Source organism: Vigna radiata, chromosome 10, assembly GCF_000741045.1.
Source record: "Vigna radiata var. radiata cultivar VC1973A chromosome 10, Vradiata_ver6, whole genome shotgun sequence".
NCBI classification, from domain to species: domain Eukaryota; kingdom Viridiplantae; phylum Streptophyta; class Magnoliopsida; order Fabales; family Fabaceae; genus Vigna; species Vigna radiata.
This window is the reverse complement of record NC_028360.1, coordinates 4,972,867-5,028,296: the sequence shown is the minus strand read 5'-3', so window position 1 is coordinate 5,028,296 and position 55,430 is coordinate 4,972,867. Positions and strand designations below refer to the sequence as shown.

Sequence of the window (55,430 nt, the reverse complement as noted above, 5' to 3'; positions counted from 1 at the left end):
TAGCCCTATCTATTTTCTTGAATACTACTAGGCAATACTGAAGTTGCCTTGAAAAGTAGTATTAATTTGATAGCTTCAACGACAGCTTATCAATGGTCTTTGGCGAGCTCTCTTCCATGTATCATGGCGTGAAGGACGAATTATGGTACTCATATCGGAGGCCCCACTAGGATTAGAGGCAGATGCCTCTTTCATCATCTTCTGCTCCAATTTCTCATAACCCCCACGAGACAATCTGTGGGGGCAAAGATTTTTCTTTGCAATCTCTTGTGCAGCTTTCCTTTTAGCCTACAATATCAATGTATAAATAATTAATTATGTTAGCAATATGTTAACATAAATAGTTAAACTATGATATAAAATGAATTTACCTGAAAGGCAGGATCTAACCGTTTCTTCTTAAAAGCTTGCCATGTTTCCTCATCAAGAAATTAATACTTTTCACAAGGATTTTTATCATTTTTGGAACCATAAATATAATGGCTTGTAAGCACAATCTTGAAATTCTTCCATCTTTCTCCAGCATATGAAATCCATTTCTTCCTCAATAGATTAGTGTTTGGGACATCATATGTGACCTGTGCAATAAGAATGAATGACATATGTTAAATATGAGTTATATATGTTGATGCACATTATATAAAAGTTAAGATTTCATACCAGGATGCTCTGCCATATTTGGTTCTTCCCCTTCTCTGGAACATGGTCCCAATCATCACAAAGAATAGATGTCTTGCTTCTACCGAGCAAGGCCATATAACTGATGAATTTCGTGCTATTTTCTCCCAAGGGTTTACAAGTCTTCATATCAAAACGAATGGATAGCCTATGATCAGCGCTGCGGGTAACTGTCAACTCTCTCAACCAAGTCCCAGACCTACCTCTTTTTCGGATAGGCATATGAATGTCATCCCCACCTTGTGAAGGTGGGAGGTCACCAGATGATGCGTCATCAGACATTTCCCTACATAAATCATTAAGTGTTAATAATAATTAATAGATAAAATAATAAAGCAAAATATATATGTCTAAAATTTCAGTTTATAACATGGACGTCATCTACTTCATTATTGACATTCAAGGTTGGCATATTTGATGAGAAAGATAGAGTTTCACTAATATCAAGAATGACTTCCTCATTATCATCAGTACAATGCGTTGTTCTACCTTGGAGCACCACTCGCCATCTACTGTCTTGGGGATCAGTGACATAAAACACTTATTTTGCCTGAGATGCCACAATAAATGGCTCTTTAGTATAACCTTCCTTTTCTAGGTCAACTAATGTAAAACTTAGATCATTGGTCCTAATGCCAATGTTGCCATCAACCCACTTACATTTAAAAACACGTACTCTAAAACTTGTGTAATCTATCACCCACATATCTTCAATTACACCAAAGTAGCACATGGATGCCATCACAAGATTTTTTCCTTTGAACTCGAGAAATGCATTGGCTCGGCCACAACCCCATTACGCCACTATTTTGAGTGATGCTTTTTTCATCTTCTTTTTGTGTATGAAATGTGTAGTTATTTATGTCATACCCACTCCAACATATGACATCAAAATTTGACTCACTTGATAACTAGTTTAATGTATAAGAAGTTGCACGATCAGCTTCAACATGTTGTTTGAACCACTTTAAAAAGGTTTTGTGGTTATATCTCTATTTTACTCTAATGAGTAATCCATAATCGAATATATCTATCCAAATATAAACACAACAATACCACTAACCAAAAATTTTATAATATATATTACAGATTAAAATATATGTAATAATAAACCATTAAAAAGTATTTAATATTTTCATGTTGATGAATTGTTGATTCAAGATTTAATACAATAAACTATTACTATTTTGTTATCTTGGTTTTATATAAAGTAAATCAGGCAGACAATTTCAGTTGGAGATAACTTAAATTTTATATTGAACCTTAAATGAAAAATCGAGGCTCACTCAATATATCACACAAATCATATCAAATTTTGACAACATAATGCTTAAAATATATATCTAAAATGTAAGCAATAAAAAAAAAATCGACCCAGAAAGGGAAGAGGAGGAGCTAAGCAAGAAATACAAAACAATATTATTTTGGTATATTTTACTTTTAAATATTGGAAAATAATAAAAAGATGATTCTTGTCCTCCAGACTTATTTTTGAAAATCTGAGAAATAATAAAAAGGGCTTTTCCTCAATTAAAAAAGAAAAAAGTGAAAAACATTGGGTAGCTGAAAGGTAATGAAGTTGAAAAGATTGTGTAGATTGAAAAGAAGGAAATGTGCAGGGAGTAGAAGCCAAGGCATTTAAAAGGGAAAGAAATGGAATACAAAGTGGGGCAATTAATTTTAGGCATTGAAGCATAAGAATTGCATATTTAATACGTCAGTGAAACAAGAAGCAAAGAAAAGATAAGGAAGAAAAGTAAAATAAGAAAATTTACTATTTATATGTTGAGTAGCATACAAAGCACTGACACAAAATATATAAAAGAAAACTGAACATCAATATGGATGGTGTTTCTATAGGAAGAAAACTGAACATCAATGCTTGACAGCTATGAAAAACTCCAAACTAATACTCTGTTCAAACCCTCAAATCATTGCGTGTTTTAGTATGCATTCAATAAAAGTTTTATGTAATGTGATGGTTAATCTTCCTATGTAAAAAATGCCTTGAGATGTGAGGATTGTCTAGTATTTATGCAGAAAATCCTCCACTTGCTCTTTTCTATTTTTTTAACTTATATTTCAAAGTATATGAAACTTTAGATTATTGGTAATCCCCCTTGTTTTTTTACTTTATATGCTCAATATATATTTTTATTATAGTATATAAAAAAAATTAGGGGTAAAACTTTCATGCAATTCTGGTCTTTATATTTTAAAAATGGTGGTTTTGATTCTTGAACTTTGTAAAGTTTATATTTTCGGTCTAACTAACATTGTCACAAGCTTTCTGATATGACACTTCCAGGAACACCTATAAATTTTATAAGGAGTCAAATTCCTATGTCAATTAAAAAGATGGCTAACCTAAAAGAAGCGTACATCTCAACCTTCATAAGCACAGTTGAATAGGCATTAGCTTATATGTCAATCTTTTAGCACCTCAGAATTCTTTTAATGCTAAATTTCTAAGCTATGTTTTACACCAATTAAGTTTCATTTTTCTTTTTCATTCTTTTCTAATAATGACTCTTGTCGCAGAGATGAAGTTATCTCATATTGCCTCTTTCCACTGTTGTTCTGCACAAAGAGATTCCTGTGCTGGTGGAATTCAAAACAAGAGAGAGGAAGAGAAAGGGAAAGCCAATACAAGTTTGATAGAGTAAATAACATAGCTCAATCAATTAAAGATGCATTAGATAAACTAAGAAAATGAATATCTATATTTACCCATAAACGAAGGGCGGGATAGTGCATAAGGTTCCCAGTTAGAGTATGCAGAAGGTAGATTTTAGAAGCCGTATCAACGGAAGTGGATAGGCTATTTCGAGGAACCTCTTACCATTTGGTTAAGGCTTACCCTCTGGTTGACTAAAATTTGAAGGTTATATAACAATTTTAATTTTCATAGCTATCTGAAAAAGAATTGAAAAAATAAATAGGGAATATAATGTGTTGCATTGCAGGTCATCTATTGCACAGAAGACATGATTACAAGTTCACTTTGGGAGGCAATGCATACAACACAACAGAGTTTGGAAAAGGTCAAGGTATAAATGTTTATGTATTACTTTCATCTAACATCTTTCTCTGTGCACTCGTCGAGAATTTGAACTCATAAAGTGATAATAAATAACAGAAGAAAAAGTTTTTCCTTTATTATTGCTGCCTACCATTTCATACATATTCATTATGTATTTGTAGTTTGTCATGTAGACTTTATTGTATCAAAACTGGAGAACTCACACCACCTCTAATTTTGTGAGCATAAGAATCTTGAACCTTGCAGCACTATATAAGTTAATAAACATGCTTCAAATTCACTAAGGAACTTTCACCTGGACAAAATACTTCTTTTTACTGAAGGATTAAGGTGGCACATATTGATATTTCACATATTGATATTTCATTCGGTCATGGCAATCCTTAATTTATGAATTACATTGAAATCTCTTCATGTACCCTGCAGATAGCCAAGTCACTTCCCCGGATATGTTTCTTGTCTGGTTTAAGCCATGCAATTGATGTAAACACTAGACTAAAAGTAACTCTTGCAGTAGCCTTTTTCTCTTTGCTACAATTTAATTCTCCTTTTGTGGTGTACTTATTGCTAGAAATCTATGATTCGTGGAAGCTGTCATTGCTATTATCATGTTATTCTTTTTTTAATGTGTTTGTTTTGCAGCATGTTTGTGTCGACAGTGAAGAGGCTGAGGGTGTTGAAAAGTTCTGATCTTTTAACTTGATTGAGAAGAACTGGTTCTTCTGATTTTTCTCTGTGATCAATGATTAAACATTTTTTTTTGTTCAGTTAGTAGTAAGCAAGACTAGTCACACTGCTTGATTTGGCAATGAAGAAAGAAGCAGTTTGGAGCATTCTTCCATTCTGAAACTCGAAGACTAAAGAGTGTTTTTATTTGAAATTTTAGTTTCTTTTTCAATGTTCAATATTAGGCAATGAAATGTTCAATTAATAAGGAATGTTTGTATGAAGGAATGTACCTTGTTTTTACTAAAGTTTTGATTGTTTCTAAACTTTACAGTAGTGCAAGGATAAACTCACAAATGTGTGTACTCATAATTTTGCCCTTAACTTAGTTCTTATTTTGAAAATAAAGGATGATTTTTTGTATTTAGCCATCTAAAAAAATATAGTCTATCTCTATCAGGGCAAGCTAACAATTTTAATTCTGAAAGTGAAATTGCATTGGTTTTAAATCTGATTTGATGTTTAATTATGAGCTAGTAGCAAGTGCATATCACATAAGCCATGAAATGCTTCAGCATAGCTTGGTTGCAATTGTGAAAACCTCAGCAGAATTCATTTTAAGCAGTTTGCCGAGCTGCACTTTCTTTGTTTGAGTCATTTTCTGGTTTTTAATCTTGCTTAGCATTAGTTCATTGCTGCAGTTCTTGTCAATCTGTTCTAGAGTCATTGCAAACCTTTCCTTCACATTCCAAATTGCAGAACTAGCTTGTTTAAATGCTTGTTACTCAGTATATTGGTCAAAAATGAATTTAAGCTATGTGAGTTGATCAAACTAGGAAAAGGCAAAGCTGAAAAAAGAACTGCACATGTGATTTGGAGAAAAGTCTATAAAGTGTTGAAATCTGACCTTGTTTGGTTGTAATAAGTGTAATTAAACTTGATTGGATGGTTTTTATGATCTAAATGTGCATAAAATTGAATTTATGCAAAATAGCTACTACACTAAATCATGATAACCTGTTTTTAACGTTAGAGACCAAGTTACGAGATTTGTTAACTGAAACTAATTAGTTAGCCTCAGTAATAAGTATCATCTTATAAGTTCTTTATCTTATCAAATATGACCAAGGTCACCATTCATATATAACTATTAAAATATGTTTTACAATAACTGGCAAAACAGAATTAGGCAGATATATTATACATTTATTATTAGAGAGGAATCATTAACAGTATTAGATTTATCAATTTCCCCTCAACACTACCTAACAAAATAACCAGATCCTAGGCAGCTCACCACCACATAGCCTCCACCCAATAACGAAAATATTATTAGACAGTCACTGCATATTGTGTATCAAACTATTCAGAACTAAAGCTTGTGTGTCATAAGCTGGTTTTGAAAACGAACCAATATAGGAAATAACAAACACTTTCTGGGTTCTAAACAACAATTAATTAAACTTGTCACTGACAAGCAATGCGTGCACGGATGTTGTGATAAACCTAACTTAAAACATAAACTAACTCCAGAATACTGTGTATGACTAGGAGGATGCATAATCATTGTACCATCAAAGCATAATTTAAATTGTTCCAGTAAAAGCCTTAACAAAAAAGCATAATATAAAACAACGAAACAGATTTATGCAACAGCATAAATATTTTGCACACAATGATACAAGCGAAATTAATTGCCTTAACAAAAAATTACACAAAAGGCTTTCGGACAGAGAAGAATTATCAATATAAACCCTAATTCATAAAAACGTACTCACCCACGGCAGACCACCAGACGACGGCGCACCATGGCAAGGTTTCACCCACCACAAATGAGAACTTCAACCACTACGAACAACTTCAAACGCCGACCAACAGCTTCACCCAACCACCTCGATAACTTCAATAATAGCAACGAAAGATGACAGGAAAATGAAAAAGAATGGAGAAGAAGAAAGGAGGGAGAAAAATGTGGGGGACGGAAGGAGGGAGAACAAAGGAGGAAGAACAGAAGAGAAGAGGAGATCGAAAAAGAAATTGCAAGGAAGAAGAAGAGCTGGGGAAGGAAAAACAAATTGAATATTTAAATTAATTCATATTATAATATTTAAATGATATATATCATAAATTTATATCTGAATAGTATAAAATAAAGAATTTTTTATACTTATTTTCTTTTCAACTGTTATAAATTTATTTATATTTTTTTATAATTTTCTTATCACGTCACTTTTTATAATTGATTTTATTATAATTGATATAAAAGAATTTCATATTTACAAAATTATTACCATATTATCTTTTTACTTTATTAGCATATTATGTTATTGGATAAAGAAAGTAATAAGAAAGTGAATAAAAAATTATTTAATATTATTTTTATTTTTAAATTTTGAAAATGCATGAAGTAAGATTTAAATAATGTTTGTGCTATAATTTCTAAAAAATGAAACGGTGCAATGGTTGAGGAGTGAGTTCATGATATTGGTAATTCTATGATCTTTTGCTCTTTGGTATTCAAAATCTGAAGTTACATTTGGAATTGAAATAATCCTAGAGAGAAGGAGTCCAGGCCAGCCAGGAGAGAATTTCAGATTAAGGAGTTTCTACCGCCACTTTCAAACTGGCACCGGATCATACTCCGGTGTTGTTCCATCGATTGGAAGGTGTCCAAGCCACCGAAACTTAGTTATTCTGCTGGCGTACCATGCGTTTCTTCGGTGCGTGTAATTTTTTTCCTACATTTTTTACAATTTAGGTATTTTTGGTGCTTTATGGTTGTTTTTCTCGTATATTCAGGTTGAATGAACTCTTATATAAGATGTACTGTTAGCTTCTATTTTAAAGGAATGAACTAAAGTGTGTGAGAACTTTGTTCATTATTTTATTACTGAGATCTTTTTTTGGGTGACTTTATTTTTTAATATTGATTAAGATTTTTTTGGAGATCGTTTGACATATCAGTTGGGTGATTTTAGGATAGTTAACTCGTGTGGATGTGTTGGTATAAGCATTAAGTGATAGCAAATTGATGAGTAAATTTGTTTAGAGATTTACAATAATGGACATTTAAAATGATTAAGATTTATAAGCTGAGTAAAGAAAAAATTATGTAGTTCACAAGTGCTCTAGCATGCAGTACTATACCAGAGTAGTATTGAAGGATATCTTGTAGTTGTATGTTGTGTAACATTCTTACTTGTAATAAATAAAAGACCCACTAATAAGGAACAAAATCAACAATTAAAAAAGATAAATATTTGCTAAGATATTTCCCTTATTTGGATGATGTTGACGTTGGTGGTGAATGTGAGATTCCAAGGATCTCTTTCTTGGTGAAAGAATTGGTATAGGTAATGTACATGATTTGCATTCATTTTCTTCTTGAAATGTCAATTATATTTACTGAAAATAGGACATTGCTCTAATTTACTATTTAATTTAGTGAGATCCCGATGCAAATTAATTACTAATCTAGCATTAATCTTCACCCTATTTTTAAATGGATTATTTTATTTCTATTTGTATTTGTGCAAGCATGGTTATGTCAAGTTTTATTAACTCTTCAATATATTATTGCACTTGTTTCTAAAATTTTTTTAATATATATGTCCATACTTTCTTTCTAATAGGTTCATACAGTAAGGTATACACCATGCAGACATGAATGGCACAGTGAGTTCTTTAAATCCTTTTCATATTTGCTAGGAATATTATTGTTACAGATTGAATTGGAAAATTTTTATATTGTCATGTTCTTAATTATGGTTATTCTGTACTTCTATATGCATGATTAAAAAATATGTATTCAAATAAAAGACTTTTTTTTTCAATCAAACTGGGGCATAAGGCAGCATCACATCTAGCAAGTGTCACACCACCTTTTGTTATGCTGAGTCGTGGTATTGGTCGGCAAGTAATTGGAATTTTGTTGAATGACCTTTTTGGAACACTCACTGGTTCTACAATTTCTGTGTAAGTGGTATTTTGCATGAAGTGAATCATGCTTTTCTTTCACTTTTATGGGGCATAAATTGATTCTTGTAGGACTATGATAGAGAGAATGTGGAGCTTCTAGGAAGCAATTGTATTGGCAGTAGAAAGTTCATTGAAGTTTTAGTTGACTTTATGATATTCTTTTCAATGTTAAGTGAGTGGAAAAGAACACAAATGTTTAAATTAATTTCATCATTTGACTTAAAATTCATTTGACTTAAAATTCATTTTTTGTTTCTTTCTTCAAGAAAATTTAGAGTTTTATTTGCATCAATATCATTCCCCATGTTTGTTGCTATGTACTGTGTTTTGTTTGGTATTATGGGTGAGTAGTTTTACTTTCTTTGGTATTATGGGTGAATAGTTTTACTTTCTCTAGTTTTACTTTCTGATTCCTTCCTCTACCTTTGTCAATGACAATTGCTAATTTTGTTTGTAAAACATCTACGGGGCTATCATTATTGCAATTCGCTATAACATGAACTCAATGAAGATCCTCTTTATTTGTGGTGTTTTCCTGTTCTTAGGTTTGTCCATTCTTGAGTTTTCATAGAATACACTATCAGGGCCTTTCATGGCCTTGCTCATACCAATGTCAGATGGGTGAGTTCATTATTTTATCTCCCTCATTATATTAGTTAAGTAAAAAACTAACTGGTCATTGTTTTCATGGTTTTGCAGTTCAATGATTTCCTTAATACTATATTGTTTTCTTCTCCAATGGTTGCATTGATTGTTGTTGTGTTTTTGGACAACACTTTTAACTACAAGGATAATGTCAAAGATAGGGAAATGCCATGGTGGACTAAGTTTAGAACATTTAAAGGAGACAATCAAAATGAAGAGTTCTACAACCTCAATCGTTTCTTCCCTCCATCCTAAGACTAAAGAGGGAAAAACATGTATTTGGTTTAGGAGATTTGACACATTATACTTAGGTGCTACATTTTGAATTATCCTCTTTGTTGGCTACTATACCACATGGAGATAACATTACAAAAGTTAATGTAATGTATTTTTAAATTAATTTTTTACTTTATTTCTTTTATGCTCTCGTGGTGTTCCCTTCTTTTAGGACGATGCCCTTCAAGTGCTTAAACTTTTACCAATTTTAAACTCGAAATTATATTCATTAGTTCACACCTTTAATTCTTGGAACTTTTATTGATTACATAATAATGTGGATCTTAAATATTTGAACATAAATATGAATAAATAATTAAAGTGATTCTTAAAAGATAAATAAAAAATATTTAATTAAAACACTCATAAATAAGTTGTTAAAAATTCACAAGTTTGTTTTTTATGTAAATCATAATAGAAATTTAATTCGACTAAAAAAAATTTATACCATTATTTTACTTAATAATTAAATAAATATTTTCAATTTATTAAAATACACATTTTTTATTTTAAATATAAAAATTTATTAAATTCATAGTGCAAACTTAAGAAATTGAGTTTCATGTCCAGAAAAATTTATTTTTAATAAGGATGGTATATGATCAATAAGACATACACCCTAAGTCACAAAATGAAAGTGAAAAGCTTTATGTACATGACAACCTACCCTGGTGTGCAGAACTCATTGTGCAGATACAACACTATGAGCAAAGGCCAAATAAGTGGAGAGTTTAGACAAAGTTTCTACACACAGGGGTCAAGTGTGAAAATGACATTGATTTTTAAGTAAACCAATTTATTTTAAGATTTATTGGGCCTACAAGTGATGTTCAAACATTGATTATCACATTTATATCGAACTCCATGACCAAGAAACAATTCTATGTAAAAGTCATTGTGCAAAAACAACACTGGGAGCAAAGGCCAAATAAGTGGGGAGTTCAAACAAAGTTTCTGCACACATGAGTCAATTGTGGAAATGACATTGATTTTTAAGTGAACTAGTTTTTTTTTAATCATTTATTGGACATACAAGTGATATTTTCAACCATTGATTATCACATTTATGTCGAACTCTGTGGCCATGGAACAATTCTTTATAAAACTCATTGTGCATAAATAGCAATGGGAACAAATGCCAAATAAGTGGAGAGTTTTGACAAAGTTTCTGCACACAGGTGTCAAGTGTGAAAATGTCATTGATTTTTAAGTGAACCAATTTTTTTTAAGATTTATTGGACATACAAGTGATGTTTAGGCATTGATTATCACATTTATATCGAACTCCATGGCCAAGAAATAATTCTATGTAAAACTCATTGTGCAGAAACAAAACTGGGAGCAAAGGTCAAATAAGTGGACAGTTTAGGCAAAGTTTCTGTACACAGGGGTCAAGTGTGAAAACGACATTGATTTTTGAGTGAATAATTTTATTTTTAAGATTTATTGGACTTATAAGTGATGTTCATGCATTGATTATCACATTTATATCGAATTCCATGGCCAAGGAACAATTCTTTGTAAAACTCATTGTGCAGAAATAATATTGGGAGCAAAGGCCAGATAAGTGGGGAGTTTAGACAAAGTTTCTGCACATAGGGGTCAAAATGACATTGATTTTTAAGTGAACCATTTGTTTTTAAACTTATATGACATATAAGTGATGTTCAGGCATTGATTATCACATTTATATCGAACTTCATGGCCAAGGAACAATTTTTTTGTAAAACTCATTATGCAGAAACAATACTAGGAGCAAAGGCCACATAAGTGGGGAGTTCAGGCAAAGTTTTTGCACAGACAAAATGGCATTGATTTTTTAATGAACAATTTTTTTGTTAGCACTTATTGGACATACAAATGATCTTCAGCCATTGATTATGATATTTATATCCAACTCCAACCCCAACGAACCATTCTTTGTAAAACTTTGAAATTGCCATTGATTTTCAAGTGCACAATTTAATTATTTTTTACCACTTACAGGACATTCAAGTCCTATTGAGACAATTAATATGACACTTAAGGCAAGTATTTTGCACATGTTCATCAGCACAGTCCATGCCATTTAGTGCTTAAGTGCAATTTGTTTTTTCAACATTTAATCAACATATAACCTTGTATATACCACATTCAACACACATAATAAGATACATTTCGTCAGTACAAACGTCCTACGCAATAAATCGTCATTATTCTATTCAACCCTGTCATAATGAACACCAAATATAGCACATTGATCATTCTTAACTTCAAATTTCATTATCAATAAATGTAATAATACATTTCTTTGATGTTTTGTAACAAAAAATATATATATTCAAACCTAATCATTACAATTTTAAATAGTGATAAAAAATTGTATGTCCTTGCTACATTGTTGCTTTTGTGCTGGGCAATTGCAGATTCTCCCTGAAAACTCTCTAATCTTTTCTGGTTTTGGAAATGGATTGATCAGGTTATGTCAACATTGGACTACTCTTGCTTCTATTTCACCTGCAAGTTTCTTAATTTGACTTTTCAGAACACAATTCTTCTCCACCATCTCATTTTTCTCCATAATCACCTGTCCAATTCAGATAATATCATGAATTTCTCACTATAATCATATCAAAAAGAAAGATTTATTCGAAATCATGAATTATAGATTTCTTTTGTTGATGAACATGGTGGTCTATTAATGTCTTAAAGTTTAGTCTGAAACTATGTCCATTCAAAAACATTGATTAACCACTTGAATGTTTAATTCATGAAATAAGGTACTTCTTTAGAAAATAACCTTTTACAAAATTTCAACCGTTGTGTCAAACATACCACTAAAAATACAAAATTTATCCTAAAAATAAATGAAATCTTTAAAATTAATCTTTTCTAAACATGTTTTGATTGGTAATTAAAGGAAAAATATGGTTTTAAATAACTTTCACTGCAATTTTTATACCAAATATTTTATACCAGATATACACCTGTCGCACAACAACCAAATATTTTATACCAAGAAGACTGCCATGACGAATCTCCCATTCTGGCCTACACTGAACAAAAGGCAACAACAGGAGCATAAAGATTAAAAACAAATCTAAGAGAACACAAACCAAAATCCATCAAAAGAAGAAATTGATTCAAGGGGAGGAAAATCACAAAGATGATTTGAAAAGAAAAATGCCTCTTTAAGCATTGTAAATTGCATTACTAACTGGAAGTAATTTGCAACACTAAACAATGTTTACCTGCATTCTCAACAATATGTTCAATGTTTCATTTACTAGTACAGGATGCATATAAATGTAGCACCTAAGGCCTGTACACAGGTTTCACGCACTAGAGCAACAACTTGATCGGATACATAATCTCCAAAGCTTAAATAAAATAACAAAAAATGAATAAAGAAACTTGCATAATAAGTGACAACTTTGAAGTATCTATTTAACAAAAAAGCCATCAATAGGACATGGAACTACAGTACTTTGGAATCAGTCACATAAACCGAAGTTCAGTAGGATCTATTTCATGCCTTAAAAGAAATAAAAGAAAGAAAATATCATACCGATCAAGTGACAACACTCACAAAAACTGTATCACACAATCTTGAAGAAATTCACAGTTTGTGCTGGAATATGCTCCGTTGATCAACAAACCGCGGCGCGATTCTGTTAAACGATGAGAAGAGACGCGAGCACTTTCTAATCGGCGGCACAGTGGCGGAATGTACTCCAGTAACCGTTGAACGACACGGTGGAAATGGCATGGGAGTTGTTGTCGTTGGCGTGGGAACTTCTCTCTCTAGGGTTTTCGATCCCAATCTCTCAATCTGAATTTGAAACCTCAAAATGAAAGTCACTCTTCAAACCCCTCTCAATACATAATCCATGTCATTCCACCTTTTTTTTTCATTAAACACGTGGACCACCCATAATGTGACACGTGGCGATGTCAAAATTTTGTCACATTGTGGGTGTCAAAGTATCATTACCCTAATTTTTTTTATCCCTTTTGTGGAGGGCTTTAGGAAGATAGAGAAGTAGGTCTTATTTTTTATTCACCAAGGGGAAATTCTTGTTTTATTAATTTTATAATATTGTTTTTGCATGGTTTTGGCAGATAGGGTTACGAGAGAGAGAAAAGGTTAACATTTTATTTCTTTTCGTCGTGTCCCTATTTCTCATTATACGTAAAACACACTAGTGGAAAAACGCTATTTAACGTCGGTTATTTTCTGCTTTTAACATCACCACCAGAACCGACGTCTATGCTAGTGACGTTAATGGGACGTCGGCCTTTTAAGGTGTGACGTCTATGTAGATGTCGGTTCAGTTCAGGGAATGACGTCTACAAAGACATTAGTCATTGAGCTAACCAACGTCTATAAAGCCGACAAACATTGCTTTACCTGACGTCTTTGGGACATCAAAGACGTCGGTTTGTGCATTAACTGACGTCGTTGGGACATTATATACGTCAGTTTGTACATTAACCAACGTCTATGAAGTGATCATTGTGTTTTGGTGCGGTTTTTGTTGTGTCTTGGGGTAGCGTAGTAGCACCTCCTTTCTTTGTTAGTTTCTTCGTAAGAAAAGCTTGCGTCTTTTGGACTTCTCATGGCATTTCAACCCAAAACCGAACCTGGGTCGTTGCCTAGTTCCATTCCGACCGCCAATGAAAAAGAATATGGTGAGAATATGGTGTATTCTCACCCTATACTTTTTCGTTGGCAGTCGGAATGGACATAGGCAACAACCCACGTTCGTCCTTGGATTGAAATGCCATGAGAAATCGAAAAAACGCAAGTTTTCCTTACGAGGAAACTAGCAAAGGTAGAAGGTACACTACGTTACACAAAGACACAACAAAAAAACCGCACCAAAACACAACGAAAACTCATTTTAATCGGTTCAAATGAGAGATAATACATCAAAGATTACTTTAATCAGAGTAAAAATAACTTTAAATAGTTAAAAGGAGAGGAAACTTACGTGGAAATGTTGAGCAGCGAAGAGAAAAAGGCAAAGAAGATCAAAGTGTTGGTTCACAAACCGCTAGTTCGCAGTGTTATTTAACAAGAAATTAGACGTCTGGTGTTCACATAACCGACGTCTCAAATAGCAAATATGTCGGACGCCTGACTAGTTTGACGTCCATTCGATTTAAAAATTATTATTTCTGTTGTATATAGACGTCGACTTGGCGGGATGAGACGTCTCGGGGGCAGAAACGAATGACTTTTCACATACCTGGTAGGATTATAGACATCGGTACCTGAGGCACCTGACGTCTAGAATTGTTTATAGACGTCCATGTGACGGGATCCGACGTCTATAGGGCTGAAAAGAGTGATTATTCACCTGCCAGACAAACATATAGGCGTCAGTTAGATTGAGCCCGACGTCTATATGTCTGACAGGTTGGTGAGGAGCATTAATTTTAGCCAAATAGACGTCGGGGCCCGTCAATGTAGCGGGATCCGACGTCTATAAGGCTGAAAAGAGTGACTATTCACCTGCCTGGCAGACATATAGGCGTCAGCTGGCAGACGCCCAATGTCTATATGTTTGTTGGGTAGGTGAACAACATTAATTTCTACCATATAGACGTCGGTGCCCCCAACTAACCGACGTCTATAAGGCTGAAGGAAATGACTTTTCACCTAACGGTAAGAAATATAGACGTCAGGTTTGAAGGGGCGACGTCTAAAATTTTATAGACGTCGATGGTCGACCTAACAGACGCCTATATTGCCAAATTATTTACGGAAATGCCACCGGTCATCAATATACGTCGGGCTTACCCTTAACTGACGTCTAAGGGGTGACGTTAAACAACGTTTTTCCACTGGTAACATGGTTTCAAAACGAAATCCCAGTGTAAGTTCAATCTAAGGGTAGGATCCCTTAGCTATTTTAGCAAAGTTTTTTTTTTTCTATTCGAATTAAATTACTATTTAGGCACATTAATATTCATTAACAACCTAGATTGAACCATTGAATGGGGATTATTTTTGGAGGGACAGAGGGGCTGGGAAAGGAAACTTTGAATCAATTTTAACGTAGAGTATCTTTAGGAGATTAGGAAGATATTTTTGGGTCAGATTTCAATATAGTGGGAGGATATATTTAAGTAGGTTTTAGGGTAAACTTAGAGGGATATACATTGAGACCGTAAGGGTTAAAAACACAAAAACAATGAGTATGAGAGGTAACCCTAGTTACCTTACTTCAACCTAGAGCATTTGTGGAGGAGTGTGAGAGCTTCCATCTTCTTCAATGGACGTGTGGTTGCTTCTAGGGGAGAGGAGTCTTCTCGGTTAGATCTAGAACATCATAGAAGGCTTAGAATCTTGCTAGGAATCAAGGTAAGGGAAGTAACCATATTTGTGTGAGTGTGAGTGTGGTATGTGATGAATAATTACCTTTGTAGTTGTGGTCTTGGTTCTATTTTTGTGCTAAAAGTGTATGGTTGTGTTCCATTACATGTTAAACAGTTTTCCTTTTTGCTTGATTCTTTTAACCTCTTCACATGGAAGTGGAGGTATATTATATATGTGTTGTATGTGTGAAGTGGTTTGAAGGTTGTACGTTTTGTATGAGACCGTGAAGCCTTTTTTCTAGGAGATTGAAGTTGTAGGGATTATGTTGGATGTGAAGATGAAGGAGCAGACAAGGTGAGATCAGAAAGGTAGGAAGAAGAGAGAGTTTGTTGAGATTGTTGACAACACAATTTCTATATCAATCTGGTTTTTGATGATGACAACACATTGCTTAATAACAAGCACATGTTGTTGCTGCATTACATGTTCTTATGCTGATTAACTGTGATATCTGTTGAACATGTTTATGTACTGTGTTACATGTTCCTATGTTGATTGATTGATATATATCTGGAACGTGTTTACATGCTTTATGTGCTATGTGCTATGCATCATTTTATATGTTTTAATGCACATGTTTTAAAGCTGAAAATCACGAGCACTTTTATGAACTTATTCTTGTGCGACAAAGTGATAGTACAGTCGACTACATTACTAATGAATTCGACTATGCTAAAATCTTTGTACAGACTTTGAGAATCAGTGTTATGTGCTATTTTGAGAAGAAAAGAATTTCAAAACGTTTTACATGTTGAAATTCGAATATGTGTGGTACACATTCGACTGTATCTGTTGTCTGATTTGGAATTCTGATATGCTCTTGCACTCTAACGGCTATATTTTTAAAAGTTAGTTGAGCATTGATGTCTTGGTCAACTGTATTAAATGTGTTTTGTTATTTGCTGACTGGGAGCTACTAAGTTGACTAAACTGTTATAACTGTCATAATACAGTCGACTGAATTAGTAGCGTATTCGGCTGAGAATTTGAATGTATAACAGAAATTTATAAATAGACTAAACACATGTCTGTTTAGGAGACTTTTGATAAACTGAAAATTTCAATTCTATTTCAGATTTCTCTTAGCTCCAAGAATTCTCTAAGAAGACGGTGGTGATCTTTCTTGAACGAGATTCAAAGAGGAGATTATACTGCGCATTCATTGTCTAATCAATATCTGCACAAGAAGGTGTTCTGTCATTGATCGTGAAGGCTTGGCATCCTGTGAAGATTGCTGAATTGTATTCAAGGCTTGGCATCCTGTGAAGACTGCTGGAATTGTACTTGTTGTGATACAGGGGGATAGTTCACTTTGATGATTGTTCAAAGTGGTGTTATAGATTGCAGAAGAGGGGATTCTTGCTGCAATTCTGGTTTTGTTATGCAGCTATATTTTGGTTTTGGGTTAGAGAGGAGATTTATATTTTGGACGTGGAGGTCTTCTATAAATTCCTTGTTGTAAAAACCGGAACCATTATAGTGGATTTGCTTCCTGGTTTGGAAGGACACTGATGTAGGCATTGTTGGCCGAACCAATATAAAAACCTGTGTTTGGATTTTTCTATCCCTTATCTTTTACATTCCAGTCGACTCTATATTTCACGTAGTCAACCACCTATTTTTCGCTACATACATATTTTGATTGCTTGCATTTCAAGAAAGTTTAAAAAGCTTTATACTTTGTTTACAAGATTGCGAAAAGAATTTGTTTTTGAAACAACACCAATTCACCCCCCCTCTTGGTGAAGAAAGAAGCCAACCTGTTTTCCAACAGAGTTAAGTGTAGTCATTGGTGGTGGTTGATGAGTAAGAAATATAGAATTGGAAGAGCATGAGCTGAAGGGAAGACTTCTATAACCTAGGATAGTAGCGTGTGAAGGAAAGGGAGGCGAAAGAGAATAGGGCAGAGGAAGAAGTGTCTCGGGTTGGTAAAGAGAGAAAAGAAGCCGAGAATGAAATGGTGAGTAATGGGTATTAAGTGTTAATGAAGGGAGGAGAAAAGATGATGCAACGAAAAAAGTGTTGATGAGAGATCGGTTCTAAAAGAAAATGAACAAACTCGTGGGGGCTATGCATGAGAGGGTTGTTACGTTGCTTGCTCCGTTTACGAAAGGGAGAGTTTGAGAGTTTTAGTGGGTAAATGGAGAGTACCTTATAGGTCCCACTGTGGGTCGTATTATGGTTTTTCTTCCTTTTGGAATAGAGTAGGAAACCTAATGCAAAAGAATGGAGAATGTTCTTTTAACAACACTTTTTTAATAACTTTTTCACTATACATACGTGACAGTTTGTGATTGATCCGTTTCAAATATTTTTTTAAACATAAATTCAAATAGACCAATAAAGTGATGATACATACCCTGTTATAAAAAAGTTGTTAAAAACAGTTGTTAAAATATCATAATCTCATAAGAATATAGTTTTTCTCTTTTGCTGCATGTTAGGAAATTCAAGAAAGGTTGGCTAGTACAACCCTATGGGTCCCGTGGCTTGAGTAAGAGAGAAAGAAGTTTTAAAGAATTGGGTATAACCAACCTTTCACGTTTTGTTTTCTAGAGCTTTCATGTCTTGGATTCTAGGTGCTTTAGCTTTGTAACCTTAGGTTACTATTGGGCTGACTTGGTTTTCTTAGTGTTACTAAAACCAAAATGGATGTGGGACTGTGACCAATAATTAACAATTTTTTTAATATTTTTTTAAAATAAACTATATATCACTATTTGATTGATATATATATTTGAAACAGAATAATTACAAGCTACTATATAAACGATTATAAAAAAGTTATAAAAAAAATTAAATATTTTCCTTTTTTTTAATGTATGTATTGGTTGATGAACTTATGCTTATGCTTGTAGCAAGATTAATGTTTTTGTTAGTATTAGTGGGCTAAGTGGGCCTACTTGGACTTTCTTGTCTTCTTGGTATTTGGTAACGGAGATTGTTAAAAATGGAGTGTGTTTTTTCACACCAAAAAAGAAATGAATTAGTGTTTAATAAAATGTACACTTTTAAATTTTATTTTTGAAGTAGAATGTCCTTTCAATCTAATGAGTATGAACCAGTGTAAAATATCATTATAAAAAAAATTAATAACACATATGATACACCTAATTAATAACACAGCTCATGGAAATTTGATTAGATATACCATATCAACTTTTGAAAAACTAAACTTTTAGCTAAAAAGTAACAACTAAAATATTATTTAGTTTTATTGGTACGAGACTGTATTTCCAACAAATAACTATTAATAACTAAAAGTACAAACTCGAACTCAAATAATTACATTTAAATATCTATAATAACAAGTAGATGAGACAACTAGATGCACTGGCTCAATAACTGTATGGTAAAAGGGTCCAACTTAATTAATTCCATACAGCACTTCCTTTCAGCCCTACACACGATCGCTCCCCAACCACATCCCTTGCGTAGATCCTGCCCAGGATTTACAGACATATAACTAACTTTGTGCCATGCATGGTGATTATACAATGCAACTTCTTTCTCTTTATATATATATACACACAGACACATTTAAATGACTCTTGAAATCCATGTGTCATATTTTCCTCCTTGAACATTAAAATTTCGATGATACTTTTGATAACATCTTTTTGACAACATTTTAACATCATTTACGTGTTATTCTGTGATTGGTCTATGTTGGTGTTTATGATTATTATTATTAAGGTTAAATATGTTTTTGGTCCCTTAACTTTCAGTGAAAATTGGAATTAATCTCTTTTTAAAACTTTGGCCTAATTTAATCCCCTAACTTTAGAAATGTATGAATTTAGTCCTTTTAACTAAATTTTGTTAGATTTATTTGATGTTTCAAGCACGTTTTAACGCGTTTGAAACATCAAATAAAGTTAACAAAATTTGGTTAAAAGAACTAAATTCATATATTTATAAAGTTAGGGAACTAAATTAGACCAAAGTTTTGAAAAGGAACTAATTCCAATTTTCACTAAAAGTTAAGGGATAAAAACATATTTAACTATTATTATTAACTGTAGAATAATTTTAACCCAATAACATAATAACATATAAATAATATTAAAATGTTATGAAAGTATCATTATCCTTAAAATTTTTATTAAGCTTTCGTCCCGAAATGTTTGGTGATTCAATAATAATTTTCTCTTATAATGAAAAGTTATATTGTTGCAGAGGATTGGGATCGGACCAAAAAATTTCATCTTTACTTGTATGGGAAGTTCTGTCTCTTTGTGGTATGACAGTAATTGACGTACTTTTATCAGCACAACCCTAATTAATGTGTGTAGGGTCCCAGTTTTTATTGGTGAGTGTGGATTAACATAACACCTTGTCTACGTATTCCGGTAGTTCAACAACTCTAGATGCACCTTGAAAAAAAGAGTGTTACTGTCTTTAGTTTAACTTCAAAAATAAGTTTCGAACTTTTGCCTTTCCTTTCTTGTTTTTAAATTTTATAGAAGATAAGGATATTATGTAAGACCTGATTATGCTTATATCATGTTTAAATAAGTATTCTTCAAAACGAATATTTATCTTATAAATATTTTAAGCACACCTCATACACTTATAATTTTCAATATCTAAAGTATTCTTTATTTTATGTATCGTAGTTCTTAAATTAAGTAAAGATTATGTTAGAGACGTTTAAAGTCAATATCAACATACAATAAATATAATAATAAATAAACATTGTAAAAATTATTTATGAATCTTTATTTACATAAGTATGAATTACTAGTTTAAATATCTGTTAATTTTTTAATTATTATAATTAATTATAGTAAATAGGTGACTTATATAATGTCATAATGAATAAATCGAATATATATTAATTTAATAGTCTAACACATATTTAATCAGGAAGAGCACCTATACTAATATCAAGGAATAATAATACTTAATTATATATATCGAAGAATACTTGATCTTTTATACCATAATACTTTATCATATAGAAGTATGATTCTTTTTTCAGTATTTCTTGTAACAATAAGACCTAACTTTTTTTCAATGTAACTCTCGAAAATGTTTGATGATAAATAATATAAACGTAACTCATTAATATATTTAGGATAAATGTTGATATTATTTTAAAATTTATATCTAGAGAAAATTAAATCCCTAGAAACTTACGTGTATTAAAAGAGTCTTTATTTGTGTATTGTTTTAAACGTGGGTTTCTAATAAATGTGTGAATTGGTTGTTTTTTTTTGAAAAATGATATTTTAACACAATTTTTTGACACCATTTTGACACTGTACACGTGTCAAAATGTGGTTGGACGATTTTAAATTAAAAACACAAACTTTTATTTTTCTCTTCCAAATATATTCCTGCCTCAACTTTTTTAATTTGAAATTGTCCAATCACATTTTGACACGTGTGCACTGTCAAAATAGTGTCAAAAAATAGTGTTAAAATATAATTTTCCTTTTTTTTTTTAGAAAGTAGAGAATTAAATCAGTGGACGTCATGAGAACGTGAGGTGTAAGTAATATCTTTTGAAAAAGCAATGTGTCCATATAGATGCGGGATTTGAATATGTCAAAATAATACGTAGCAGAATATTAAATTGTCACCGCGTGACTTTCTATATATATAGTACAACACGAGTAGGTCCTAGTGCAACTGTTTGCAAGTAACCTACCAATTAAACGAGAACAAGAAAAAAAAAAGTTTATTTTACTGACAGGCTTTTTTTTTTTTTATTAAATATGTTTTTAGTACTGTATTTTTGGACGATTTTGGTTTTAGTCCATTTTTAAACTAAGGTATAATTTAGTCCTTTAACTTCATAAAACTCTGGGCGTTTCATTATAGCATTTGGATTGTTTACCCTGTCTTGCACATTTTTGTTTCAATGTTAACTGAGAATCGCGTTTGAAACAGCAAATAAAATTAAAAAAAAATTGGTAAAAATGACTAAAACCAGAGTTTTCTAAAGTTGAAAGACTAAATTATACCTTAATTTGAAAATGGACTAAAACCAAAATCGTCCAAAAGTATAGAGACTAAAAACAAATTTAACCCCTTTTTTTACATAAATTTTATTGAAAAAAAAATTAACGCAAGCAATCTTATGCAAAATAAAATAATATAATAAATATTCTATAAACTAAAAATAACTTAAGTACGAGTAAAAAATAAAAATATAAAGAAGTTATATAAATTGACTTGTGTTAAAGTTTACACCTCAAACTTTTTCTTTAAAATATTTATTAAAAAGGCTTCGTTCAAAATCCTCAAAAAAATTTCTTCAAGCCGCCCCTAGTTGGGATTGTTTCAAACAAATACTCCGTGAAATCCTTTACCAATCAAGATCAATGTCTCTCATAATAAATTTAAAAGAAAAAAAAATTGTGTTAAAATTTATCCAAATAAAAGTGTATGGTACTAATACTTGTCAAGCAATGGATTGGACAAACAAACAATTAATAACTCTCTTCACCAATCGATTAAGGTAGTTGTTGCGATAGTTACAACTAATTGACTGTTAATGGGTCAGGCCTAATAAACTCATTTTAATATATATATATATATATATATATATATATATATATATATATATATATATATATATATATATATATATATATATATATATGTTTGATGGGAAGGTTATGTAACTAATTTTGAGTGTTTACTTTTTATTGAATATTATCACTCTTATTATGCAAAGTCACTTACTTCGGCATCTGAAGATCTTTTGCAGATACCCTCCCACACAATTTGGAGAAAGAGAAAAAATAGCGAACAACACAACTTGAATAACAAAAGACCATGAGAAAACCCATCTAGTCTTCCAATAACTTAAAATGCTTTGAGTAAGAGATCTTAACCCTACCAAAAAAAAACAAGTTAGATTTCATTATAAATTTTGACATTTCAATTATACTAACCCTTCAAATTAACATAAAAAAATTCAAAAAATTTGATTATCAATATTAATATCCCAAGATAACATCAGTTTATAATAGCATTTTTTTTATGAAGTTTTATCTTTAGTAAACCATTTTTGTAAAACAATAATAAATTAAAGTTTAAATATTAAGATGATATTAAAATATATCTTTATAAAAACTTATATAAACTTATAAGGATTCGTTATTTGAAAAGTCAAACAACTTTCACAATTTGTCTTTAAGCCACGTAGATCATCTTTGCTCCAATATAAAGGACCCCAACTCTAAACCTAGATAGTAGTCCTTAACCAAAAACTTGTTGTAATTGTAAGTTGGGAGAGACCATTTTAGGTTGGAATATAAGATTAACCATGTTGACATTGAGAAACTCACATGTGCACCGAATAAGTGTCTTCAATAGCTCATCTTTCCCTCTATATATAGGTGGGGAAGATACTCACAATAATAGCCATATAAATTGCTGGTTCTTGAAGCAGCGTAAACTCTCTTTTCCTACACAGAGAAAGGTTCATAGGTGCATGAAAGTTGTAATGGCAAGCAGTTCCAAAAACACCAAAACCATCACAACTTCTCAAACTGTGAAGGCCCTTGTCACTGTGAAGCAAAGAAGTGGTGGACTGCTTGGAAATCTCGTTAATGGAGGTCTTGATGGCATCAAGGACTTGGTTGGGAAAACACTCGCTTTGGAGCTTGTCAGCGATGAACTTGATCCAAGTATGTTCTGTTTCTCAAATTGCATCCATGTTTGTGTTCGGAAAAAGGCTTTTTAACAACACTTTTTAACAACTTTTTGACAACGCATACGTGACAGCTTATCATTATTAGTTTGTTTTAAATATTTTTTTAAATGTTAATTCAAATAGACCAATAAAATAATGACATGTGTCCCGTTGTAAAAAAAGTGTCAAAAAGTGTTGTCAAAATATCATCGTCTTTTTTCTTCAAGTTATACAAAAGTGTTAATTTTTATACACAATTTTAACATGTATATTTCTCACATGTTTTCTTTCTTTTCTTTCATAATATTGTATTAAAAATGTTAAAAGAAAGCTGTTCATGCACATGATCTAATTGCACTTCTGTTTCTACCATGTTTTTTTCATTAGCTGCAAACATACAATTCTTTCTGCAATAAGCATGTTTAATAAACTTGTTTATGAGTATTTAAAGTTTAACGTAAGGGATATTCATAAGCTGTAAATAATGTTTTTGAGAAACTATTATTTTTCAAAATAAATTTTATCCAAAATACACTTGAATATATTTTTTTTATATCTATTTAGGTTTCATAAGAAATTTTATCGAAATACACTTGAATATTGTTTTTTATATCTGTTTATGTATTATTATAAGAACTACAATGAATATTGTATATAAAAACAATTATCAAACTATAGTAAATCGTACTAGGTAAGATGTCATCCAATGAGAATAAGGCCAATATATTTTTGGGATCACTCGTAAATTCCATTGAATAAAATAAAACTAAACTGTTGAGAATATATTTGAAGAGATTTTCTAATTAGTATTTATATATTCGTGAATGTAGTCACTCTCACAATTGTATTTTTGCCAATTGTGATGTGCCAATTGTCCACATGATAGATAACGTGGGGTTCTTGTTTCCTTACTGGATATCACCCTATCCAGAGGAAAGAAAAGTCAAATTCTCCATATAATCATTAAAATGGAATTATATATAAAATAAATATATAATATAATAATTGGATTTTATGCTTTGCAAACTATTCATCTTATGGACGAAATATATTCTAACTTATTATAACAGTTTAAACTAAATTAAAAATAATATTTTTCTTCTTTCTTATCACGTACGAGTATTATATTACACATATTCAAATTTAAATTAACAAATGCGCATAACTTATAATAAATGGTTTCGTGAAAATAGTGAGGACAAAATTATGTTAAGACAAAATGTAATAATTATTTACCAGAAAAAGTTTGAAGATATTATTGGTTGAATTTATTCATTTCGTACATAAATATAAAGTTCTAAACACAAAATGAATGGATTTTAACACGCTGACTCCAAGATTATTAGTGGTACGATTTGATATAAATTGTCATTGAAAACAATATGGGGCTTTTAAATAAAGAGTGAAATATTGGGTGTTGCTCCCTCCACCTTCCAACCTTCTTAGGTGGGTTCTGTAACTCCTCACTATTTTTATTTATTTTAAAAATATTTTATACTTTTCCATTATTCTTTTTATTTCAAAAATACCCTAGACTTTCCTATTATCCTTAACAATTTTTCTCTTTCTCTCACTGTATTAATGAAGCATTTACATGGTTCAGATTTGAATTTTTGACATACTACAAAATACAAAATTCAGAGGAAACTTCAATATTAGTACTTCTACCATTTCCATTTTATAAAATTAAAAGTTAGATGCAAATAAAAAATAATAAACATAATAATATTAATAGTAAATAATGATATATTATTATTATATACTAAATTTATAATGACCAAAGAACTAAATAAATTCTAAATCTTTAACAAATAATTTTTTTTTATATTTTAGGTATTTAATAATATTTTTATATTATTTATCTAATAAATTAAATATTTTATTCAAGTTATTTGAGTCAAATATGTCGGTGAGTTAAAACATAATATAATGTTAAAAATTATAGATATTATATATAAAAAAAAGACAGATATATATAAACATTTTTCTAGAAATTTAGAACAAAATTTTACCATTTATTAAGTAATTTGAAAAGAAAAAAATATATTGAACAGTGTAAATAAGATTGAATCAAACTTTTTTAAATATATCACAAGTTCAAATTTGAGTCATGTAAATGCTCCATTAATGAGTCATGTAAATGCTCCATTAATGCAGAGAGAAAGAGAAAAATTGTTAAGGATAGTGAGAAGGTGTAAGATATTTTTGGAATAAAAGAAAATAGTAGGAGGTGTAAAATATTTTTGAAATAAATTAAAATAGTAGGGAGGTCCAAGACCCGCTTGGGGAGGTGAAGGGATCAACACCCGTGAAATATTTTAAGCAATATATGGTTAAATTAGAGTTTTAAAAAAATAATTACATGATATTTATATATTAAAAATCAATTTTATTTTTAATCTCTGCCAAATTAAGATTTAATTTTGTTCTTTGTAATTTTGTTTTTGTTTTTGGTTTCCGTAAAATTAAAAAGAAAATTATTCTTAATATTACGTATTATATGACACTAATAATTTAATTTTAGTTGGAAAAATGTTAAATAAGGTGTACAAAATTTAATGATTTATGGATTTTTTTGGTAAATACGTTTTATATTTTAATTTTATTTTTATTTAAATTTTAATTAAAAAAAATATGTAACATTATATAAAAGAGTATTTACATTTAATATTTTTTTATTTTACTCTTAATTATAATTTAAAATTAAAAATAAACTGCCCACATACTTAAAAATGACTCCAGTGTTTATTACTTTACATAATCATTATTATTATTTTCTTAAAATATATGTCTCTCTTTCACTTTTAAAATATATGTTACTCTTTCACTGGTATATGTAATATTAGAAATTAAAAAAAATAAAATTAACTAAATATACATGTTTGTTTAATGTATAAGGTAAAATGTGTTTTGTTTCCTTTTAAATTTTCAAATATATTAAAAATTTCTTATCAAAATTCTATGATATAACGATATACAGAAATGAAATATACATGGCGATTTTAATACATAGTTAAATATCAATTAAAAGTTATTGTGATTAGGTACAAAATTGAAATTGTGATTTTCATTAGTTAATTATTATTATTAACGAATAAGATGTTTAAGAAAATGTACACATGAATGCAAAACATACTTTACTCTAAAATATATATCTATATATCTATATATATCTATATATCTATATATATCTATATATATATATATATCTATATATATATATATATATATATATATATATATATATATCTTACTGTTTGAATTTTAAATTTTGAATGATCTGTGATATATTTGTTAATGTATGAAGAAAGCAAGACAGAGAGAAAGACAGGAGAGAGTAATGTGCACAAGATTGGGTCAACAGAGGATGAGGTGCAATATGAGGTGAGTTTTGAGTTAGCAGCAACTTTTGGGAATGTAGGCGCTGTTTGGGTACGCAATGAGGACCACAATGAGATCTTCCTAAAGAACATAGTTCTTGATGGCCTCCCTAGTGGCCCTGTGCACTTTGCCTGTGATTCATGGATTCAGCCAAACACTTCTCATAAGAGACTCTTCTTTGCTAACAAGGTCAGACTAAACACTCACATGGAAACTATATCTTCATACTCCATTTCATTTTAAACAATTACTTCTCCTTATATATATCTTCATTAATGAATTATTAAATTAATTAGTTTTATAAAATAATTATTCACATCTTTCATTTATTACAATAAAACATTATTTTTTAATTATTTCAACTTCTTTAATAATTAAGGCAATTACAGGTGTTTGATTTTTAAGTAATCTGCATATATATTTATTTATTTATTTATTAAATCGAGAATTAATGTTAATATGCAATCATATTTTATATTTTAATGTTTTGAGTACTTAATTAAAATATATTTTTTTTTTCTTCAACATATTTCAATATCAGAGTTAATACATTTTTAGACATTTATAACTAAAAAATATCAAATATTATTAAAAAAAATTGATTTTAAACTTATATTAGCAAAAATATTCAATTAATAAATTCAAAAATTAATCTAATATACTAACTTACTCTAATAGGTTGTAAAGGTTAATAAAATAGTTTATCCAATTTGATAGGAACTTGGTTGAAGGTTTCTTAAAAATGGAGAATCATTACTCATCCTTCAAAGTAAAGATAAAACTAAGTTAAAAGTTATGCTTTTTAAGATTATTTTTGGATATTTTTAGTGGTTCAAACTTGTTAGATAGGATATTTTTAGGGCTCTTGAAGAAATTTATGGAAGACCTTAATAAGATAAGTGTAGCTACTAGATAGGATCTTGATTGTTTTGGTTGTGGTTATTCCTACTAGTTCACATGCTTAGTACCATGCAATCATCAAATTATACTTCATGGTAAAACAACAAGCTTAAAAATATAACAAGTTCAGTCTATTACAAAAATGAATTTCTACGTTATTCCAAATTCTAACGTCTTAATAAAAAATGTCAATTTGACATCACACTAGAAAACGACGGTGAATAACCTTAGTTCTCATTCAAACCAACATCCATTGACGACAATTAAAAAGAGACCCAACGTCCAAGTGTGTTGAGCAATGAACTTGTAACCCAATTCATTATCACAGGACAAATTGTTTCACTTGTAATAATCTCTTCCTCAATAATTATATTATATGGAAATCAAACTCCTTACCTTCACTTCAACCTTCCATTTGGTTTTCATAATGTTATATAAAAATAGTCACTTATATATATATATATATATATATATATATATATATATATATATATATATATATATATATATATATATATATATATATATATTCAAAAACCAATAGTAAAGGTATAACTATATAAACTTAGCTAAAGTTGATGGAAAAAAGGGCCAAAAACAATGACCAATCAACACGGAGTAACGGCACAACAAAAATTCAATCTCTTTTATTTCGATAATCTTTGAGGAGTTCCAAAAATAACAAAACCATGAGGTTGCTAAGCCAAATTTCTTCATTTTTTATGCTAGGCTTGGATTGACTTATTATGGTCTTGATTATTTATCATTTTTGGATTTATCTTTGAGGTATCATGAAACTTTAACTAATTTATTTCTACACTTCAATGAACTTAACTTAGTTGTAGCTTCACTAACACACATCAAAATACACAAAGAACATTTGCTCAACTAAAAAGTTATTTTTAACATGTTTTTGTACCTCATTCTAAATAAACCAAATTATAACAAATCCTAATTAATATTCTATTAAAGTACAAAAACTAATTAATAATCTAATATTAAAGGCTAAATGAGGACATACGTCTTCCTTGCCTTCAACAAGAAAACCATCAGGTTGCTTCATATAAATTTCTTCCTTCAAATCACCATGAAGGAAAGTTGTCTTCACATCCACTTGCTTAACCTCCAAATCTAGAGTAGTAACTAAACATAGCACAATTCTGATGGATGTCATCCTCACCGCAAGTGAGAAAATCTCGTTGAAGTCAACACACGTTCTTTGTTTGAAGTCTTTCACCACTAATCTGGCTTTGTATTTGGGAGATGTATAATTGTTGTCATGCTTCGCCCTGAAATCCACCTATTCTCCAATGTTTACTTACCCTTAGGCAACTTCACCAAATCATAAGTGTCATTACCATGGACAAATTTCATCTCATCTTGAATTGCATCTAACCATTTTTTCTTTTCTTCACTCTCAATGGCCTTTTCACAACATTCAAGTTCTCCCTCATCAGTCAACATCACATACTCATTGGCAGACACTATTACAAAAATCGCGTACAACGTCGAATATTTTGGACTTTTAACGGCAAAATCGCGAATGACGTCATATCAAGAGATGTTAAATTAACGTCGAATTTTAAAAAATTCGACGTTCAATTAACGTCAATTTTATTCAATATACGACATTAACTTAATGTCGAATTTTGTCAATATATGACATTAATCAATTATTATTTTATTTTTTTAATTAATTGCTATCCTTTTTTACAACTCTATCAGATCTGAAAAGCAAAAAAACAACAAATTTTAGTTTTTGGTATTTTATAAAGCATGAACTATGATCAACAACAAACAACAATAATCAACAACAAACAACAATAACCAACAACAAATAAGTTCAATCAAACAACAACAACAAACAAGTTCAATCAAACAACAACAACAAACAAGTTCAACCAAACAACAACAACAAACAAGTTCAACCAAACAACAACCATAAACAAGTTCAACAAAAAAAACAACAACAAACAAGTTCAAAAAATGAGTTCTTCAAAACGAAAACAAAAACTAACCTTCAAAAGGTGGGTTCATCAGAATAAAGTGTCGTCACCCATGAGAGAGAAAGCAGAATGCGCCTATGAAGGACAAGAACACGTAAATAATTCGTCAAAACAAACGAAAATCATACATAAAGTAGTTAATTAACATGCATTTGTATCAAATGAAAGAAAGATTACTTGTGATGGTCGTCAAACTTCCTTCGAGAAAAGTTTGAGAAGAGATAACGGTCTTGCACACTAAGATAAAGTGAATGAATTTTCAATCTCCTGCTCAAAGTTTTAATGAATTCACTAACCTTTTAACGTCTAACGCTGGGGTATTCAACGTTTTATATCCTTTTATGTCGAATTATAATTATAAACAACGTTTAATAATTGCATTTATTTACAAAAATGTCATCGACCATTTTTAACGTTGGCTATTCAATGGTTGGACGTTGAACATGTGATGCTATACGTTGTTTTAGCACTAATGAGAGTACTTCTCAGAAGCTTGTTTTGGCCTTTTAGATCTTCTCGGTGAACTTGAGGTAGCTTAGGTACATCACCAAGACTCTGATCTTGTGACACATCATGTTCCTCTTCATCAACATTATCAATAGGAACATCCAAGTCATCTCCAACTTACTGATTGTCAGTATCACCATGTTGCTCATCATCATGAACATTAGTATCTAAATCATTAACAAACAATGGAATTGAATCAACATCAGCCACATTACCATCTTCCTTAGGTGTAGACTTCTCCACCTTATCAATGTTTTCAATGGTTTGATCTTCCATGAAAGCACATCATGACTTCTAACGACTTTCTTTTCAATAGGGTCATACAACCTGTAGCCAAATTCATCCTAACCAAAACCAATGAAGATGCATTGTCTTGTATTCACATCCAACTTGGATCTTTCATCCTTTGGAACATGAACGAAAGCTTTACAACCGAAGACACACAAATGATCATAGGTAACATTCTTGCTAAACCAAATTTTGTCTAGCACCTCAGAGTTCAAAGCAACTACAAGACTTAGATTAATAACATGCATTATTGTAAGCAATGCCTCATCCTAGAAATGCTTAGGCTATTTTGCTTTAGAAAGAATCAAACTTACTCTTTTAACCAATGTCATTTTCATCTTCTCTGTTAAACCATTCAATTGAGGAGTTTTGGGAGGAGTTTTGGGAGGAGTCTTCTCATGTGCAATACTATACTACCGACAATAAGTATCAAATGGTCCACAATATTCACCACCATTGTCAGTACGAATGCGCTTTAGCTTCTTTCTTGACTACCTCTCAACCAAAACATGAAATTCTTTAATTTTTTTTCAACACTTGGTCCATTCTCTATAATGCATAGACCCAAAGCTTCCTAGAACAATCATCAATAAACATAACAAAGAAAATTGAACCACTAAAAAACTTTACCTTTAGTGGGACACAAACATCAAAATTAACCAACTCAAGCAACTCTGACTTCTTGAAGGGAGGATGCTTCTTGAACGATACTGTGGTTTGTTTACCAACCATGCAATAAGAACATTTCTCTAACTCCACACTCTTCAATCCTGAGAGAACATCCTTTTTAATTAAGCAATTAAGTCCCTTTTTCACTAATAGCCCAACCCTTCGATGCCACAAAGATGATTCTATATACATGCATTCACTCTGCCTTTAGCAACCAAAGCTTTTGCCTAATAAAGCTTATAGTTTTTCTCCCTATCGCCATAATCAAGTTATCTTTGGTGAGCTTCCACTTTCCTAAACCAAAGTGGTTATCATATCCACCATCATCAAGTACTTGCATAGAAATCAAGTTAAAGCAAACATCTAGAGCATGTTTAACTCCTCTAAGCAACAATTGCATCCCCATGTTTAACTCCTCTAAGAAACAATTGCATCTCCTATTCTTCATCTGACTTGGATTCCTACTTATTGGAAGCAAAAATAGGAAGATGCAAAATTTTCACAAATAGCAAGTCCTTCACCTTGCGCTTCCATAGGTGATAATTTTCTTCAATCAAAAGAATCAATTTAGTATGTGCCTCCATCATTAATGTAAGCTAAACAGTCCCTTAACCAAAGAGCTTTAATGCCACTTTGATGAAAAAAAGGGCCAAAAATAATAACAACTCAACAAGGAGTATTATCACAACAAAAATTCAATCCCCCTTCTTGCGATAATCTACGAGGAACAAAAAAAAAATAGAGTAAAATCAAAATCCAAAGCACAAAGTGACATCCACAATTTTTTACGTGGAAAACCCCTTAATGCAAGAGTAAAAACCACGAGTTATCCAGGCCAAAGAAAAATCCACTATGATCAATAATAGGGTACAAAAGAGTCTCCAATAAAAACACCAAATGATTTTTCAACCAACCAAACTAGTTAAGCATGAATGCTTACAAATGAGAGAAAGAAAATGAAAAATCTTCAAAACAGAGTTGTTGATGTGAAGTTGCTTTCTCCCAAACTAGACCTCCGAATGACGATCCAAATGGTCAGAATGAAGAACCATACGTTTTGAATACACTGTCCAAAAATTAGCCCGATCCAACGATGAACAACTTCACAACGACAAAAACACCAATACATATTTTGTGTTATGCAAGAAAAATATCTCTATTCCTTTATCTCTCACTTGATTTTTCTCTGTCATCAAATGACTCTTATGTATCCTACTAATTTAACTCCTCTCTACTAAAGCAAAGTGAGATATAATGGTCCATATTATTTGGATCTATTATCCAAATAGAAAAAAGTCTAATAACCTAACAAAAATAATATATGTAAATAAATTGATTTTTATAACCCGTCTAATATTTGTTTTTTTTAATATGTAAAGTAGAACCACACTAATATGATTAGGCTTACAACAAGTATTTGCCAATGAAGATTGCATGGAAAGATAATTATCACCGTAAGTACAAATGATGTACTACAATTGATTAATTTAAGTATTCGATTATTCATTAATATATGATGGTAAATGTATTTGCTTCCCCCGATAATTAAGCAATAGATAATGTGTTAGGATTTCTGCTTTCTTGTTGCTTAATATGTTAATGATTCTATCATTATGCTTTGATGTTACTTATTATCATTCATGCTTATTCAAACATATATACCTAATTAAACATAACGATTTAATGATTTAATGTATAACCCATGATTTTAACAAAACTAAAATTAAATAATGTTTAATGACCATAGGATTACAGGTAGATACAGGTTACCTTTTTTTTTTTTTTTTTTTTTCTTTTTTATGACAAGTCTCTGTCAACATTTTGCTGCACATAAACTATAGTTTTATATAAGTGAGGTTATAAATATATGTATATATGTTAAATATGATACACAAGAGATATCAAATAAGCCTAACAAGGTTTCTAGATTGACTTACACTTACACTTACACTGACAACTTACAACTTCTCTTTGGTTTGAATCTGAGATGCAAGAAGTTGTTCTACAACAATTGTCTGTCATAAGATTCTTAAGGTCTCTGATGGTAAATCAAATTCTCCATTCTTCATATATAACAATTTTTCATCATGTTTTACTTCAATATAAATTTGTGGATAGAGTTAATTAGTTTTAGTTTTTTAAAGTTGTTTTTTAATGTATGTATATGCATGGAACAGTTGTACTTGCCATCAGAAACACCAAGTGGATTAAGAAAGTTAAGGGAAGAGGAATTGGTGGCAATAAGAGGAAATGGAGAAGGAGAACGAAAAAGCAGTGATAGAATTTACGACTATGATGTTTACAATGATCTGGGAGACCCTGACACCAACATTGACCTCAAAAGGCCTGTTCTTGGTGGCTCCAAGCAATATCCATACCCAAGACGCTGTCGCACAGGTCGAGAGGCATCAAAAGCAGGTTATTTAACTATTTTCTCTATCTCACTTTTTGATTCTTTTTCTTTTTATAAGTATCATATAGAATTTTTGTAGGTAACCTAAATCATTATACATATACAACAAAAATTAAAATAACTCACAATTAAGATTTACTAATGAATAAATTAAAGAAATCCTCCATCTTTACTTAGACCCATACTCAATACCTCAAAATAAATAATTCTACAATAATATTTGTTATTGTTAATTTATTTTTAAATATAAATTTGTGTATTTTTTAATGAGTTTATTAAATTTGTTTAGTTTAATAGCAGTGATTTATTTTTTTTTCCATTTTTCAATTGAAATTAAGTTTTTATCATTTAACTTTGTTAATAGCTATTATATTATCTGTCATCTTATTATTTTTCATGTATTAATAAATATAAAGTTTGTTATTAATATAAATTTATATTATAATTAATGTAAAAATATGTTGAATAATAGAGGAATGTCATTGTCACCTATATTCATGACGGTAATAACAATTATTCTTTGTTTGTTATAAGTGATGATAATAAGGAAGTTACCGACATTTTCCAATATATTTTTAATTAAAAACAACAATTATTTGTTATTTTAAACTACAATATTAATGAGAAAAATGTCTAATAAAATTTAACTTCATAAAAAATTTAAATTTAATTAAATAATATTTATTATAATATCTCTTCATTAAAAATAAAAAAGTAAAACATTGTCGTTTTTATGTAACCATATATACTTACCAAGTTACCCTCCACCTCCAAAAGAATCATTTTATCTTCCTAGCTATTTTACCAAATGGAATATATGGAGTACATTTAGTGTCACTATGTATAGATGTTTAAATACCTAACAAGGTCTGAGACAAGAAAACATAATATTCAGAATAAACTTATCATGGAAATGAAAAAAAGTTGTTTTTTTTAATCAATAAAAGCAATGAATAAAATATAAACCATAATATTCAGAATGAACTTATCATACAAATGACAAAATGTTGGTTTTTTAATCAATAAAAGGAATGAGTAAAATATAAATGTAAGAAAATTTGGGTGTTCTAATCCATAAGAATGAATAATATAATTGATAAAAAAATCTAATAGGATACATTTTATATCCATGAGTTTAATATTTTACTTGAAGATATGAATTTCATTTGACTTTCATAACTAAGTGTTTTCCTTTATATCCAATACTGTTAGAATAATTAGACAAATCTAACCCGCTCACACAACCCATTAAAGTCACCATAAGTAAAAAAAAAAAAAAAACTATATTGCTCTTCTTAAAATTACAGTTGACAATTTGTTATAAATCACACATTTTTCTTCCTAAAATGTTAATTATATTCCGCCATTCTTATAACTCTGGCCATATATACATATATATATATATATATATATATTTCCTCCCGACCAACCCCTATGTTGTAGTCTCTCAATTTTTCAAAAAACTTTTTCTTTTTCCTTTTTGTTATTTTCTACAATATATAATTTTAATTGAAGTAAGCAAATTGAAATATGTTTATTGTGTTTGTGTCTGGTCCACAATGCTTCTGTAAGCTATAATAATATGAATAGGTTAAGAGTTTTTGGTAATTAATCTTTTCATGCGTCAGATCTTTCTATCTAGACTTTTACATTGTATTATATATTAAGATTGAGAAAATCGTCTGCTTGTTTACTATATATTTATTACTTTATTAATAAATAAATTCATTAAATTTAGTCTTTTCAAAAATATTTAAAATAGGTTGTTTAATCTCTAATTAACTAGAAAATAACTTGTTTAAAGAACAAAGTTGCCGTTTTTCTCTCAGAAAATTTGTTTCAATTGCTCCAATACAGCTTAGTTTTTGAAGGACTATTACTAACAGTCACTTCCCCTTCTTTTACATAATTTCATCATTATAAGTTTGTAACAGATTTTCGTCTAATCTTATTTTTGGTTTTTGATTTTTGTTACATAGATCCGTTGTCTGAAAAGAAAGGATCAAACTTCTATGTTCCACGCGATGAGGTGTTTTCTGACATAAAGCAAACACAGTTCACAACAACTACAGTATCCTCAGGAATAAGTTTGATTTTGGAGTCCTTAGATGCAATTCTGTCTGACCAAGATCTTGGATTTGTGAGCTTTGAAGACATAGACACGCTCTACAAAGAGGGATTCCACTTGCCACAGCTTCAAGCCAATGGATTGAATGTGCTTCAAAGGGTAATTCCAAAGTTACTCAGTGTTGTCAATGATACACAGAACCTTCTACGTTTTGATGTCCCAGAAGCATTTAAAAGTAAGTTCACTTTACTTTCATAGAAAGAAACAAAGCTTCTCACATAATTACTTGCTTTAAACTTATTTTTGTGCAATATACTACATAGATTTGATATTCCAGATGATGTTGTATTTAATATGAAACAATGTACTAATTAATCATCTTTACTGGGAAATCATGTAAGCTAGAGTTTCCAACACAGTCCTACATGTAAAAGATAAAGAAACTATAGAGTTTTCTACATTTATATGATTGTGTCATTGAAAATTTCAGGGGATAGATTCTTTTGGTTATCAGATGAACAATTTGCAAGGGAAACTTTGGCAGGTGTCAACCCATATAGCATCCAAGTGGTCAAGGCAAGAGTAGAACAAAATAATTGGTTTTTCCTTCTAGTATAATACACACTGAAATGTTCTTCAATAATTTGTTCTCATTTTATTCATTCTGCAGGAGTGGCCCTTGAAAAGTAAATTAGATCCCCAAATCTATGGTTCACCAGAATCAGCAATCACTAGAGAAGTCATTGAGCCGCAAATAATTGGTCATTGCACAATTGAAGAGGTAGAAAAGCATCATTGACTTAAACTAAATTAGACTGTGTTATGATTAAAAGTAATACTTAGTTTGGATACATGCAGGCTATTGAACAGAAGAAGTTATTTATGTTAGACTACCATGATTTATTCTTACCATATGTAAGAAAAGTGAGAGAGATTAAGGGAACCACATTATATGCATCACGGACTCTATTCTTCCTCACTGAACAAGGAACATTGAAACCATTAGCTATTGAGCTCACAAGACCAGCTATGGAAGGCAAGCCACAATGGAAGGAGGTCTTCAAACCAGCTTCTCATTCCTCTTCTCATCCAACCAATCTCTGGCTTTGGAGGCTGGCCAAACTTCATGTTCTTGCCCATGATTCAGGTTATCATGAACTTGTGAGCCATTGGTGAGTGCAGTTATGTTACTGTCTTTTGCCATTCATAATAATGACACAATGATCAAACCAATTAGTTGGTATGGGAAGTTTGAAGAGTCTGTAAGTGATTCTAACTTTGTATGCATGAATTGTTCAATTTCGTAGGTTAAGAACTCATTGTGCTGTAGAACCCTTCATCATTGCAACGCATAGGCAACTTAGCACCATGCATCCGATCTATAGATTACTGCATCCACACATGAGATATACCATGGAGATCAATTCCCTTGCTCGTGAGGTGCTTATCAGCGCAAATGGGGTCATTGAAAGCTCGTTCACTCCAAGAAAATATTCTATGGAAATAAGTTCTGTGGCATATGATCAACTTTGGCAGTTTGATTTGCAAGCACTTCCCAATGATCTTATTTCCAGGTAAAGTGCATAGAAAATGCTATTCAATTGAAAGCAATCTTTCTTCATTTATAGAATAAAGTATTAGTTTCATTATGTTTACTTCTTTTTGTAAAGCCACATTACTCACCTATCGATGTTAATGTTGTTCTTGTGTGATCTATCAGAGGAATGGCTGTGGCTGATCCAAATGCACCACATGGCCTAAAGCTAACAATTGAAGACTACCCTTTTGCCAATGATGGTCTTCTTATATGGGATGCCATAAAAGAATGGGTAACTGAGTATGTTAACCATTACTATCCAAGCCCAAGCACAGTGGAGTCTGATCAAGAGCTCCAAGCATGGTGGACAGAAATTCGAACAGTGGGTCATGGAGACAAAGCCAAAGAACAATGGTGGCCAAATCTCAAAACACCAAAAGACCTTACAGAGATCATTACAACTATAGCTTGGGTAGCTTCTGCGCATCATGCAGCTGTTAACTTTGCCCAATATGCTTATGGAGGTTATTTCCCTAACCGACCTACAATTGCTAGAAATAACATTCCTACAGAAGATCCTTCTAAGGAAGAGTTGGAAAAACTGATAAATAGTCCTGAGAAAATATTTCTGGAGTGTTTACCATCACAAATCCAATCAACCTTGGTGATGGTTGTTTTGAATTTGTTATCGGATCATTCTCCAGATGAGGAGTATATTGGACAATACGTGGAACAATCATGGGTTGAGAATCCAACTATAAAGTCGGCCTTTGAAAGGTTTAGTACGAAATTGAAGGAGATTGAAGGTATCATAGACTCAAGAAATGCAGATACTAATTTGAAGAATAGGAATGGTGCTGGGGTTGTGCCATATGAGCTAATGAAGCCATTCTCAGGGCCTGGAGTTACTGGAAAGGGAGTTCCATATAGCATATCAATTTGAAGATTGTACTTGTTATATATACATAATATCCTATACTAGCTTTCTTTTTCTCAGAAATAACAAATTATGAATCATTTGGGTGTTTGAACTCGTTAACAAAGCACAACTTTATACTTGGAGCAGCTATATTACATTTATACATAGGTTAATAATAATCTAAACTTTTTATCCAAAATAATCACTAGTGCAACAACGCTGTTTAACGTCACACGGTAGACGTCGGTTACAGGCACCCGCGACGTATATTGATGACCGGTGACAACTCTGTAAATAAGTTGGCAATATAGGTGTCGGTTAGGTCCATCTCTGATGTCTATAGAATTTTAGACGTCAGTCCTTCAAACCTGACGTCTATATTTCTGATCGTTAGGTGAAAAGTCATTTCCATCAACCTTATAGACATCGGTTCGTTTGGGGCACCGACGTCGAAATGGCAGAAATTAATGCTTCTCACCTACTTATCAGACATATAGACGTCGGTCCCCTTCTAACTGACACCTATAAGTCTGTCAGGCAGGTGAATAGTCACTGTTTTCAGTCTTATAGATGTCGGAGCCCGCCACATAGAAGGAGCCCTGATGTTTATATGGCGAAAATTAATGCTCCCCACCAACCTGTTAGACATATAGACGTCGGTCTCGTTGTAACTGACGCCTATATGTCTGCCGGACAGGTGAATAGTCACTCTTTTTAGCCCTATAGAAGTCGGATCCCGCCACATTGACGTCTATATACAATTCTAGACGTTAGTTGCATCATCACCGACGTCTATATACAACAAAGAAATTAATTTTTAAATCGAATAGACGCCAAATTAGTTAGGCGTCTGACGTATTTGATAATGTAGATACGCTGGTTCTTGTTAAATAACACCAGTAGTTTGTGAACCAACACATCGTCTTTGCCTTTTTCTCTCCGCTGCTTTACATTTTCCAGGTAAGTTTCCTCTCCTCTACCTTTTTGTTGTGTTTTGGTGCGGTTTTTTTGTTGTGTCTTTGTGTAGCGTAGTGCACCTTCTCCCTTTGCTAGTTTCCTCATAAGCAAAACTTGTGTTTTTTTGGATTTCTCACGGCATTTCAATCCAAGGACGAATTTGGATTGTTGCCTATGTCCATTCCGACTGCCAATGGAAAAGTATACGGTGAGAATACGGTGTATTCTCACCGTATTCTTTTTCATCGGCGGTCGGAATGGACCTAGGCAACCGAGTTCGTCTTTGGGTTGAAATGCCATGTGAAGTCCAAAAGACGCAACTTTTTCTTACGAAGAAACTAGCAAGGGAAGGAGGTGTTACTACCTTACCCTAAGACATGACAAAAACCGCACCAAAACACAACGATCACTTAATAGACGTCGGTTAATGTACAAACCGACGTCTATATGGCGGAAAGACGTCGGTTAATGCAATGTTTGATGACTTTATGGACGTCCAATGCGTTAAGGACCAATGTCTAAGGTAACCTTAGACGTCAGTTAGTGCAATGTCTGATGTCTTTATAGACATCGCTGTTTAAATTGAACCGATGTCTATATCGACGTCGCACCTGCGAAAACCGACGCCCCATTAACTTCACCGGTATAGACGTCGATTCGTTTTCTGACGTTAAAAGCCCAAAATAATTGACATATAAAGCTCTTTCTGCACTAGTGAATATAATGTCATAGTAATGTGTTAGTTGGAATCTATAATAAAATATTAACATTGGCTATTCATGTTCCACATTTTGCATAGTAAGGAAATGGTTTATTAGGTACGTTCTCAGTTTCTTCTTAGTTTAGAATAATTCTTGCGAGGTTATGAAATAAAGGTGCTTATGGATTGAATTTTTCCAAATTTAGTTCAAACTTAACAAAATTTGGATTTTCTTTACCCAACTTAAATTAGATAAGATATAAATTGAATCCATTTTTATCAATTTAACATATTTGACTATTAAGTCTATTAGACATGGGTCGATGATGACATACCTTTAAATTATGACCCAAGCACATTCAAGATGTATTAGAGTGATTTATGCAAGGTAAAATAAAGCTCTTTCTCTTAGGCCATCATGAAGCACCTCTAGTAGATTAAGAATATTTAAATCTCATATTAAGGGTCAAGTAGTGTTAGATTTCTTTTTAGGCCTTATATTAAAGTCCAAGTAATGTAGGGTTTTTGAACAATCTAGCTTAAGTTGCAAGTCTATATTTGTGCCTAGCTTAAGCTAATCTTGGGCGATTAGTTTTGTAATCCTAGGTTGGTGGAGGGTGTCCCACATGAGACATGGTGACCACATGAAAAGCTGATGGAGTACCATCTGGGAGACACATTAGACCTCTCACCAGAGTAATGACAAAGAGAATGAAAGAGAAAGACAAATCTCAAAGAACTCTACTTCTATGGAAGATAGACTACTAGTTCTTCCTTCTTTCCTCTTAAGCTTGTAGATATATACATATGTTTCTTTTACGCCTTGTATTTGGCCAACTACCGTTGTTAAGTCTTTCTTAAGCATCACTAGAATTTTGGGCTGATTCATGGACCTTAGAGCGTCACTTTTGAGTGTCTTTTGGCTTGCTTAATCCTTAAGGTACTTAGCGAGGTACTTGAAAAACACTAGAAGGGAATGCGTGGGGGGAGGGTTGAATAGTGTTAATGAAAAAATTTTCGCAACCCTTTTGATATAACACATTATAAAGCTCTTGAATTTTTTTTAATGATTAGAAGCTCGACTTAATAGATTTGTATAATAACAATTTTTAACGTGCTACTCAAAATGTAGATACTGTAGTGTTTTGTTAAGAACTTCCTTTATGAATAATATAGTCTAGCTCGAAAGATTCTTATGTTTAGAAATAAAGCGCGACTACAGGTTTTCACAAGAGGATCATTTAGGTAAGAGAAGAGATAATTACACAAGAGATTTTATACTGGTTCGCTCCAACTGAGCTACATTCAGTCTCCTTTGCAGAGGGTTCCACTATAATCTTCACATGATTACAAATGAGTATTAGCACCACTTCTGGTACTCAACAATCCTGTCTATTCTAGTTTCTAGTTCTTTCTCTTAGTTTGATTGTAAAGAAGCTTATATGTTCTTCTTTTCTTTAAGGTGCAAGCGATGTGGAGCTTCACATAGCTTGGACTTAAAAGAAAGAAGAATAAATAAGTCTATTCTTCTTTTAGAAGAATAAATAAGTACTACAAAAAATAAGGGATTTATTGACGGCTAAAATCCCTCGGTAATGTCAAAAAGTCGTAGGTAAATTGTAATTACTAACAGACTTGAGACAACCAAAAATATGTCGATAATAGCGTTGTCAGAAAACATTACCGACAAAAATTGACCTTCGATATTACCGAGGGCCAAAAGTCATTCAGTAATACCAAAGGCTATAGGCCGTCGGTAATTACAGAGGACTGAAAGCCATCAATAAATAAATGTGAAACTGGATGGCGTTCTTGATGGCCCGACGCCGTTGGTAATTACCGAGGGACGCAGGCCGTCGGTAATACGAAGCCTATGTTTGCATTATCAACGGACTGTGGCCGTTGGTAAGGTCGTCGGTGATGTACATACCATTTTCCAGTGGAGGTTGTTTTGTGCATTATATACCTAATATAAGGAAACCTGCAAATAAGAAATGAATAACAATGAATGATCCAAACATCAATTCAGCTAACCAATTCATCCTGAAAATTCATCAAATGCAATCATTCAATCATTCAACATTCATCAACATTACTTCAATATTCTGAAATATTATTCTAAGTTCAATGGTTTTCAAAAGTTCCTAAATGTAGAACAAAGTTTGAAAATAAAAAGCTAACTTCAATGTTTTCAAAAGTTCCTAAATGTCTAATAATCATTGTAATAATCAGAATCATCATCATAATCTTCTTTTTGCATAAGTGTGGTTTGGGAAGGCTGTTGAGGTGGGTGTGACTGTTAGGATGATGATGAGGCAGACTGTCCTTCTTGAGGTAACAATGTCCTGGCCAGATTTTCAAGATTGTCAAATCTGGCTAGAAGTGCATCGTAAGCCTCTATACTAGCAACATTGCTCTGGTCAGATATGCTGGATGTAGATTGTTGATGTTTCAATATCTCTCCTCTTTCAGCATTGTAATTGGAGGCAAGTTGTCTTACCCTATACAGTAGTCCTTTCTTCTTCCCCCTAACGACCTCAACCCAACATTGGGTCCTGATGATGTCATCGTCAGTATCTACTCTAGAGTCAACATCAGGAACAAATCTCACCTCTGATCTCGCCTGTTAAATAAGATAGAAAACATTAGTAACATGAATTTGAAAGTGTGAAACCAAAAAAAGGTATATAAAATTGAATGTTGTTAAAAAGTTTACTTACAATGGTCTTGCAAGACCTCTCTTCAACATATGTGCTAGTCCCTTTGCGAAGATGAGTTTGTGTAAACACCTCATCAACATGAAGAGACTTATCATCTTCCACTGTCTCTTAAAGATGAAGAGATCCACCTTTCTATTCTATCACAAGAGGAAAGGTACAATCACAGATTAACAAAGTATGACAAGAAGACATAGCAAACCACACCTCTTTCACCTTCACACATACAACCACATTTTAACCATGTTTCAACCACACATGGTTTATACTTTACAACTCATTCATCCATGCATTCAAGCCCAAACCCAATGATATGAGTTCACTCACTATCCATAACAGTCAAGAACCATTATACGATAACACACAACACAAGAAAGTCGATAACATAACCAAATAACTTGGTCGCATCCAAAACAAGGATACCAACACATAAACTGATTACAATTTGAACACACACTCAAGCCATAAACAACAGTCTAGGAACACTCAAACAACATGACAATAGTCCTAAATCACACACAAAAACATAACCTCAGTTCGAAAACACTCCAATTTACATTCCAATGTCCACTATATTCCCATATTTAAAACCAATCCACCGCAACATTTCATCTTCACACGCAACAAACCAGATGGAAACATCCATATTTACAACTTCCCACTCGAAACATGTTGTCTAGTATCCCATAAAAAATCATTCCCGACATAATAATATTCTTAAAACAATAATTAAACAAATTTCATAACAATGTAAAGTCAACCAAAAGCCCAAAAAGTAATCCAATATATACGTATTACACCCTCGTAGATTTTCTAAGCCAACCTATGCCTAATTATAAAATGAAATCCATCATTTCTACTGCATATTTTAGTATTTTTGGTTATTGTGTTATTGTTTCCCCATTAAAGTTTTTGAAAGGCCTAAAGAAGAAAAAATTCATTGACGAGATAAAGTACCAATAAAGAAAGAGTTCAACCCACATAAATGATTGATATCACTTCTAACTCAAAACCTTTAAGTAACGTGTTTATGAGTTTTCATATGTTTAGATAGTGCTCAATTTTTTCGTATCACCTAATATTCACACTTGAATTTTCAAGCAAATCTTAACTTACAATTGATGGTGTAATGTTAAGTTAGATTTAAAGTCGAATTTTTAAGAAGATCAAATGTTTATTTCAAACTATTATTATGAAAGCTTGACATGGGCCATAATGTAATACAAATCTTGCACACTAAACCGTAGGAAAGGAAAACTAAAGTTAAAACGTTTTCTATTCAAGACCGAAAATAGTAAGAAGAACATTTAATCACTAATGCATTTATAAGTACTATTCTTTAAATGGATACACTATAAGGAATTCCTTTCCCAGTGATTCCAGTCTCTGAAAATGGTTTCAATAGCTCATAAGGTACTACTCCAACACCATGTCTATTTTTCAAATTGCTATCCTTATTCCTTGAGTCTATGATGCCTTCAATTTCCTTCAGTCTCCTATTGAACCTTTCAAAGGCAGCCTTTATGGTTGGATCCTGAGCCCATGATGGATTCATGAATTGCCCAATATACTCTTCATCTGTGGAATGGTATGATAATACGTTAAAAACTAACATCATTGTTGTTGCTTGGATTTGTGATGGAAAACTCTCCAAAAGAGTTTGCTCAGGTTTGTTTAGAAAGTTTTCCCACTCTTCCTTTGAAGGGTCTTCTGTAGGCATTTTGTTTCTTATAATATTAGGTCGATTAGGAAAATAACCCGAATAAGTATATTGGCCAAAGTTCACAGCTGCATGATGAGCAGATGCTATCCAAGCTATGGTGGTGATGATCTCAATAAGGTCTTCTGGTGTTTTAAGATTAGGCCACCATGGTTCCTCAGATTTGTCTCCATGACCGACTGTCCTAATTTCTGTCCACCATGCTTGGAGCTCTTGATCGGATTGTATGATGCTTGGGGTTGGATAGTAATGGTTGACATAGTCACTGACCCACTGTTTGATGGCATCCCATATAAGAAGACCATCATTAGCAAAAGGGTAGTCTTCAATTGTTAGCTTTAGGCCATGTGGTGCATTAGGGTCTACTTCAGCCATTCCTCTGAAGAGAAATTAGTTAGAAATGTAGAGAAATTAGTTAGAAAATCAATACGCATCTCTATGTTTATTTACCTATCAATAAGATCGTTAGGAAGTGCTTGCAAATCGAACTGCCAAAGTTGATCATATGCTGCCGAGCTTAACTCCATTGAGTATTTGTTAGGTGAAAATGATTTTTCAATGATCCCATTTGCATTTATAAGAATTTCACGAGCAAATGCATTGATAGCAAGAGTATATCTCAGATGTGGATGCAGTAATTTGTACATTGGATGCATGGTGCTAAGTTGCCTATATGTTGCAATGACAAATGGTTCCATGACAGCATGAGCTCTTAACCTGAAAAAATTTGACAATTTAGATAAAGTAAGTTAGCATCTTTTATGTTGGGTTTTTCATCATAGAAATGTTGAGAGATTCAGTTTTAGTAGCTATCAGCATTCCATGTAAGATAGTTAAGATATTGTTTTCAATCCATAATGTTAAAGTAATAGATATTTGAATCTTTAATTTTATATACTGTTCTTCATACTCATTCGTTCTCAATGTAGAATCAAGCTTAAATATGGAATCCTAACATCACAAAACTTTCAACTTTTCACTGCTTATTTACCTGATTAAGTCAACATATCTCAAGCTGCAAGGTATAAAGAGAATGAATGACATGCTTATGTATACTCACCAATGATTTAGAAGTTCATGAGTACCAGCATCATGAGCAAGAACATGAGCTTTGGCAAGCCTCCAAAGCCAGAGATTGGTTGAATGAGAAATTGAATGAGAAGCAGGTGTGAAGACTTGCTTCCATTGTGGCTTACCATCCATAGGTGGCCTCGTGAGTTCAATAGCTAGTGGCTTCAATGTGCCTTGTTTGGTGAGGAAGAATAGCGTCCTTGACCCATAGAGCGTGGTTCCCTCAATCTCTCTCACTTTGCTTACGTATGGTAAGAACAAATCATGATAGTCTAACATGTACAACTTCTTCTCTCTAATGGCCTACATGTATTCAAAGGAAACAACTTTTACTCAACATTCTAAGTTTAACAAAGTCAATGTTAGTTTTGTACCTCTTCTATTGTGCCATAACCAATTATTTGTGGCTCTATGACTTCTGCAGTGAAAGCTGATTCTGGTGGACCATAGATTTGGGAATCATGTTTACTTTTCAGAGGCCATTCCTACATATAGCAAGAAAATATTTTTGAGAGCATAAATTGAATGATGAACATATGTAACAAATTATAAGGATAATGATATTTAGACAATATTTCTTTTAACAACATTTTAATATCATCTATGTGTCATTTTGTGATTGGTCCATGGCAGTGTTTATGATTATTATTATTGATTGTAGAGTAATTTTGAACCAATCACAAAATAATACGTAAATAATGTTCAAATGTTGTTAAAAAAATATTGTCTAAATATCATTATCCAAATATATATATTGTAACTCCTCTTGCCTTGACCAATCGGATGTTTTGCGGGTTCGCTCCAGCCAAAGTCTCCCTAGCAAATTCCTCATCTGAAAACCAAAAGAATCTGTCCCCTGCATTTCCCAAACTCACAATCATCAAGAGAAACTTTTTCACTTTGTTGTATCATTCGGTGTTAGGTAAATTATTTCAACCACTTGAACATTGGATCACTACAGTATCCAGAGTTCCCAATAATGGTGATAGACATAAACTTGGATTCACCTCTCTCATTTTATTTACTAGTTTCATTTTGGTCTTTAACTTTTCATGCCAAAATATCCTTAATAAAAAAAAATAGGTTGTAATATTTAAAGAAAAAAAAAGGTTAGATATGTTTTCTATTCTCAAATTATAAAAAAAAATATTTTTCATCTTTAAATTAAATTATAAAATATTTACTACTAATATTTTATGAAAATAATATAATATATAATGAAATAATAAATTATAATATAATATTCACATGTTATTTTGTATTAAAAATTATGCCTTTTTTGCTTTTAATCAAGACATAGCTTATTCTACGCAATAATTCTTTTGGTTCACTAGTGTTTTCAAGGTGCTAAAGGTGCACATGTAATAATTTGTGCTTTATATATTTCACTTTTTGAGATGTTTTTATGTGTTTTTTCTATCTGAATCGATCTTAAAATATTACATCACATTATATTTTCCAACATTATCACCAACAAAATTATCTCTCTCCACCATTTTTGTCAGTCACTTTAGAAAAAAAAAATATATTCCCAACTTGGGTTGATTTCGACATCTTGAGTAACATAAAGGACCATTTCGGCAAATAAATCAATAAAAGATAGTAAAACTTTACAAGATAAATGACAAAAACATAAATAATTTGAATTAAATAAACGATCATTTTTCCAAAAAATAAATAAAAAATTAGTGAAATTAACAAATAAAGATGAATGACAATTTTGAGTGAGTTAATCATTGACATGATTTTAGGGCTTATTTATGAAGTGGTCAGGAGTTGAATACTTGTTACCAATTTTGAAATTATTTTCCACCCATGCAACAGTCTTATGTTTTTTTAAGAAAAATAGTCCATGCATGGCATTATTAACGTAAATCCTCTAATGACAAAATATTGATTAAAGTTTATGCACTTATTGAATATAAGCGGTAGATTTGGATAAAAATATTTGTAAAATGCAATACTCTAACATGATATATAAAGCAAATAATTCAATAAGCAATTATTCAACAATATGAAACTTAAAAATAAGCACACTAGTAGTGTGACTATATAAATGTTCTTACTCTTAACAGTTTCTGGGGTATCAAAGCGCAGAAGGTTCTGGCTATCATTAGCAACCTTGATCAACCTGGGAATTAAACTTTGGAGGAAATTTAGACCACTGTCTTTAAGAGCTGGTAAGTGAAAACCTTCTTTGTAGATCGTGTCTATGTCTTCGAAGCTTCTAAATCCAAGATCTTGGTCAGTGAGAATTGCATCTAAGGATTCTAAAACTGCACTGATTCCTGTGGTTATTGTGTTCATTGTGAACTGTGACTCTTTTGTATCAGAAAATGCATCGTCACGAGGAACGTAGAAGCTTGAACTTCTCTTCTCAGTAGATGGGTCTGGAAAACAACAATTAATAAAAACAAAAGGTATTGTGATTTTAATATTGTTTGAGTTAGGTATAAGTTTAGTTCTTCAGTTGATATAATCTAAGTTAAGTTGAGATATCCAACAACATTAAAATATGAATCTAGTAAACTGAGGAAAAGTAACCTGAATCAGTGCGCTTTCGACCAGTACGACACCTTCTTGGATATGGATATTGTTTGGAGGCACCAAGAACAGGTCTTTTGAGGTTAAGGTTAGAATCAGGATCTGCAAGATCATTGTAGACATCATAATCGTATATTCTGTCAGAGCTCTTGCGTTCTCCTTCTCCATTTCCTCTTAGTTGCTTCAAGGCTTCTTCTCTCAACCTTCTCAATCCACTTGGTGTTTGTGACGGCAAATATGACTATTATATATTCCACGCATGGATTAGTTAACCACAAAAATACTCTTAAAACCTTATTCACTTAGTGGATTTGAGAAAGAGTAATTGAATGGATTTGAGAGGATTTGAAAGTAATTTTTATTGTTGTTTATTTGAGTGAATTTGGAAGTAAACGAAAATGGATTTAGAAGTAAAGTTCGTGAAAATTAGTGTAAGATTTAATTTATATGACAGATTAAAAAAATTTACTTTCAAATCCACTCTCACTTGTTTCCAAATCTATTCAAATAAATAACAAAAAAATTTATCTTCAAATCCTCTCGATTACTTTCCGGGAGTGAAGAAGGCCTAAACCAAAGAATGGTATGCATCATGACATTTTTTTTATACAAACCTTGTCAGTAAAGAATACTCTCTTGACAGGATTGTGATGCTTTGGTTGAAGCCATGAATCACATGTGACATGCAAAGGGCCATCTGGGAAGCCATCCAACACTATGCTCTTCAAAAACATCTCCTTGCTGAGTTCATTCTCAATCAAAACAGCGCCCACTTTCCCGAACTCTTCTTCTAACTTAAATGTCGCCTCATACTGCACCTCATCATTCTCTTCATTACTCTTTTGTGCATCAACTTTTATTGTCTTTTTCTCTAACTTTGTTTCTTCGTTCGTCAAAAACACAGATTATAAAAATGGTTAAAGGCCTATTTTACTAAAAGTAAACGGAGACTATATTACGCAAAATTTAAATTTAATATATTTTAATTTTAATAAAAAATTATTAAATCTAATTTTTTAATCTAATAATATTAAGTTTTATTTATGTGTTAAACAGTATTTTAAATTAACATTTTAATTGTTTATCCTGTTTTAATTTAAATGTCAATTAATAATATTATTTAACAACACGTAAAAATAATTAAATTATATTTATTTTGACTTCAGTTAAAATAAATATCCAAAGCTAAAGTTTAAGTGTCATTTCTATGACTTCAGTTATCCCATAACCGAAATATAAAAATGTTACAAATTTCTAAAATGCAATTTATATTTTTATATAGTCTTTTTTTTTTAAGAATCTAAGATTATTCCTAGTTAAGCTTTTGATTGCCACAAATTTTCAAAATGTTTTTTTTTTATTTATTTTTAAGCACGAAATTAGTTTTGGTTCTATTAATAACCGAAACATATTCCATAGTAGGCTTTCATTATTGATAGAATCGAAGTTTATTCTCCTGCTAGCCTTTTCCTCTTTTATTTATTATTATGGTTTTATGTTTCAGTTATGAAAGAAGCAAACCAGTATGAAAATTTAAGTTTCAATTAATAATGGAAGTCAAACCGTTTAGTTATGTTTCGATTCTTAAATGAAATATAATGTTCAAAATAACCCATACCAAAACTCTTTCCTATAAATATCTTTAATAAAAGTGAATTGTCAAAAGTATATCGAAATTATATACTAACCTAAAAAGTATATCTTCAAAATATATGTCTATTTATCTATTAACATTTTACTCTTTTCACCTAACTAATATATTTAACTCAATCTTGAGAAATTTATAACATAAGATTTACATTCAACAATATTCTGTAAGAGGATATTTCATATCATATCTATCATTAAAAGTTATATATAAAAAAAAAGTCTTGCTAGTACTATCATTTTAATTTGTAACACAATTTATTTTTATCTTAGTACTAGAGATATTTATTGAGTAGTTTGTTAAAAAAAACCTTTTTAATGGACGCATTGATAGGTCTATGTTTCCGAAAGAAAAGGAAAAAAAAAAATTATCAATGAAAATAGTCTTCATGTACTAATTCAGGTATTATTCTTTATATAAAGAATGACATTGGATTGGATTAGAAACCATGTGACGTTCACATTTGCAAACCACTCATTCAACTATCTGTCGGTGCAACTTTTTTAATTTCTGCCAAAATACAATAGTACACAAAATATTTAGGGTATATATAATATTTTATTTTGGGTTAAATATGGTTTTCTCCCTTAACTTTAGTGAAATTTGGAATTAGTCCCTCTTTAAAACTTTGGTCTAATTTAGTCTCCCAACTTTAGAAATGTATGAATTTAGTCCTATTAACTAAATTTTGTTAGATTTATTTGATATTTCAAACACATTTCATGATAGCATTTGGGTTGTTTACAATGTTTGACACATTTTTACTTTAATGTTAACTGAAAATCGCATTTGAAACAACAAATAAAGTTAACAAAATTTGATTAAAAGAACTAAATTCATACATTTCTAAAGTTGGGAGACTAAATTAGGTCAAAATTTTAAAGAGAGACTAATTCCAATTTTCACTTAAAGTTAAGGGACCAAAAACATATTTAACCTTTTTATTTTCATTAATAAAAAATAAAAAATAATTATAAAAGTGTTACAATAAAATATATATATATATATATATAAATATTTTAATAATTTAAAACCAAAGTAAACCTAGTTTCAATATCATTATTAAAATGTTGTTTACTGATAAAGGCTAAAGAGAGTTGTCAGTTTTATGTTAGAAGTGAGCTTTATAATAAAAGACATAACACATTAAAACTCAAGTTGAATTTTTCACACAAATAGCATATTGTTTTTTTCCTGTATAGGTTTTATTTACGTAGATATCAATCCGTTGATCATGTAAACGAAAATATGTTTTACAATAAAAGTGTATGATTTAAATAAATAAAACCTACACTATGCTACGAATAGAAAAAAAATAGAAAATTATGCTATTGAGGCGAAATTTTTTTATATATTTAACTCCATATTTAAATTTCTAACTGAAAATTCACTAGTGAGGTATTTAAATGTTTAACCTGTGTAATCCCATATTTATATAAACGTTTACTTATGTAGTCTGATATCTATATAAATATTTGACTGTAGGATTCGATGTTCTATTAATGTCTCTTAGAAAAAGGTCAGATCGGGATCATATATAAAAATATTCAAAATAACCGATGTTAAAAAGTTTTTTTTGTTGCATTCGTGACTTTACAAAGAAAAGAATTATAAAGGCTGGGAATAAGATAATTAATTAAAACGTACTTGAATCTAGATCATTGCTGATAAGCTCCAAAACAAGAGTTTTTCCAATGAAGTGTTCAATCCCTTGAACACCACCTTCAACAAGATTTAGGAGTCCACCACCACTTTGCTTCACGGTCACAGTCACCTTCACACTCCTCCATTTAGGGTTCATGTTGGACATCCCACTATTGTAAAAGAAAGTTTATCTTATAACTCCAGAACCAACAACTCTGAGTGCATTTATAGCTCAAAAACAAGGCAGAAAGTGCCCTATTTATAATGGAATGCTGCGCAAATGGCTTCTTAATTAGCTTCATGTGTGCTGTTATTTCTGGGGGATATGGTGGTTGCCCCAACGTAACAAATACACCGCCTATTGTATTAACTCTGAAACGTGCCATTGGGGTTTCTCGTGCCTTTTAAAATGGACCCCTCAACAACCATGCTTACGTACAAAATTCAAATAAATAGACATAAAAAGTAGGTTTTCCCTATTAGTAATAGTTATACAATGAAGGTTTAAACCTCTTTTTGGTCCTTAAGTTATGAGCGGATGTTCAGTTTAGTTCCCGCTTTTAAAAATGTAAACCTCTGGTTCCTAAGTTATAAAAAATGTCTCAAATGAGTCCTTTTTTGATGTTCATGGTCAAAGTACAAAGAGCAATATAAAGTACTGTTATTATTAAGAAACAAATCAGAGCAATCTAAAGATGTAGCAGTTGTTAAGAAACAACCAAAAATAGTATTTCAAGTAAAAAAAAGACTCATTTGATATATTTTTTATAACTTAGGGACTAAAGATTTACATTTTTTAAAAACGGGAACTAAACTGAACATTGACTTATAACTTAGAGACCAAAAAAAAGGTTTAAACCTATAATGAATTACTTCACCGATCATTTGCCTGTTATTGATGACTTTAAATTGCCTTTTTTTTGTTACTATGAATGTGGGTTTAAATTTGTCACATGAAATTTTTTTTTCACAGTTGGTAGATGTTTCTTTCCAGATAAATATGGCGAAACACTGTTGAGAAGACGTGATGAGTGGTATTATTTGCTATTTTAGTATGTGTAATAATTGTTCAGATAAGCTTTTGTTTACAATTAAAGTGTGTTTATTAGCGTCTTACACTTTGATATTAGTGTACTATAAATCATCGATTTGTTGATTAAGTATAACTGTCTTCTTCGACTTAGTCTTTCACGTATCAAAAAATAATTATTGGAAAAAAATTAAAATAACTTTTATGTTGTTATTTCCTCAGCTAATGAATCGTTTTATAATAGGTTAGGTACGTTGGTAGAATTTATGCTTTTCTTTATCATCATTATAATTATTCGGTTAACTAATATAGCAAATATTAATATATTTTATTTTTAATATAAACAAAGAAAAAATTGTATTTAATTTTAATTGGGTTAATTTTATTTCAACTTAATTGATTGTTATGGATAGTTATCAGTGAAGAAAAATCAAGAATTAATATTTAAAAAAATGATTAAAAATTTAAAATATATAAAATAACAAATAAAAAGTAAAGACTTTAAATTGCGTGCACAATATTATCAATTCATGGTTATTAGTTTTTTTTTCTAACAAAACATAATTAATTATTAATAAAGACCAAATATCTATCTAATCACTTTAATTATCAATTGAGTTTCAATAAAATTCAAATTCGTTGTACTAATTTTATTTTTATTATATTAAAAACGAAATATGCCAACATGTATTATAGAGGAGAACCTATTTATTTATTTTAAAAGTATTTAAAAATATTTAAGAAACAAAAAAACTAACTAGAGATTAATAAAATTAAAAGTAATATTAAAAATGATAAAATTAAAAAGAAGAAAATAATATTTTGAAAAGAATTGTGTAAAAGACAAAGCATTTAAGAGAATTTAATAAGAATTTATATTTCCTTGTAAAGCTAAGTTAGACAAGTAAGGTCCCTCGTGTTAACAAGTATATATCACTGCTTAATAATTTTTAATAGTATTTTAATCATCAAATACTCGGAATTAGACTAGATTATGAGAGGCAGAGTCGGAGTTTATATAAAACCTAGATCATTCAATTCCAATTCCTGCTATATCTTATTTATGACTTACACGAGACAATTTCAAAATACGTAAACACCCAAACTTAAACTTTAATATCCATTTTGACCAAATGTTACTCATACTTGAGCTAGGCCTCTCATAGGAAAAAAAAAAATCAAAATTGAAGATTGTTTTCTCCTCTTTCGTGAATACTTAAATCTTCCAAATCGGATGAGTTTACTTTTAGTTATGACTTGCAGAAAATAGACACATGATATTAGGTAAAACTTTGAAAATTAGTATTCTACTTAGTCTCATATTTAGTAATTTGGTTCTCTTTTTCTCTAAGCCAATCCATATATTTAGTAATTTGATTCTCTTCTTCTAAGCCAATCCATATATAACAACTATTTTTCTAAACTTTGAAAATTATAATGTTTCTATAATTGAGAGAATCTTTCAGCAAATATTTCTATTATAAGATTTGGGAAAATAAAGGTTTAAAAATAAAGTAATTTTGAGATTGAGTTTTTTTTGAGAATTAGTATTTTTAAGTGTATATTTTGTTAGAACATATATGTTGTGTTACTTATTTTATTTTATTTATATTTTTGTCCAAGGAAAAATAAGCTTTTATCTTTATTTAGTTGGTATTAAAATTAAATAAGAGGATGTAGGAAATAAAAGAGTTTGAATTAAAATAAAAAAGATAGAAAACATGAGATAGAAGGGAATTAAGGTTTTAAATAGAGTTGGTTTTAAAAATATATATTATAATAAGAGATAAAATATTAAACATATAGTGGAATTGATTTATAAATATTACAATATAGAAGAAGGGTGGATGATGTTTAGAAATTCTAAAAACTCAAAATCAAAGAAAAAAACATAAGAAATAAACGTTAAGAAGAAAAGAGAAAGAACAATAGAAAACCTTTAGTACAAAGGAAGATTGGTGATGTTTTGGAAGTATAGATAAAGCCTTAGGATTGACCAAGATATGAGAAAACTTACTTTTGTTTGTTTATTGTTGTATGTTATATGTGTTTTTGGTTATTTTGATTAATAATCCTTCTTTGATATATGTTTATATGATTATAATTATTGTTGTATGTTGTTATTGTTGGACAAGGGTTTGTGTATGCATGGACATAGGTTTTATGTATATTTGTGTTGTGTTTTCCTTATGAATGTATTATGTATGTTTTGTTGGGTTATCGCAGCAAAGTTATGATGCTTAGGGATTTTCATGCAAATATATGTTGTAATTGTTGAGTTATTGGGTTCCCTTCCTATGTGGAGAATAGGCCAAATAATATGGACCATTATGTCTCACTTTGATTTAGTGGAGATCGGTTAGATTAGTAGGGCATATTAGAGTCATTTGAAGAGAGGGAAAAGTCAAGTGAGAGAGAAAGGAAGACACTAGTAAAAAATTAGGTTTTTACAGCGCACATTATGCCACGGTTCACCAGAAACCGTAGCATAATGGTGCGCGGTGGCAGTTTTGTAAATAAAACGAAAGAATATGCCGCGGTTCCCCTCTGAACCGCGGCATATCCTCCAGTCAACCATCCCCATTGACCCNCGTTTGAATAAAAAATTGAATAACAGGGGTATATGCCGCGGTTCTTTGGGCAACCGCGGCATATACCCAGGTCAACTTATTTCAGGGGCTGACTTAGTCAGAGAATGTCAGAAGTTACAGGGGTATATGCCGCGGTTTCCCAGCGAACCGCGGCATATAACCCTGTCATTCCCAAGAAGGCAGCTGGGTAGACAGAAGTATTCAGAACGTTACAGGGGTATATGCCGTGGTTATATGGGGAACCGCGGCATATACCCCATGTAACTTCTGAAGTAACCCATCAGTCACCCATCAGTCAGGGAATTTCAGAAGTTGCAGAGGTATATGTCGCGGTTCTCTGTCGAACCGCGGCATATACCCATGTAACGTTCTGAATACAATAACTCCCTCCAACTGCCTTTTTGGAAATGGCAGGGGTATATGCCGCAGTTCCCTGGGGAACCGCGGCATATAATCCCACCTGAAATAAATTTAAAATGAATTTGAAATATTTCGAGGAATATACCGCGGTTCAGCGGGAAACCGCGGTATATAGTGCCATAATAATTTTCAAAAATGCCATTTAGGTTATTTTTTTAATGACTATAGGCCGCGGTTTGCTGTGAAACCGCGGCATATAACCACAATATACCGCGGTTAAGTACTTAACCGCGGTAGATTCCCCTATCACAGTTAAAAAATAAAATTTCTGAACAGTATCATCTTCTTCGCGCAGACGCTCCNTCTTCGAGTTTCTTCTCCCGCCGCGATCACGCCTCTCAGTTCCTTCATTTCTTCACCGTTTAAACTCAAAATTGTTCGGTCATTTCACATTTTTGA

General features: G+C 31.3%; 3 protein-coding genes and 1 pseudogene across 3 annotated transcripts in view; 2 read left to right on the top strand and 2 right to left on the bottom strand.

Annotated features, from left to right (window-relative positions):
* LOC106775417 overlaps positions 1-6,421 on the bottom strand; it is a 10,128-nt gene extending 3,707 nt beyond the window's left edge. The window contains exon 1 of the mRNA XM_022787031.1: positions 6,166-6,421. The gene's annotated coding sequence lies outside the window, so the exon portion shown is untranslated. The remainder of the gene's footprint in view (positions 1-6,165) is intronic.
* Positions 6,422-8,276: 1,855 nt separating this feature from the next.
* LOC106774707 lies at positions 8,277-9,296 on the top strand (annotated as a pseudogene).
* A 13,579-nt stretch (positions 9,297-22,875) lies between these two features.
* On the top strand, positions 22,876-38,098 carry LOC106776123 (linoleate 13S-lipoxygenase 2-1, chloroplastic). The gene is made up of 9 exons (XM_014663457.2): positions 22,876-23,296; positions 26,609-26,871; positions 33,230-33,470; positions 35,445-35,768; positions 36,024-36,109; positions 36,204-36,314; positions 36,392-36,705; positions 36,841-37,107; positions 37,254-38,098. The coding sequence occupies exons 1-9, from the start codon at positions 22,933-22,935 to the stop codon at positions 38,011-38,013; spliced, it is 2,730 nt and encodes a 909-aa protein (XP_014518943.1). The 5' UTR covers positions 22,876-22,932; the 3' UTR covers positions 38,014-38,098.
* Positions 38,099-43,655: 5,557 nt separating this feature from the next.
* Positions 43,656-51,230, bottom strand: LOC106774705 (linoleate 13S-lipoxygenase 2-1, chloroplastic-like). The gene is made up of 9 exons (XM_014661751.2): positions 50,994-51,230; positions 48,313-48,581; positions 47,699-47,939; positions 47,221-47,544; positions 45,925-46,010; positions 45,529-45,639; positions 45,144-45,457; positions 44,534-44,800; positions 43,656-44,462 (listed from the first exon to the last, which is right to left on the bottom strand). The coding sequence occupies exons 1-9, from the start codon at positions 51,154-51,156 to the stop codon at positions 43,703-43,705; spliced, it is 2,535 nt and encodes an 844-aa protein (XP_014517237.1). The 5' UTR covers positions 51,157-51,230; the 3' UTR covers positions 43,656-43,702.
* Between the last annotated feature and the right edge of the window lie 4,200 nt (positions 51,231-55,430).

Excerpts from the sequence above, each read along its gene's own strand:
- LOC106776123 (XM_014663457.2), top strand. The coding sequence starts at position 22,933 with ATGTTGACATTGAGAAACTCACATGTGCACCGAATAAGTGTCTTCAAT. Across the intron at positions 36,315-36,391 it reads GTCATTGCACAATTGAAGAG|GCTATTGAACAGAAGAAGTT; the intron begins GTAGAAAAGCAT and ends GGATACATGCAG. Across the intron at positions 36,706-36,840 it reads CATGAACTTGTGAGCCATTG|GTTAAGAACTCATTGTGCTG; the intron begins GTGAGTGCAGTT and ends TCAATTTCGTAG.
- LOC106774705 (XM_014661751.2), bottom strand. The coding sequence starts at position 51,156 with ATGTCCAACATGAACCCTAAATGGAGGAGTGTGAAGGTGACTGTGACC. Across the intron at positions 44,801-45,143 it reads CATGAACTTCTAAATCATTG|GTTAAGAGCTCATGCTGTCA; the intron begins GTGAGTATACAT and ends AAATTTTTTCAG. Across the intron at positions 44,463-44,533 it reads CCTAACGATCTTATTGATAG|AGGAATGGCTGAAGTAGACC; the intron begins GTAAATAAACAT and ends ATTTCTCTTCAG.